This window comes from Macrotis lagotis, chromosome 3 (genome assembly GCF_037893015.1).
Source record: "Macrotis lagotis isolate mMagLag1 chromosome 3, bilby.v1.9.chrom.fasta, whole genome shotgun sequence".
In the NCBI taxonomy this organism is placed as follows: Eukaryota; Metazoa; Chordata; class Mammalia; order Peramelemorphia; family Peramelidae; genus Macrotis; species Macrotis lagotis.
Genome location: NC_133660.1, coordinates 112,917,386 through 112,989,474, shown reverse-complemented (window position 1 = coordinate 112,989,474; position 72,089 = coordinate 112,917,386). Strand labels below are relative to the sequence as shown.

Here is a 72,089-nt window from a genome sequence, read left to right as displayed (position 1 = left end):
TTTAAGTTCACTGACACTCAAGATATCAATGTTTAAACTTAACTTGGTTCAAAGCTCTTACATTCCAGATCTCTAGGAAATATTGATTTTTATAGATTGGACTTTCCTTCATCACCAAACACATCCATAGCTGAGTTTTCTTTCAGCTTTAGTCCTCTGGGTCAGTACTCTATCCTCTGTACCACCTAGCTGCCCCTCCTTTAAGCTTTGACACAATTACAAGCTACTTGTAATTGTTATCCTCTCTTCCCCAATTATATGTTGAACAGCTTCCAACCTGTGGGACTCAGTCATATCTTTTATCAATACTGTCTATGGGGTTTTCTTGGCAAAGATACTGTAGTGATTTGCCATTTCCTCCTCCATTGTATCATCATTTGTTAAAACTGTCTACTATGAGCTATCTTGAATAACCCTGCACTGTTTAGCTTATAGTTTCATTAAGTTATGCAAGTCCCCTCTGCCATTATAAGATAGTAATCCAGGAAGGGATATGATATGTTTTAGCAAACCTTAAAGCAATATATAAATATCATAAATATTAGTTGTCATCATTATTCTCACCACCAGCAACATCACCATCATCATCATCATCATCCTCATCATTGTTACCCTAAACAAAGACTAAGGCAAAGTCATCTACCATGGAGGTGAACTTCAGAAGACCTCTGAGACCTGCCATCTGCTGATGATGCAGAGAACAAAAAAAAACAAACCTCATGTATGAATTCAAAAATAATTCTCATGGCATAGAAAGCACTGTACTAGATTTTGGGGGATGGGGGGAACAGGGGAGGTTGCAGCTCCTTCCCTCAAGCAACTCCATCTCTAATAGATATAAAAACCAACACTTTAACATCCAGTTCAACTGCCCCTTTTCTTATGTGTGATTTGTTTTGTTCTGTTTTGTCTCTTTTCTCCATAGAGAAATAGAGGGATCATTTGGTTAATTATCTAAGTAAAGAGTGTTATTATCAGAGGGCAATGCATGAATTAGCTGTCATAGGGCCTTATACTTCAGATATTTTCACATAATGCAATCCATCTTTGGCACTGCCCAAATACCCCCAAAAATGTCAATCTCCAACGGGCTATAGTATCCACACCGGCCACTTGTTGATAGTCAGTCTTTTTTTTTTAGGTTTTTGAAAGGCAAATGGGGTTAAGTGGCTTGCCCAAGGCCACACAGCTAGGTAATTATTAAGTGTCTGAGACCGGATTTGAACCCAGGTACTCCTGATTCCAAGGCCAGTGGTGCTTTATCCACTACGCCACCTAGCCACCCCGATATTCAGTCTTAAAAACACCAGGATTACTCATATTCTGCCATTATAGGGAGGTAGCACCAATATGATAGAGTAGAGGCAGTGATCAAGCTGAACTATCCCAACATTCCCCTCCAAAATAACTTTAATATTGCAAATCAAATTCTGGAACAGCAGAGTCAATAAAAGGGTCAGGCTGAGACATTTTGTCCTAAGACGATTTAGTCATGGAGATGGCCCTCCCCCCAAAGTTGGGGAGAAGATGAGGGAGTAGGGAATGAGGGGAGGGCTGTGGGGCACAGAGGCAATTTTGACAGAAGCTTTAGAAACTCTCAGCCCAGAGACAATAGAGAGATCAGAAAGAGATTATAGGAAACCCCTTATTGACTCTGAAGAAAGAACCCTGTTGCCATATTCATATACAGTTCTAGGTTGTAGTTCCAATGCAGAGAGTAGCACTGAGGCTTGTGGTTTCAGGGAAGTAAAAGTCCTGGTCCCAGCTCCAGTACTCTAGGAATAATATGGTCAAATTCCAGAGCTCCCAGATTAAGGGGAAAAAATTACAAGCAGCCAGAAAGAATTCAAATATCAAGGAATCAGACACAATCACAAAAAAGTCTAGCAAATTTCACATTAAAGGAGTTAAGAGCTTGGAATATGATATTCCAGAAAGCAAAAGAACAAGGATTATAATCAAAAATAACCTGACCAGAAAAACTGAAATAATCCTTCAGGAGAAAATATGGACATTTAATGAACAGAGAATTTTCAAGAATTCCTAATGAAAATAATAGAGCTTATTAGAAAAACTGACATTTGAACATGTAGTCAAAAATCTCAGTGCTCCTTTCTGCATTGGAACTGCAATCTGGAACTGCATATGAATATTGCAATATGTTTCAGAAACATAAACAGGGTAACATGAAAGCGAAATCATAAGGAACTAAATAATATTAAACTATTTAGATCCCTATGTAGGAAGATAATATTAGTAACTCTAATATTAGGGCAATTAGGAGTCTACATAGATAAAGGGTGTGGCTGAGGGTTGATTATGCTGAAATGATCTCAAAGAAAATGAAAGGGTGAAAGTCAGGTGAAAAGGTGAAAGAAAGGTGAAAGTCAGAAGGACTCTTGATGAAATATGCTTTCTACTTCTTTAGGAAGAACTGATTAACTTTGCAAATTGAAGTTAAAATATAACATACTTTTTAAACTTTATTATTCTTACTTTTGTGTCATGGCTAATAGGGAAATATGTTTTGCATGATTTCACATTTATAATTTTTATCATATTGCTTGACTTTTCAGTGAGTGCAGAAGGGGCTGGAGGGAGCAAAAGAATTTGGAAGTCAGATTTTTTTTAACAAATCAATTTATTAAAAAAAACTAATGTGCTAATACAAGTCTTCACTTCTATTACTGGAGAGTAGATTTGTATTTTATCTCCTTGCTGGCCAAGTTCCAATTTAATATGAGATAAATTTAGATATTACTCAAAAAAATCATCTGATTCCTTACCCCACTTCCTAAAGAATGGTCTGATATCTCAGAGTATTTCCTATCCTATTAAGTTTCAGATAATTAAGCATAATAATTAAGTAAAGCCACTAGGTGATACAGTAGATAGAGCTCTGAGCCTGGAGTCAAGAAGATTTTAATTCAAATGTATTCTCAGACACTTATTAGCTATGTTACCTTGGGCAAGTCATATAACTTTGATTGTCTCAGTTTCCTCAACTGTAGAATAGGGATAATAGTAGCAACCTCTCAGGGTTGTTGTAAAGACCAAATAAGATAATAATCATGAAGTGCTTAATGTATTACTTAGTACCTAGTATTATATAAATATTAGCTATTATTATTATGTTACTATCACAAATTTTAACAAAGTAGAATTAGAATAGAGAAATAGTTTACCTCTCATCACACCTCCACCTTTCTCTCTTTCTCTCTTAGAACCTTCTGTACAAATAAAGAATTTTCCTAAACTTTGCACACTAGAAGTTCATTTCAGTTTCATGAGTTATAAAAAAAAGTGAGGAGGAGGGAATCCCTCCACATTGCTCATGAGAAAAAGGAATTCCATGTCATCTTCAATGGTTCTAGGTAACATTGGTCTTTGGGGCAGCATCTGAACCCTCTTTGGATGTTGTGTCCCAGCTTTTCCCCATTATTCCTCTTTGGGTTCTGTTTCTGCTTCTTCTGTGGTCACCTTGTTGTAGAAGTTCTAGTCACATGAGAGAAGATAAAAAATGAGAGTCTAAGCTAATTATTATTCTTTAATTCTCTGTATTAATTCTGTTTCTGACCCCAGTGATAAATGAAATAGTTTATTTGTAAAACACCGCATCATAGTAGGCTCTTGAAATATTTTCCTTCCTTCTTTTCTTCCATCCTTCTATTCCTACTTCCTTCCTTCTATTCCTCCTTCCTGCCTTCCATCTCCTTCTTTCCTTCCTTCCTTCCTTCCTTCCTTCCTTCCTTCCTTCCTTCCTTCCTTCCTCCCTCCCTCCCTTCTTTCCCTCCTTCCAAAGCATCATTAAATCCCAGCCAAGAGGGAAAGGTAATCATTTCTCCTGTTCTGAGATCATTAGGAATTCTTGGGCCAGTCTATCTCTCTCTGTACATCATATTCTAGAGGACAAAGGATCTTCACAGAGATCAAATTTTATTTTAAAGATGAGTAGAAACATCCGATCACAAACAAATAAGGAAACCCAAATCTAACTAATCAGAGGTACCATAGCTAGTTTGACATAGAATCTGACCTAGAACCCAAGTCTTCAAGTTCCTATTTCAAACTCATCCATAAACTCACAATACAGAAGAAATAAGAGAGCAAGACAGGGGAGGGATGAAGGAGGAAGTGGGGAGAGGGAGGCAAAGAGAGAGGGAGAGAGAACTCAGTTTCCTACTATTCTTTGCACCAGAAAATCCCATAAGTGTTCATTAAGGGCAATATGTATTCAGTTGCCCTTGATGGACTGTCAGCTGAACTAGGATCATAGAGTGATCTTTCCTACCTTAAAAAAAAAAACATTGAGCTAACCCTTATCTGGTGGAAAAGATATGCAAAGCACTTTATAGGAATTGTCTCTTTTTGAGCCTCAAACATGCAGAGGCACTCCACATATTGTAATCCCTTTCACAGAAATTCGCGGAGGTTAAGCAGTTTGTCCAAGGTCACTCAGGTAATAAGGAACAGAGCTGGCATTCCAACTCAGGTATTTGGATTCTAGGTCCAGGGATCCACCCATTATACCATACCACCTCTCAGGCTGTGGAATTCTTACCCTCAATGCATGCAGGAGATCCATGGGATTCTGGCTTTCTAGATATCCTGAAATAGAACCCAGTGCCCCTACAAAAAGCTATGGTATTGTTGGTTATTCCACTGCAATGAAAGATCAGCAGCCAAAAAAAGCTTGGGGCTGGTGATCAAACAACAAATTCAGGACCCTGAACTTGCCCACCAAATGGACCTATAACCAAAGTTTTCTCTCCACCCTAGAGGAACTGATTAGGAAAAACAAAATGAATCAGAAAATCTAATATTCTTTTTCTACCCTGAGAAATACAATGGAAATTGCCTGGATCTTGGCATCACAAATTAGTGGAAAGTACATTCAGGTTAGCATCAAAGAAACAAGGTTCAAATCCTGACCCTGTCACTTGCTAGCTATGTGATCTTGGATACATCACTTCATCTTTCTGGGCCTCAGAAATGAAAAAGTTGGACTAAATGACCTCTAAGTTCTCTTCCATGTATATAAATCAGTGATCCTAAATCCCAGACACTGATACTTCCTTTGTCACCTCCTAACATATATTGTGAGGGTGGAGGATGTACAAAGGAATAAGGAGGTATCAAAGAAATTTTAGTCTCTTTTCTTGTTTTGTGTGCTCAATTAGGACCAACTCATCCTTTCCCTTAGTGGACTAGGTTTACCAAGGGGATTACCATTTAAGGAAGTTTCCAAAGCTTAGACCCACTTTGGGGAAGGTCTCTTTAGCTTCCTCCAACAGATCAGGGATTACTCAATGTAAATCTCTAATGAACTTAAATTTTTTAACTTAATAGGAGTTGCAATTCCATATAGATTTGTTTGCTTTTTTATTTTTTTAGTATTCAGGGAGAAAAACTATCAAAAAAGTGTGTGAAATTTTTTTTGAATGTGTGATCACATAACAAACACATTGAAAAGAAACATCTGATCAGTTGTCAGTCTTTATAGTACTCCCAATAAAGCACTACTTTGAAGACTTAGAACCTAAAGGAAAGTTGTTCCGAGCATGTTTCCTAAGGATACATTAATCTCTATTTACAAGGCAACTAGAAAGATATAAGGGTAGGCATAAATAAACTTCTATAAACCTTTCATCAAGGAAAGGTAAAACTTGAATAAGAAATAGACTGGTTGTGAGGACAGACAACTCAAATGCTATATGATATACCAGAGATAAAGAACAAACCAGGAGAAAACCACCAGCAAGCACAATGAGTGGTTCTTCCATGGAAGAATTATGAGAAGATTTACAGAGAAGAGTTTGTGAGCCACATGTGTGAAGGGGAGGCCCACATCAAAGAAATCATGGTTCTGTGAAATAACCAACTTGGTCCATCAATTGTCTCTGCAACCTGATAAAAGTGAACAGACAGATTAACTGTACACAAGAATGCACCATGCAGGATTCTACATGAACCATCAACTCTAGTCTAGCCAGTCTCTACAGTCATTCCCACCTCCAGAATTACTCATTTCTTAACATTGTGTATTCCTAGTAATTTCTCCACTAATGAGGAACTAATTACCACTCAAGGCAACTGATTTTTTTTCTTGACCTATTCTAGTTTTAAGATGAAAGGCAATGATTCTTGTGTGATTTGTTTATATTGTGAAAATTATAACTCTTGATGGGAATGGGAGATGAAAAAGGAGAGGACGGAGATTTATGATTTCATTGTTGTTCAGCACCAAAGCAGATCGCCAACTTATTATCTTCAGCATAGAGTCTGAGGTGTCAGGATCACTTGGGGGGTGGGGAAGGGACTTACCTTCCCCATTGTCACCTTGGTGGCAGGGGATAGAGGCAGGAACTGATCCCAACTTTCTTGACTCTTGATTTAACTGTCTCTTTGTATATAATATGTACTTAACTATCCAAAAAAGAGTTGCTCTTCAGAATTCATTATTTGGGAAATGAGTATAGAAATACTGTCCAAGTATGAAAATAGAGAAACAAAGCTATAACTAATGAGGGTCTGGCTGAGTTTTGCCAGAGGATGCTGGCATGGAAGGGTCACACACACACACACACACACACACACACACACACACACACACACACACACACACACACACACTTTCTTCTCAGAGCACTTGATGTGCCTCAGACTTGCTTTTTAACTTTCAACCAGTACTTTACTGGATGGCAGTGCTGCAATCCTATTGGAGGCCACTACTCCCAGGAGTTTTATTGCCTTGGCACACCTTTCCTGGGGCCCTCCTTCCCTCCAACTGATGCAAGAGTGCAAGGCAGATTCCTGGGGGGGGGGGGGGGGAGTTGCTCCTACTCTTGGCACAGTTACTCATGGGGCCACATTGTCCTCTTCACTGCTAATAAGTTCTGTCCCTGTCTTTCCACCCCATCATCAGTCAGAGACGGAAATAGAGAGAAAAACAGAGTGGAGGAGGGAGAGAGAGAGAGAGAGAGAGAGAGAGAGAGAGAGAGAGAGAGAGAGAGAGAGAGATTGAGAGAGAGAGAGATTGAGAGAGAGAGAGTGAATTTGCCCAAGATGCAATAAATCTGAGCTACAACTATGCAGAGCAGTGGTGGTGGTGAAAGAAGGTGAATTTACTTGCTCAGTGACATACAATAAAATAGTTTCTAAATGTTATTAAATCAAGTGCATTGCAAAGGGGAGCTGTGTGAGTAGATATAAATGAAAATTCAAACATATTAATTCACAAACTGTTTTAAAACTGCTTTGGATGATGAGTTCCTTCTAACTCCATCTTCCCTTCCCTGTTCCACTGTCATAGTCCTTGCCCTAGATAGATAGATAGATAGATAGATAGATAGATCACTGTTGAAAGAGACACAGAGTCAGAGAGAGAAGAGACAGAAAGTGACAGTGAGACATACACAAAGAGAAAGAAGAAAGACAAGGATAAAGATGAGAGAATGGATTGAAATATGTTTTTGTTTGTTTTAAAATAGTTCCACAAGACTAAATTTCAGGTCCTCAAATTAAATAAGTAGCCACCGTGGGCTCTTGTAAACCAAGACTCTTAGAGAAATTCTCTCTATCTTTCTAAAGTGCATTTGCATCCTGTAGTATATGGCTTTCCTGGAATCACACAGGCTAAAAAAATCAAATCAATAAGAGTAAATGCTTGGTAAAGAATTTGTTTTTCACATAGTCAATAACTAATTATAAGTTAATGCCCTATGTATGAATCAATATTGGAAAGCTAGTCTAAGTAGGTTCATCAAGGAGAGTATGGGAAAGCTTTAAGAATGCCACTTTGGTTAGATTCTCTTTTCCTCTGTTTTCCTCTCTTCTCTTCCCCCCCTTTCCTTTCACCTTTTCTCTCGTCCTTTCTTCTCTTCTCCTCTCCTCTTTTCTTCTCTCCTCTCCTTCCCTCTTCTCCTCTCCCCTCCTCTCTTCTTTCCTCCCCTCTCCTCCTTTCCTCTCTCCTCTCCTCTTCTCCTTTCCTCTTCTCTCCTTTCTCCTCTCCTCCTCTCTTCTTTCCTTCCCTCTCCTCTCCTCTTTTCTCTCTCCTCTCCTCTTTTCCTCTCTCCTCTCCTCTTCTCCTTTCTCCTCTCCTTCCCTCTTCTCTTCTCTCCTCTCCTTCCCTCTTCACCTTTCTCCTCTCCTCCTCTCTCTTCTCTTCTCCTCTCTCCTCTTTCCTCCTCTCTCCTCTCTTCTTCTCCTTTCTCCTCTCCTTCCCTCTTCTCTTTTCTCCTCTCCTCTTCTCCTCTTTCCTCCTCTCCTCTTCTCCTTTCTCCTCTCCTTCCCTCTTCACCTTTCTCCTCTCCTCCTCTCTTCTCCTCTCTCCTCTTTCCTCCTATCTCCTCTCCTCTTTTCCTCTCTCCTCTCCTCTTCTCCTTTCTCCTCTCCTTCCCTCTTCACCTTTCTCCTCTCCTCCTCTCTTCCTTCCTTCCTCTCCTCTCTTACCCTTCCCTGTCCTCTCCTCCCCTCTTTTCCCCTCTCTCCTCTTCTCCTTTCTGCTCTCCTCTCTCCTCTTTCCTCCTCTCTCCTCTCCTCTTCTCCTTTCTCCTCTCCTTCCCTCTTCTCTTCTCTCCTCTCCTCCCCTCTTCTCCTCTCTCCTCTCCTCCCCTCTCCTCTTCTCCTCCTCTTTCCTCCTCTCTCCTCTCCTCTCTTCTTCTCCTTTCTCCTCTCCTTCCCTCTTCTCTTTTCTCCTCTCCTCTCTCCTCTTTCCTCCTCTCTCCTCTCCTCTTCTCCTTTCTCCTCTCCTTCCCTCTTCTCTTCTCTCCTCTCCTCCCCTCTTTTCCCCTCTCTCCTCTTCTCCTTTCTGCTCTCCTTCCCTCTTCTCCTTTCTCCTCTCCTCTCCTCTTTCCTCCCCTCTCTTCTCCTCTTCTCTTTTCTCCTCTCCTTCCCTCTTCTCTTCTCCTCTCCTCCTCTCTTCCTTCCTTCCTCTCCTCTCTTCCCCTTCCCTGTCCTCTCCTCCCCTCTTTTCTCCCTCTCTCATCTCGTCTGTGTAACGACAGTAACCAGGGGAAAGAGTGCAGCATCTGCAGGCTGCAGCCCTCAGGGGAGCCGCTAGTGAGTGGCGCCCTGGGGGTGCGGGGTCAGGGTCGGGCTTAGTGCGGGTCCGGGGTCCCCGACCGCCTGCGAGCGCTCTGCCTGGTTCCGCCCGAAGCTTCGGCTCCCCCAAGCCCGTCGTTGCCAGATGAGATCATGACACGTAGAGAGAGATTCCTTCTGTATTCCCTCTGGCTCCTAAGCTTGGAACGTTCTGACATTTTCTCTGCAGCCTCCTCTTCCCCTCCTCTTCCCCTCCTCCTCCTCCTCCTCTTCATCAAGAGTCTTTTGCTATTATGATTTTTCCCCAAAGCTGTGAGTGAGAGTCTAAGTTCCAGAGAACTTCCTCTCCCGAGGGGAGTGAGATTTGGCTGCCACTACTACCTTGATGGCGAGTGCCAGAAGGAATGTGGAATTCACGTTCCCCTTCTTTCCTTCCCTCCCATCTCTCCCACCCTCCCCTCCCGTTTCTTTTTCTCACCCACACTTCATCTCACACAAGATGCTTCCGCGGATGCTGCACAAGACCCTGGGCACTGCCGGGGAAGCTGCCATGAGTTTCCAGTTCTAAAGCTATCCTACTTTGAGTGAACCAAGGACCAAATAAATGGTCAAGCCGATGACTGTAGTATTTAATATTGAGTCAGTCTGTGCCGAGCCCTGCACAAAACATAAATGAAACGTGCTCCTTGCCCAGTAGATTTAAAATCCAAATCGAATAACAGACAAAATGAACAAATGGAAGATGGGCAAATGCTAAACGTTTGAAGCTGTGGGGTTGGTTAGTTAGCTAGACCCTGAACAGACAGTCAGGGCTTAGGAGCCTAGAGTACCTGCAGGAGAGATCTGGAGGAGCCAAAGTACCCTTATGGGTTTCCGATCTTGAATACTAAAACGTTCATTTAAAATGTTAATTTCCTACAGTGATTCCAGGCCCTCGCCATCCAGATTAATGAGCCAGCAGATGCCACAGCTGAGGCTGGCACTGGGGACTCAAGGCAAAGGCAATAGAGAAGAGGTCTGTACCTCCAAGGGGAAAGAGATTCGGTCACTAAGCAGTGGCATGGGGCAGACTTTTGTGATTAATTCATCATAAATTTTCAGAATCCAAACAGGCAGCATAAATCTCTAAATATTTTTCAAATGAAACTGGACAGACTGGCTCTGGGGACCTGCATCAACCCGCAAACGGATGGACTGGACAGCTCATCATGTCTTTGCCGGCTCCAATTTCCATGATTCTATCCTGTGTTAATGCTTTACCGTCTCTCACGTCTGTGATGAGATGCTTCTACCAATCGGCAACCTCAGAGATACCTCTGACCTGTCTGTGATCTGGACAGCCAATTCAGGCGTTGTCCTCAACCTCAGCATTTTCACTTCCTGCCTGCTTGTGGGAAAATATTTTCTGAAAGGATTTCTTTATGCAGATGCAAAGGAGGGGTTATCTGGATTCTGTAAAATGGGTTTGGCAAATTCAGTGGTCTGCTTGGCTGCAGGCCCTGATGTTAATAAAGTATTATAGCATAAGTCAGGGATCTTTTCCTTTCTCTCACAGAACACTTGCACACAATTCAATATCATTTGATTTTCTTGGACTGTCCAAAGTATGCTAATTTTTCTTGCAAGTTACTATTTGTATAAAAGCATATAGATATAGATAGATAGATAGATAGATAGATAGATAGATAGATATAGATATAGATATAGATATAGATATAGATATAGATATAGATATAGATATAAGCAGGATCTGTGAGCCAGGAGAGAACCCTGGAGCTTTCTTATTATTATTTGTTTATTATTGTTTATTATTTGAAATCTCATTACCTCCTGGAGCTGGCACAGAACAGCTCCTACTGGACTAAGAGGGTAACTAACATATGTTGGAATTATGAAACTAGAGGTTTGCGTTTTCAGGGGAAAGGGTTACCAATTCCCACTGCTTACCTGAAGAGCATCAGTCCCAACAAAGCTGGTATCAAAGTTCTTGATAATTTGACTTTTCCTGCCTTTCCATCCATCTTACCCCTTCTTCTCCTCCATATATTTTTTGACTCAGTGACATTAATCTCTTTGAATATTACTTGCACAAGAGGCCCAATCGCCCAATTCAAAGTATTCTCATTGACTGATCCCTTTACCCCAGGTCTGGAATTCTTTCCCTCATCCTCTCTGCCTCTTGGCTTCCCTGGATTCATTTAATTCCTAGCTAAACTCTCACCTTCTATAAGAAGACTTTCCCTTCATGCTAGTGCCTTCCATCTGTGGATTACCCCTAATTTATCCTAAATTTAGCTTGTTTATGTATAACTGTTAGCAAGTCAGTCTCTTCTCTTTAGGCTGGGAACTGAAGACTGGTTTTCACCTTTCTTTGTATCACCAGCACTTAGTACCCTATCTAGTACATAGTTGGTGCCTAATAAATGCTTATTTTTAAAAAATTAAATATTTTTATTTGTTTTTCCAATAACATGCAATGGTAGTTTTCTAATAAGTGCTTTTTAACTAAGTCATAGACAACTTTTTATAGGAAGACTGTATGGCCTTGTTTTCATTAGGAGATATGAAAAAATAATAAAATCCAAGTTCTTGGAAAATAGAGCTAGATGGGATACCAGAGCTCATCTAATCCAGCCCTCTAACTTTACTCTTATTTGGGAGTTTTGAAATTTTATTTTCAATTGCTAAGCATGTATATTTTTCTTTCCACCTCCCTCCTCTGAATGAAAAGGAAAAAAAAAAACCTTGTAACAAGCACATGATAATCAAAGAAAACAGTCCTCTGTGGTCAAGCAAAAAACAAAAAAAAATAAGTACATAACCACTCTGTCAACAGATGGGTACCTTATTTTATCATCTGTCCTCTGGCACTGTGCTAGGCCATATTCTTCAGCTGCTTCCCAAGAGTCCCCATTTTAGTTCTGGCCTTGGTTGGAGAGATTGTCCATGTTTGATGCTGTTTCAATCTTTGCAGTTTACTCTTCTACCTTACTGAGTCCTGTAATTTTTCAAAAGAGTAAACAATGAAGATTTGTGGAGATAAGCAAAGTGAAAGCTAACCTTTTATTTATTTATTTTTCTTTAATGAAGAAGAAGAAATTCATCTACATTCCATGAGAATGGAACATTAATTTACCCCTAGACTTAATTAAACAGAAAATATTCAGGAGTTCTAAATTATGAGAAACTCTAATTTGAGACTCCAGTTCTCCAGTGGGTGGCCTTTTTTATTTCCTTATCAATTAACAGCAATGTTTTGTCTCTATGTTGTGGACTGTGAAGATCACTTTATTTGGAGACAGAAGACCAGGGTTCAAGTCTTTGTTCTGTGACCTTGGGCATATTGCTTCTCATTTTCCTCATCTATTAAATAAGGTACCTTCCCACTTTGGAGTTCATTATTTAAGGCAATGTTGGCCCATAATCCATTAAGTCTGAGCTGTCAGTAATGAAGGTAGTCATCTTGGACAATAATATTGACTGCAAAATGTCTTCCATAACCAAAAGGACTTGCCAGTAAGGCATTCATAAAGATTGGGGAGGGGATCATATCTCCCCTTCACCCCTTTTTTGACTCCCTTCTCCAGGATCAATTTCTGACAAAGGTAGAGCAGGAAGAATAAGATAATCATCTTAACTTCAAAAGACTGACAGGGAAGCTCATTTCTTTCCTTTCAGAACAGATATAATGGATTATAGAAATAGAAGGAGGAATACATGGTTAGAAACAGCCAATGTGTTGACTAGATTTGTTTATATGCATTTCTCTGCTGCAGGGTGTGGGAGACTGACAATGCTGATAAAAAAGTACCACTTAGATTTATTTTTAATAAACATTAAATTTATATTCTGTAATGTGGAAAGTAGAATCTATAGTATAAAACATATAATAAATATAAAAACATATTATCAATATCAACTTAAAACACCAGTCTTTAAGGAACAAAACTATAAAAATATTGGAATACTTCAAAGAACTCTGACGCATATGTTATTGTTATCCAGTCATGTCCAACTCTTCATGGTCATAGTCATACGGTCCATGTGGTTTTCTTGACAAAGAATACTGGAGTGATTTGTCATTTCTTTCTCCAAAAAAATTAAGGTAAACCCAGTAAAATGACTTGCCCAGAGTCACACAGGATGTGTCTGAGGCTGAATTTGAATTCAGTTCTTCCTGACTCTAGGCCCAGCGCTTTATTCAATGAACCATCTAGCTGTCTCCTTATGATAATCATCGGTGAGGTTAAAACTGAAACAGATTGAGAATCCCTGTACAACTTGGAAAAATTATCTTAATGAGTGGTTGTGTCCAAAAAAAGACATCACCTTGTGACTGGTCAGGTGACAAACCTCTCCAAACTTAGAAGCAGATCCTTAGAAGACTTAGACATAATATTTGAGCAGTTTTGTTATTGTTCAATCATGCAATTGTGCCCTACTCTTTGTGGCCTCATGGACTTGAGCTCACCAAACCCTTCTATCCTCCACTATAACTCAATGTCTGTCCAAACTCATGTTCATTGCTTCCATGACACTATCTATCCATTTCATCCTCTGCTATTCTATTTTCCTTTTGCATTCAGTTTTTCCCAACATCAGGGTCTTCTCCCTTATGTGACCAAAATATTTGACCTTCCAATGAATAGCTTTAATTTCTTTAAGAATTAATTTGACTTCTTTATATGTCCAAGGGACTCTCAAAAACTTCTACAGCTCCATAATTCAAAAGCCTTGACTCTGTAACACTCAGCTTTTTTCATAGTCCACTACTCACAACTATATATTGTTATTGGAAAAAACATAGCTTCAGCTATACAGATCTTTCACCAGATCTGTCCCCCAAAACTTTCCATTTTGGTTAGATCTTCCAGAATTTGCCCTCCCCTAGGAAACTTTTCAGGGTCTTTTCCCCATCAACCACTCAGTCAGTAAATAAGCATTTGTTGTTATTGAACTTACTTCATGTTGGGTATATTGCTAAGGGCTACAGATCTAAAGAAATACCTTTGAGGGTACTTGCTGCCCCCAGAGAGTCCACAATCTAATAGGAAAGGCAATGAATAACTAGCTCTATTTAAGATATTTATGCAGAGTACTAGATGGAAGGTATTTCGGAAGAAGAAGATATTAGAATCTTGTGGAGAGGAGAGCGAGAGACAAAGATGAGAGGGGGCAATCAACTGAGTTGCCTGATCTGTTTTAATTCTTCATAGTTCATTGCCAGGGATTAAATTCCAGCATCAGCTTAAAAGACTTTTCCAAACTCTTTGACAAAATAGTAGGAGACCAGGAGAAAGAAACAATCATCTCCCTCTTGAGACACTTTCAGACGACCACATGATGGGTGATCTCAGGTGAAACACGAGTTTTAACAGCATCGTATACCAGAATTTAGAATACTGTCATTCCTATGACCAGTTTGCTCTTTCAAATTTGAACCTGGAAAATAAGCCTTCAGTTCCTCAGTGATGTGAAAGTACTTATCTTCTAGTTGTTTTTTCCCACTGGAAGTGACTTTAGGCGCTAAGTAGTTCAAGCTGTACCTGAGGGAATTACGCCTACAAACTCCCCAACAAATGGTTACCCAGTCTCTACTCATAGGCCATCAATTAGAGGAACTATATCCAGAGATCATCAATCCTATATTTAAATAGTTCTAATTGTTAAGAAGTCTTTCCTAACATCAAATCTCACTAAAAATCTCTATTACTTCCATCAATAGCTCCTAGGTCTCAATTCTCACAATGCTTCCTAAGACCCTTTTCTCTTCAGACTAAACATTCTCATTTTAGTTAGTCCTTGAAAGTCAGATGCCCCTCACCATCCTGATCACTCTGGTCTAGGTGAACTCCTTGTTGTCAGTGTCCTTTCTAAAATGTGGCTCCTAGTACTGAACACAGTACCCCATGGAAGTTTGGACCAAAGCAGAGGAAATTGGGACTTCTCTCTCTCTCTCTCTCTCTCTCTCTCTCTCTCTCTCTCTCTCTCTCTATCTATCTATCTATCTATCTCTCAACATTAAGCATCTATCAGACTCTTACTAATTAGTAAGTCACTTCATGTCCAGTGCCATCTCCAGTTGTCCAGATATGGCCACAGGACCCAGAAGGCTCTGGAGGAGAAAGTGAGGCTGGTGATTTAGCATAGAACAACTCACTCAAATCCAATTCACATGCACATCATGGCATCACCTCCCTCATGTCATGGTCATCTTCTAGAACAAAGGACAACCATCATCATCATCAATCCAACTTAAAATTTTGCTTTTCACCACTATTGTTTTTCTAATGGTGTGGAATTTAAATAGAAAAATAGAAAATGAGAGTGATAGCAAATCGATTTACTAGTTTATTTCCCCCACAACACAAATTGCCCTAAATTGAACTGAATAAAATTTTCTTCCCAGGAAACTGATGCCAAGCAAACTTGCTTGGCTTGTGTACAAGCTGCCCTAAGATTTGGTCACAATAGGTAGCAGATCATTCCCTATATTTGCCAACTGAAGAGAAGACAAGTGTCCCAAAGATAACATCCCAGAGGGTCCTTTTCATACACATCCCCCACCAAGGAATGGATATAAGGTATGTGAATCAACAGTTACTTAGTCAATAAACATTTATTTCATGCCTACTCTTTCTCAGGTGTTGTATTAAGTATTAAGGACACAAAGAAAAGTATAAACAGACAGCTCTTATTCTAATGGGTGGACAGCACACACAAAAATTGTCCATACAATACACATAGAGGGTAAATGAAATGTAATCAGAGAAGGAAGATGATACCTGTGTGTATAGCTGTGATGGACTTGACTGGCAAGAAGGGGAGACCTGGAAAGTCCTTTGCATAAAGGCATATGAGCTGAGTCTTGAAGGATGGCAAAGAAGCCAGAAGTTAGAGGTGCTGAGGCATAGGAAACAATTAAATACAAATGTAGATACAGGGAAAACATATTGTAGAAATGACAGCCAGTTGGGGCAGCTAGGTGGGCAGCGTGCTGAGTCAGGTAGACTCATCTTTCTGAGTTCAAATGTGACCTCAAACACTTGCTAGTTATGTGATCCTAGGCAAGTCATTTAACCCTACTTGTCTCAGTTTCCTCATCTTTCAAATGAGTTGGAGAAAGAAATGACAAACCACTCCAGTATCTTTGCCAAGAAAACTCCAAATGGGATCACCAAGAGTCAGAGATGACTGCAATGAGTGAAAAACAACAACACAAACAGCCAGTAGAACAGAGTAGCTAAAGTATAACCACACATAGAGGGAAGTAAAAATGACAACTAGAATTTATGTAGCACTTTCAGGTTTGCAAAGTTCTTTGCAAATATTAACTCATTTGACTCTCACAATCCTGGGAGAGAGGTGATATTATTATTCTCATTTTGCAGATGAAGTAAGTGAGATATACAGAAGTTAAATGACTTGCCCAGGGTCTCACAGATAATGTGAATTGAAATTAGATATTCAAGACTCCAAGTCCAGCCCTCTATCCACTTTAACGCCTTTTGTCTTTATATGGAGAGTGATGGAGAGAGAGAGGACATCAGGAGATGTATAAATCTAACTACACCTTTGTTATGGTTGAGTCATTTTTTTTCAGTCATGTCTGACTTTTCATGATCCCATTTGGGGTTTTCTTGGCAGAGATATCAGAGTGGTATCTTTTCAAACTCATTTTACATATGAGGAAACTAAGACAAACAGGGTCACACAGCTAGTAAGTGTCTGAGAGTAGATTTGAACCCAGATTTGAAGATGAGTCTTCAGGCCCAGCATTCTCTGCACTAGCTGCCTACTTGAGCTCTCTATAAAGTGTAAGATGACTATCAAGACAGTGTAATAGGACCTGGCAGAAGATGCAGAGCAATGGTGATGGCTTTGAGAGATGGGGCATGTTGAGAGATTCTGGGCAGAAAGGTAGATATTCTGTAACTGGTTCTACTCTACTGACCAAGTGGTGAACAACAACCTCTTTGACTGACCACATAACTAGAACTGGGAATGCTTTCAAAAAGCATTCACCAAGTAGTTCTTTGCCTCGGTCATTTTATTTCCTCTTTCTATCCTGTTTTAGAAATGTGGATTTTGACATGACTCTAGAACAGCCAATAGGAAATATTCTAGAGGCACTATGTAGCTCTGGAGAGAGATTGGGGCTGGAGATCTAGGAATTATATTCATACAGATGAGGGTTGAACCCAGGAGAGCTGAGAAGGTTATCAGGTAAGATAGTGTGGAAAAAGGAGAGAGGATATTCATGGTTTGGGTAAAGAACCATCTAGTCAAGGAGCACAAGATTTGATTGATAAAGGAAGAAGGAAAGCAAGAGAATGTAGTGCCACAAAAACATAGAGAAGAGAGAGAGTATCCAGGAGGCAGTTTAGGATAGCCATGAATTTGAAATATCAAGATCTGCCTATGAATCTGAGCTCTGCAATTTGCTACTGATATGGCCTTGGGTGATCATTTACTATTTCTGGCCCTCAGCTTTTCCATCTGCAAAATGAGAATTTGACCAAATGATATCTCAGATTTCAATTCCATGTTCCTCTAATTTATTCTTAGGGTTCTTGTCTGGAGGAGCAGGAAGATGGATCACATGCCCTCTCCGAGTTTCCTTGAGACTTTCTGGTTTTATAATAGCATCCAAATCATTAGGCATTTTCTCCTGATGTCCCCTTTCTCTCCATCACTCTCCATATGTTTTCCTCATCTTTTTGAAAATATGAATTACTCTAAAATTGTGCATCTTTCCAGGCAAATTAGTTTAGGATGGAAATGAGAGTTTGTTTTTCCTTTTTGAGCAAGTCAACATGGTTTACTTCAAGGGGCATCAAATTTGGAGCCCTGGTTTCAAATTCCTCCTCAGATATTTACTAGCTCTATGACCCCAGGCAAATTATTTGGTGCCTCCATTTCATTCATACAATATATAAGGTAGGGGACAGCTAGGTGACATCGTGGATAGAGTGACTGACCTGGAGTCAGGAAGATCTAAGTTCAAATGTGGCCTCAGATATTTATAAACTGTTATGACCCTGAGAAAGTCACTTCATCAGATTTTTCCTCAGTTTCTTCATCTATAAAATGAGCTGGAGAAGAAAATAGTAAATCTCTCCAGTATCTTTGCCAAAAAAACTCCAAATGAGGTCATGAAAAGTTGAGATGACTGAACAACAAAAAACATGAAATAGAACTAAATGACTTCTAAGGTCCTTTTCCATCTTTAAATCTATGACTCTAATGTCAGAGAAATCAAGCACCATCAGTCCTACAGATATTTTGTTCTAGAAAATATGAAATCTCCTAATGTATTTTTCTACATCTTCCCTTCACAGGACACAGAGATAAAACTATGTGAACATTTGCTATTTCTGTCCACTTGACTTTCTCTTACTAGTCTCTGTAGGAGATTTTTCAGAGAAACAGAGAATGTTAGTACAGGAAAGGGTCAAAATGATGATCTTGTCCAATTCTCCCATTATACAGATATTGAACCTACAGCTCAGAGAGCTGAAGTGATTTATTCAAAACCCCTAAATCTAGGATAATTCAATTTAATAAGACATAAACTCTAGTGTCAAAGGTGTATGAGTTCAATTCTCAATCTGTCACTTCCTATCATGACATTGAGAAATTCTCTTCTGCTTCCTCATCTAAAAAAATTAGAAGTTAGATTCAATAGACTCTGAAGTCCCTTTTAGCTATAATAGCTCTAAGATCATATACATCATGGTGCTAGGCATGGAAAATAAAGAGGCAAAAATGAAATAATTCATTCCTCCAGGTGCTTGTGTCTCCTGGCAAGAGAAGGGGAAGAAGTTTCAACATATACAAGGATAAGAAAAGAAAAAAGAATGAAAGAGTACCAATAATTGGGGAAATCAGGATAGATTTTACAAAAGATGTGGGACCTGAGCTGTGCTTTAAGGAAAACTAGAGAATTCTATTGGCAATAAGGTGGATGGAAACTGAGTTTGGAGTCAGGAAGCCTCAAATTCCTGAATTCAAATCCAGCCTCAAATACTTATTAGCTATGTGACACTGGACAAGTCATGTAACCCTGTTTACCTCAGTTTTCTCATCTGTAGAATGAGCTAGGAGGAAATGGTAAACCATTCCAGTATCTTTTCCAAGAAAACTCTAAATGGTGATACAAAGAGTCAAATGGAACTGAAAAATGATGGAAAACATAAGAGATTCTATAAAACTTTATATGTGTACTTAAGAACTAGAACTGGAAGGTATCTTTCTCAACTTCCAATGCTATGACCCTTCCTTTTAGTCTGTTCTGCATTTCTGTGAGGTTCCTAATCATTCCTAAACATAAATTAGTTTGGAGAACTTGAACAAAATTTCCACAAAAGAGTATGTTAACTGTGGGGGTATGCTAGAGTCACTCCAACTGGATGAAGAGTGCTTGTTAAATTTTTAATGTGAGCATTTACTCTTCAGAAATCAGCAAACTCCACAAGTCAGGGCTTGGTTTACTGTTTTGCTAATCATCTAAGTGACAGAGAAAAATATTAAGCTGAAAATTGTATCCTACCTTCATTACTTCTCAACCCTGCCCCCATCCACAGAAAGCCAGTTGTTCAACATTTACCAGTAATGACCAACATTACTATTTAATTCTCATTATCACAAAAGGCAACCCAATTTGGGGTCAAAAGAACCTATTTCAAATTCTTTATCTGATACTTATTAATTATGTGACCCTAGGCAAGTCATTTAAACACTTCAATTCTCACTCAGTTGTCTTTTTTGCAATAATAATTATATTAATAGCAAAAATTTTTTAGCACTTACTATGCTAGTTACTTCCTAAGAGCTCTACAATTCTTATCTTATTTGATCCTCATAACAACCCTGGAAAGTAATTATCATTATTATTATTATTATTCCTATTTTATAGATGAGGAAACTGAGGCAAATAGGCGTTAATAAGCGTCTGAGACTGGATTTCAATTCCTGATCCTGGAGACAGGTGCTCTATCTATTGAGTCACCTGACTGTCCTATACGAAAAGAAAAGAAAAGGAAAAGAAAAAAAAGGAAAGAAAAGAAAAGAAACAAAAAGAAAAGAAAAGAAAAGAAAAAAACAAAAAGAAAAGAAACAAAAAGAAAAGAAAAGAAAAGAAAAGAAAAGAGAACAATAACAATTTGAGAGGGTTGTGGTGAGGCTCAAATTTGGTCATTTATACAAAACATTCCATAATACTTAAAATATAATAGAATGAGCTGTTTTGTGCTGAGCAAATTCTAATTGAACTCCAGAAAGTTCTGCTATGTAATGCTGCTTCTTCCATATCTTTTCCCTTCTTCCAAGGTCTAGGAGTAAGTCTTTTTATTAACCAAAATATATAATTTCTTATTATTTGAAAAATACTTGGCAGTTAAATGGTGTCTGCCTCATCATTTTCCAGGAACAACAGCAAAGGAGAATTTAATGAAGGGAAAAAGAGAAAGAATTGCACATATAATAATATCTTTTAAAAATCTAAACAATTATTGGAAGATCAGCATTCCAAGAGATCTTTGTGGAGGTTATTTTTTTTCTCCTGCTCTTCCCTAAGCATCAACTATAGAAAAGGAAAAACTAGCTGAGGTTGAATTTTAAAAGAGCAGTATGCACAAATGGTTTGAGGAATGGTTATATCCCAAAATAAGCTGATACTGGAGATGACTGCAGAAACAAAAAGAATAGGCATTCATAGCAAGGCTGCAGGCAAGAGGATTAAAGAAAGACTAGGGTGGATGAAAGGGTGATAACAGATAATGGAGAAATTTTGGAACCTCTCAAATACAGCCAAGTCCCAATTGATGTGAATAATGCATTTGAATTTTCATTATTTGAATTTATACTTAGGTGAATTATGGTCATTGGTTCTAGCCCAATGAAAATATGCAGTGCAAATTCAAATAGTGTGATCACTTCACACAGGTTTCCTTTTTTAGCACTAATGGGGACTTAGCAGTATTACTTCATAACTGCTTCTTCTGTCAAGGAGACTAGACTCCAAGGTGGTAAGAATAGAATTTAAAAAGGGTTAAAAGGGAGTTGAAATTCATAATAAGTGAGGAGCTGATAAGGGCTTCTTCAGTATCTTCAGTGCACCAGGCTTGGATAATTTACATTCCAGGCTGCTGAAAGAACTGGCAAATTTGATTGCTGAGGGACTGGAGGTAACTGTGGGAAAAAAAAAAAAGAAATGAGCTTCAAGACAGGAAGAAAGCAAATATTTCATTTCTCAGAAAATGAAAGGGAATAGAGTCTGCAAACTACAGGCTCATGAACTTTGTCTTTGACTATTGGAAAAAAAATTAGAATACATTGTTAAAGGGGAAGTTTGTGAGCATTTAGGAAGGGAAACAGTTTTTACTGAGTTGTTATTAAGAATGGCTTTTTAAAGAACAAATCTTTCCAGACCAATTTCATTTCCCCCTCCCCTTTTTACAGGATTTCTATATTATTAAATCAAGAAGACATTATAGATATAATAGACTTGATTTAAGTGTTACATTTGATAAAGTCTCCCTCTCCTGAAGAGATGCGAATTATCTGGTCATATAATTAGGGAAACGTGAAACTTGTTCAATAGTTGGACTCAAAAATGTCTACTTGGGCAAAGTAGACCTAGAGAATCTGTAATTGACTTTGTTATGAATGTCTTAGATCAAGGTACAGATAGCATGCTTATCAAGTTTAATGGAAGGAGGAAAAAGTTAAAAGACATTGGATTTCAGAGTCAAAATCCTGACTGACAGTTATGGTTAACACGTTGGACAACAGAGTAGGGATCCAAAAAAATCCAGTCTAAAAGAATGGGCCCAAGTTATTTTAGGGATGAATGTAAATTCCAATAGTTAGGGTAGAAAAGATCAACTTCACAAGTATTGATGAAGATGGTGTGACTAGACTTGGGTCTATGAAAAAAATCAATCTGGGGTTTTTAGTGTATAGAAAACTCAAAAGTAACTGACATTTTATATTTTATCTACAGATGAAGAAACAATCTCTGAGAAGTTACATGAGTCACAAAAGTTCAAACAGCTATTAAGTGCCAAAAAAAAAAAGATTTTCAGTAATTCCTTCAATGATTCTTTTTTCCATCACACCACACCACACTGTTGTTAGTTCTATAGATTAGATATGGAAACCTACAATTTTTTTGAATGAATGTTAAAACTTTTTTTTCATGTAATGGCAAATATTTAATGAACTGAGAGAAAGAAAGAAAAATGCAATTCACCTTTAGACAGAAAACTGTTGAACTCTCAGTGGATTGAAGCATACTTTAAAAAATTTTTATTTTTATTTTTTACAACATGGCTAAAATGTAAATGTGCTTTATATAACTTCATATATATATGTATATATACATATATATATATAGTTCATATCATCTTTCTTGCCTCTTCAATGGGTAGGGGAAGGGGGATTTGGAGCCAATTTTTTTAAATGAGCATTAAAAATAAAAAAGAAAAGAATCAATTAAAAATGAATTATCTAAATGCTGTGTGTGAATACAATGGAGCCTTGTTTGTCTAGCAGCCCTAAACATTTTTCCCTTCTGTGGAAGTAAACTCTATAGTGTGTTGAATCTGAGGAACTGAGACAAAAGGGATTCACCAGATTGTTAGGGATTGCCCTGCTGGCAAACCCAGTTTTGTTTTCCTTTCAAAGGAATTCCAAAAAACAGTATGATCACTGTGAAATGAGGGAATTGCATGCATACTTGTGAAAAAAGAGGAACTTCCTGGAAAAGAAGGAAAATCATCAGTTTATGATCTAATAGTAAGTTCTTTAACATGTTTCTATAAAATTTATTAAGATTGGGCTGCACATACATCTTTTTCAGAAACATTGAGTAACAATAGCATCGATAATAATTTGCAACTTCCTCAAACACATCCTGTACAATGCAAACAACTGTTTTCCCATTGTCCCTCTTTCTTCCTAAAGCCACTTAAAAACCCTTTTGTCTTGGGCCAATCTAAGGTGTGCCAGGATTACTGTGCCACCTGGTGGCCAACTGCAAGATCCAAACTAAATCCCATCCGACATTCAACTAGATGGTTATACATACATGATGGTGCTCTGTCCGCCCCATCCCCTTTTTTAAATTATTTAACCTTCACTTAATTCCACTTCATGGAAACACTGAACCACAAGCACATATATGTTTCCTTTACCCCTCTTTTCTTCCCATATTAATTTCTCCCTTCTCTCCTTTCTTTCCTTCAAGTCTCTCTTTTTTCATTTCCCCTTTCTTTTCTTTCCCTTCCCTACCATCCCTATCCAATTCCTCTCTCTACTCCTCATCCTACCCTCTTTGCTTTCCCTTTCCTTTTTGTAATCTTCTCTCCTCTATTCTCACCCTTTCCTCTCCCTCCTCTCCTCTCCTTTATTCTTCCCTCTCTTATCTTTTTCCTTCTTCTCAGGTATTTTTTTCTTTTTCTTGTTTTTTTTTTTTTTTTGCAAGGCAATGGGATTAAGAGACTTGCTTAAGTTTCAAGAGCCTGAATTAGGATTTGAACTCAGGTCTTCCTGACTCCAGTATCTAAAGCCCTTTGCTATCTAGCTGCCCCCCAATTATTTTTTCTTTACAATAAAGATAAATAAAATATTCTTTACCATTCAACTTTGTCCTCTCATTTTAATTATGATTATTGCAATACCCTTGCTTCATCCCATTGTTCATTGTACAATAATTTGTTTTACCATAATATGTAGATGATCAGTTTTACTGATGTGGGGAGTCTCCACTGAAGCAGATCCCTAGTCATGAGTTATTCTGACTAAAATAATTCATCATCTGGTCATCATTTCTATAGTGATGAGATTCCATACACTTAGGGAAATTGGTCTTTGGAGGACAGATACACAGCCCATCATTAGATAAATCCTCTCTAGTTTGGCAGAATCTGCTAGAATTTGTGCTAAACCCAAAAAAAATGAAGATAAGCCATTATGTTGGAATTCAGAATGTAGATATATGTCTCTATAGGAACAAACAGCTTGTTACAAACTAACTTTGGGAACTCAGACCATTTGTCAGTTGGAAACTGTCTCTATTGCAATACTTTAAATTTGTATAGGGTTTTAAATTTTAAAAAGTTCTCTCCAGATCTAGTCTGGTTTTAACAATCCTATGTTTTGGTCCAAAGACTCTGTCTTTTGCTGTTACAGTCATAAAAGTTTCCTTGGGGAGATGAGTGGAGAAGGGAGAGGTACAAGACTACACAAAGGATTTGTGATTTCTTAGCTGAAGGTGGAAAGGATCTAGGTAATTCCAAACTCAATTCTTTGGCTTATAGGCAACAATGCCCTTCTTGTCCTAGTGGAAACATTTACAAATGTTAAACAACAAAAACATACATAGGTACATAGAAACTGGAACTGTAGAGAACCTCAAAAATTACTTCATTCATCCTGCTTCTTTTATTGATTAGGAAACTAAAGCACAGAGGAAAAAAAAGTGAATTTTCCAGAGTTGTAATAGTAAGTGCTGAAGCCAAGAGACTGGGGTTCAATAAGGCTACAGATGCTAGAGAGATGCAATTGCTTGTCCTTACAATGGAAAATCCTCTCCCCATTCTCCCATTCTTCACCATGGGAGAGACAACTGGAAAGGGAAATGATTGTTGGCAATCCCATGTTTGTATATGTGGCACTCAGGCTTTGGGAGGTAGTCTAGGTATAGAATGCTATAGCTGAAGAAGAACATGTGTGTTTTAGGTGTCCATATTTTCAGAACCCAAACCAGGAATTCTGTTGCCTGGATAAAATCAATGGACTATGGGGGTGAGGGAAGGGAAAGGAAGAATAACAGGGTCAGGAACACCATTTCCCAATCTATCCTTTAAATATATCTCTTATTCCAGGAAAACAAGTCTTGTCCTTGAAGTGCTCCCACTCCCTGGTAAGAAATTGTTTGAAGAGATTCCTCACAAGACTGTTAACTAATGGCTATGCTGTCACCTTTTCCATGATGGACATTTATGAAGAGGTCCCTAAAGTGTCCCCTCTTCACATGAACTCCTGCGCTTGTGGAAACATATGGGGTTGTCCGAAAAGTTCTAGAGCAATTTTCAACTTAAAACCACACTAAGACTTTGGGGATGCTTTGTGTTTCCCTCCCTGGAGAGATCTTGACCCTGTCCATAAAGATCCCAAGACCATGAAGGATCTTCCCCAATATAGAATGGGGGACAGGAATGGTATGAGAATTTTCCAGACTGGTTTTTCAAGAGAACCCAAGGAGAATGTCACCCCACCTTGAAGTCTGTAAGACTAGGAAAAGAAAAAGAATTGTTTTTATTTGATTTTGTTTATGCTTGGGCTAGTAGCAGCTTCAGTTTCTTAGGATATTGGATTCTTCTGTCTTTCTAGGCTTGCATAAAGTACACAGCTAATCGGTGCATTTTGAGGCAAAAAGGAAATGTTGGGCTGGGGTTGTGAGAGATCAGATGAGATCTTTTGTGGGAAAATATATTTCACTGTAGTTAGTAATCTCTCATATAGTAGGGGTATCCATCAGGATAATGATCCATCTGTTCTTATCAATAAGGAGGTTAGAGACTAACCTGGGACACTCATTGACAACCCTTTAGCTCTGTTTCCTTAGTCACAGAGATGATTTTATCCAGGGAGATGTCTTCCCCAAACTCATAATAATAAAGTTCATCCTCTTTTGTTATAGAGGAGTGATGGAGCAGAAAACACTAAGACAAGCCATCAGAGACTTTCCCCATACTCACAAACAGCAGAGCAAAAGACAATTCAGCAGCGGATCTCCAGTTCTCTTAGCAAGGTTAGTGATCTTTGCAAGAGTAACAGTTTCTTCTCTGGGGCACATGGAAAGAGATAAGATGTCTCCAACACTGGGGACATGGGGAGAGGAAGATGGAAGTCTTTGAAGAATGATACGATGAGGAAATTGGGAGGTGCTAAGGTGGTGGCACTAAGTGGAAGAAGTTGGACTCAAAAACAAAAACACAACTCTGGACCTCTAATTTCAAATTCATTGTTCTTGTCACTATATCATATCGCACTCATTATTAGGATCACAGATGCAGCTGAGCTTTCTCCATTCCAATTCTGTGTGGGCTTTTCCCTAGTCTACCATTAAAAGGCCTGGGGCTATAGTGAACTCCACCCATTAGTAGCTCCTTTAGCAAAATGTAAAGAAAAGTTCTTCAGTCAGTTGATTGAGTCACTCTTAAGTCTTTTAGTCTTTAAATATAGGTTGAAACCTGTATAAGGGACCTCTCTTTACAGGTCTACCACATTCCCGCAATGCCTTAGGATTAGAGAGATTGACTCAGTGAGTCAAAAGGGTCTTGAATGTCCTAGGAATCTGTGTATGAGTATACCATATGTTAGTCACTAAGTCAGGAGGCTTTGAGAGACTCTGGGAAAAAGCTTTTGAAAAAGGAGAAAAAGAACCACATCCAATTTCCATCAGTAGCTTTGCTTGATTTCAATTCCACAAAACAGATTGTCCCTTCCGTGACAAGCTGATCACTACAGATCTCACCAGTATGATGCTAACCCAGTCTTAGAGACTCAATACCACCCTATCTCCTTCAGCCTCCTTTCCCCATTCATTAGAGGACCAGAGAGTATACTTCTCCCAGAATTTCACTTTATAATAGTCTGATCTGGAACTTTCCAGCTTGCTCTTTCCATCAACTACTATGCTTTATTTCAGCCCCATGAACTAAGGTGCTTCCATGCTGAATATCCTTCAATATCTTCTTCTTCTTCCCTTTACCACCTGCTTTTTGCATGTCTTCCCCCATTAGATTATAAATCCCTTGAGGACAGGGACTATCTTCTCTCTTTCTCTCTCTCTTTTTTAGCATTCCTAGCATCCTGCATAGTCAGAAGTTCAGAAATAAGTGAATTTCAATGGATTCATTGTTGCCATTGTTGGTAGTGGTAGTGGTGGTGATGGTTGTTGATGCTGATATTAATGTTGCTAGGCTTTAAAAGCTTCACATATAGGGGCAGCTAGGTGGATAGAGCACCAGCCCTGGAGTCAGGAGTACCTGAGTTCAAATCCGACCTCAGACACTTAATAATTACCTAGCTGTGTGGCCTTGGGCAAGCCACTTAACCACATTGCCTTGCAAAAACCTAAAAAAAAAAAGCTTCACATAGAGCTACTCATATCACCAAAGATCAAGGAAACATGAAGCATATGAGACATTTGTACTTGAACAACTTGAACAACAATAGGTCATCTCTCAAAACACACCAGCATAATCAGAAAGGACCCTGGAAATTGCTATTGACAATCAAGCACAGGGGAGCAGGGTAAGTGTTAGATCTAGAATCCAAGGACCTGGATGTGAATACAGTCTCTGCTATTTACAACTTGTATGACCATGAGAAAAACCCATCTCACATGATCTCAGCTTCCTTATCTGTAAAATCTAGGTTGGACATAGTGTTTAAGGTCCTTTCCAGAATTAAATCTATGACCCTTATTCGAAAATTAAGTAATAGTTCTACTCATTGCTTCCTCTGTCTTCCAAACATAAAAATGTCAGTAAAAAAAAAAAATTAACTCAAAAAAAATCACCTACTTTATATAAGATATTAGGAAAATGAAGATAAAAGAAAATCCCAGTCCCTGACTTCAAATGGTTACGTTCTTTTAAGGAAGAATATGACATGTATACAAGCAATTATCATACATGGCTAGTTATGATAGGGATAAAGGAGATTTCTGAAAAGGTTCTCAGTTTGAAGAAAGAAGAGAACATTTTCAGCTATATTTATATTAAGTATAAATTTTCTTTAAAATACTATTTACTAGAATTTCATATATAGGTAGAGACCAATTTTAATAAACCTGAAGGATTATGAGACTCACTCTATGAAAAATTATTAAAATGAAAGCCACTTGATATCATATTCAGAAAGATATGTATGTGTGCATTTCATCATATATAAATATATCAGAGGTTCTGAACCTTTTTGTGTAATGAATCTCTTTGGCAGTCTGGTGAAGCCTTATGAACTCCTCAGAGCAATGATTTTAAGTGAATAAAATAAAATACAAAAGGTTACTAAGGAAACATAGTATTTGAAATATAGTGATAAAAATATTTTTGAAAAAAAGTTCACTGACCCCAAGTTAAGAACCTCTGGTCTACATTGTTTTTCCAAATAAATTATGGGAGATGGAAACTTGGGCAAAAATAAAAATTTTGTTCATTCCAAAATGACACCTGAGAGAATATAATGCTATACAAAGAGATTAGTTTAAAATAATCTGACATAATTTCCATTTGGGGAGTTAAATTGTGTTTCTTAATCACTGATTCAACAACTGAGAAAGACTGTGTAGTTTGATATAAGATACTGGCCCAGACCAGACCAGAATGATCTCACATGCCTCTCTAGCTTAAGAGAAAAATGCCTACAAAATTCCCTCTTTTCTTTTGTGAACTACTCAATTATGCTTTAGATTGTATAAAGTATTCCACAAAGCTTCAGACCCCACCTCAAAATTTATCTTGACCCTGAGCTGCCTTTTAGAGTCCTCACTAGCCAATGTAACAACAGTTAGGAAGGGCATCTCCCATTTTGCAACTACTTCCGAATTTATCACATTTTTTTAAACGTTCAATTTTATTATGAATCTTTAACACTTCAATCTAAACCTCCACCTTCTGACTTTGGTGCCTCATTGTGGCTTCTTGAAGCAAAGTATCAACTCTGACTAGTTCCTCCAAGCTGTTATAGTCCCAAAAGAAAACAATTTCTGCTTTCTAAACAAAGAAACAAGGAAGAAAGGAAATCAGTGTTTATTTAGTACCTTTGTGCTAAGTACTTTACAAATACTTTATCTCATTTCATTCTTACAAGGTAAACAGGTCCAGTATTATATCCATTGAACCAACTAGCTGTTCCTAGGACCAGAATAGCTAAATATGAAGAGAACTATTATCCATAAACTGGATTCTTCCTTCAAGGCATAAAACACACACACACACACACACACACAAAAAAAAAAATACTAACTAATCATGTGACCCCCTACCACTTCTCAATAACAATGACATAGTGGTAGGAAAGATGATATTCTCGCAAGATTGGCAGGAATGTGATCTCCATCACTGGAAAGAATACTCATATTGATGAGATCATAGATCCATTAGAGGACTGGCATATACTCTACTTCAACAACTATTTAGCAAGTATTTAATAAAGAGATATAGAATGTTAGAAGCAAACTAAACCTCAGAGATTATCAAGTTCAAGAATTCTTAAGGTGAAGTCAACTGATTTCTAAGCAGTCTGTGGATGGATTTCAGGAGATCTATGAACTTAGGGGAAAAAGCTTTATTTTGGTAATCCTATATGAATTGAAAAATATTATTCTGAGGAAGGGTTCATAGGCTTCATTTGACTAAGGAGTCAATGACACAAAAAAGGTAAGAATCCCTGAAACATGACCAAAGCTTTCATTTTCAAATGAAGAAATTGAGTTCTTATGAGAAAAGCATTCCCAACAATAAGCAGTATCCCAACACAGAGTTTGTGCACAGATATTTTACCAAGAAGCTGTCGCTTAATTGACTGCTCAATGGGCAAGGACCTGTGAATTCACCTATTTAGAAAATTATTAGCATGGATGCCAGGACATGGAAATGACCTTGCTGTAGAAAATTGGATATTATAATGGAATTCATTAAAATGAGTTTCTACCTGCATGTTTGTATATGCACATATGCACATAAAATATATTCACTGAAAATAATGCAAGAATTTCAAATCCCCACATCCCTAAGCATCCACCTAGTTCATTCCATTACTTTTTTTTAATATAGCAAAGAAAGAATGGATAATTCAATCCTCAGATTGCAAGTTTCCTAGCCAGGTGTTCTTTGCCTAGTCATTTAAAACTACATTTTAATCACTATTTAATATTAAAAGCCTGCTCGCCTGAGTCTTCTGCTTGCAGATTGTATGCTCAGGTCATGCTATTTCATGCTTGGCTTCTCCACACACCTGGGAGAAACTTCGGTTTTGATTTGCATTCAGGGCTTAAAAAATTCATCACTTTAGCAGGAAACCATTTATCTTTCCTACAAGTACAACTAAATACTATTCTATCACTCAGAGACATCAGAGTAAAGCTTCCCATTCACATTCACTGCACCCCAGAAAACCAAGATTAGCAAGCAGTTGCTGTACTTCCAAAGCCACATCCATGGTCATTATTTCCTTAGGACTGACTTGCTTTGACAGTTTCTTCTAAGACAAAAGAAATCAGTAACTTAGAAATTGATCCTTTTTTTACTTTAAATTCAGATCTGGTTTGGCAATTTAAAAATCATCCTCCCTTCTATGCAAAGACTCAAGAAAAATTCAATAAGTGAATATAAATTGTTCAGAGCGGGTGAAAAGAGCTTTTATTTCTAATGGTCAAAGACGGGATCTCAGAAGCACCCAATACTGGCAACCACTGAATGAGACCAATTCTAAAAAAAGCTGAAATTGAGGTATTTCTTTCACAGCTTTCTTGCAAATTCCCTCTGAGAAACAGATAAATTCCACTGCCAGGGTGGTTGCTAGGATACTTTTAAATTATGACAGCAAAAGTTCTTTTTCAAGTAGTAACATTTTTTTCCTTAAAGGGTTTAGCAGGATTTTCATTATTTTTCAAGCCTTAAAAGAAAAAAAAAACAAACTGTGTGTTCTATAAGCTTTCACCTAAGCACATGAAATAGAAAAATAGCCCTCTTAGTGGGGGAAAATGTGTTTATAAAAGGCTTTGCTTTTTAAAGAAATTCTATTGTAGGAAAAGAATTGGACTCCTTTCAGCATTTTATTAAAAGTGAATGGTGGACTTGTTCAGAAAGTCCAAACTCTCTTACTTAAAGATAGGGCATCTATGTCAATATCTCATTGATAATTGCATTCCTCCCATAGCTGCAAACTATTTCTCACCCTGGTTTTTCATCCTATGCAATTCTTGCCCTTATTCTACCTTCAAACCTTCATATCGAACCTGCTAGAGATCTTTCTCTAATCCTTTTTTACACTCCAGCAGTCAGACTGTCTGATCTCACATGTTCTTATATTACCTTTTCCTTTCATACATTAGCATATAATATTTGCAGAGTTGCTGTTAAATGTTTAACAACCAGAACTCTGGGGAGAAAATATGCAAAGAATACTTTTCAATTTAATCTGCATCATTAATATTTTCTCCATCACTTTTTAAAATCATGACAATGACAAAACAATAAGTCAAACTCTGATTTGCAGCATTTGCTGATTTCCAAGATGTCAGTGCTCAAATTGAAAATTTAACCATCAGCCCTCAAGAGTTGATTAGAACAGGTTCCAGCATATCCCAACCCTTATGACACTGCGTGGTTACAAGTCATCACTGAAAACATACTGAAGTCCACTTGCTGCTACCATGTCTCATTATTGATCATGGTATCCCCTCCAAATTTGATCAATCATACTGAATAAATATACATGTTAAAATGTGTGCCCAGGATTGAGGAAGAGAATAGACTGGATTGCTTTTAGGCTTAAATGACCCCAAGATGTTCACATTTTTAATTTTTCTTATAAACCCAAAAGCTAACAAAGTTTAAAATCCCCAAAAAAGACTAATAATACCAACATGAAATTCTCCACTTTTTCTTACCACAGTGCCTAGTGAAACTGCCCTGAAGCTGAAAGTAGAGTTGCCTTCATACCTTTTTTCTTGCTTTCCAGACAATATAGATAGAAATAATGTAATTAGTATCATTATCATTATTATTATACTGCTATAAAAATGCTTGTTTTACTCCATAAATTAAAAAGAAAAGAAATAAAATTAAAAAAAAGAAAAATGTATAAGTACAAGCCCTAGAATTTCAATGCTTAATGGTGCAATCTCTTAATGTCTGTTTGAAGAGAAATAGTTGCCCTTTTTATTTTCATAAAAACTTTACTCTGAAATTCAGAGACTTCACAAGTCATCTAATTTGTGGAAACACTAATACTTAACCACCATCTCCCTATCTCAGCTTCTTTCTCTCTGCCTACAATGTGAAAAAAATCCCGAACCTTCTCTTTTCTCTGGTAGAGATGAGTTTACAAAGCTGTCCTCTGGACTAGATTAGTTTGGTTCCCCAAAGGGGCTACATGGTCGCTGGAAAGCATAAAAAGTCCCAGATAAGAGCAGTCACGGCCCCTCAAGAGGATTTCTGAAGATCATGTGAATCATGATACCTCCATGTCCTGTATGCCTTCCTCCAGCTAGCTCTATTAATATTTCTTGGAGATCATTATTCCATAAGGTTGCTAAGTGGCACAATGGGCAGAGTGCTAGTCTTAGACACTTGTATAACCCTGGGCAAGTCACTTAACTCAACTGCAAAATGAGATTATATAACTGCATCTATTTACAAGGTTGTTGTGAGGTGATGCATGGGCCTTAGTAGGAACTTAATAAATGATTGTTCCCTTTCCCCTACCTCCCTTATATTTGCACTGCCCATTGATTGTTTTTCATTGCTTTCTCTTTTAAAGTTCAACTTTTTTTCAACCAACAAGGATTTATTGCCCCTCCTTACTCCCTTATTTATATAAAAAAAACAATAAAAGGTAAAACAAATCATTGTAATAAATATGCATAGACAATCAAAGCAAATACCATGTTAGCTGTTTCCAAAAATATATGTGTGTCTACATTTTGAGTCCATTACCTATCAAGGAGTGAGCTGCATATTTTAGCTTTTGTCCTTTGGAATTCTGGTTGGTCATTGCATCGATTAGAGATCACAAGTCTTTCAAAGCTTTTTCTTTATAATGATGCTGTTATTGTATAAATTGCTCTTTTGGTTCTGTTCATCATCTCACTCTGCATTAGCTCATACAGGTCTTCTGATTTCTCTCTGAAGCAGTCCACATCATCATCTATTTTGGTTCAATAATATTCCATTGGGCTGATTAAGTGGGGCAGTGGATAGAGTCTGGAGTCAGGACGACCTAAATTCAAATCTGACCTCAGACACTTTAATAATTACCTAACACCCTTGGGCAAGTCACTTAACCCCATTGCCTTGCAAAAACTAAAAAAAGAAAAAAGAAAGAAAAATATTCCATTATATTAATATATCATAAATTGTTCAGCCATTCCCTGTTGATGAGCACACCCTTAGTATACAGTATATTGCTACAAGGAAAAGGGCTGCTATGAATATTTCTGTATTATTATGAATCCTTTTTTCTATTTCCTTGATCTCTTTAGCATATAGACCTAGTAGTGATGATTCTGGGTAAAAGGGTATGCAGTTTACTCACTAAAGGGGCAAAGTCCCAAATAACTTTCTGGAAGGATTAAACCAGTTAACAGTGCCACCAGATATTCTTTAACATTACGACCAATCAAAAATTTGTCATTTTCTTTTTTGTTTTTGATAACTGCCAATCTGATGAGATATGTTTTAATTTGTAATTGTATTAGTGATTTGGAATTTTTATTTCATATAGCCATAGATAGGCTTGACTTTCTTCCTTTGACCATTGTGGAATGGTTCTTGTTCTTATGAATTTAAACACATTCTATTTTTATCTTGGATATGAGACCTTTATCAAGAAACTTTAGGTAAAGAGTTTCCTCAGTCATCAGTTTCCATTTGCTTTAACCGAATTAATTTGTGTAAATTTTTGAAATTTTATATAATCAAAATTGTCCTTTTTTCTTTTTTTCTTCTCTTTTTTCCATTTAATCAGGATCTATCTCCCTATTAATAGATTGGATTTCTTCCATCTTCTAATCTGTTCATTTTACCTTTTAAGAAGTAATCATGTAACCATTTGGGACTTAGCTTGGTATGTGGTATGAGATGTTTGTCTCTCCCTAATATCTTCCAGACCAATTTTCAGTTTTACCAACAGTTTTTGCCAAGTCTTTTCCCAAATAGTTAGGGTGTTTGTATCCCTCATGTTTACTACATGACCAGCTTATCTTCTTTTATATATCTATATATATATATATATATCTATATATATATATATATATTATATATACTACACACACATACACACACACACACACACATATATATATATATATATATATCTGAAATACCACTTCTTGCAGGCAAATTTTATGCCCATTTGTACCCACCAAATTTTCCATTAACTTTTCTGTCATCTGCCATGTTGAATTCTCTAATTTCATGGTGTTTGTCACCACATAATATCACAGAGAGGGTATTGATGCTAAAATAAAATGGGTTTTAGGGAAAAAAAAGACAGCAATGAAACAAAATGCATGATCATACTAAATGACAAGTGAATAAGAATGCAAGGGTTCACAAAGAAAGACTTCTGATATTGAGAAATTGATTTTAAAAAGTTTTATTTCATGAATTAAATTAATTTATATATAAGTATTTTATTTTTATTTTTCCACTATTTAAATTTTATTTTTCTATTCTGAACTTAAGAAAAAACCAAGCATTTTCATATATATAGCAGAACAAAAAAGTTGCATATAAAAGTGAATCTACATTTCATACAACTTGTCCCTTTCAAAAAGTTTATAATAAATTCTATATATTACTTTCAAAACTGTTCAGCTTCTCTGTACTCTTCATTGTTTAGGATTTCTATTGCTAGTGAGCCTCTGCCATTTTACCTCCCAAGTTTTCCTACACCTCATTTTAAAAACTGAGATGGGGGAAACCTCTTGTAACAAAAAATAATCCAGCAAAAGAAAATGGCCATGTCCCAAAGCACATTTTTCTTTCTCTTTCTTTCTTTCTTTCTTTCTTTTTTCTTTTTCTTTCTTTTCTTTCTTTCTTTCTTTCTTTCTTTCTTTCTTTCTTCTTTTTCTTTCTTTTCTTTCTTTCTTTCTTTCTTTTTTCTTTTTCTTTCTTTCCTTTCTTTCTTTCTTTCTTTCTTTCTTTCCTTCCTTCCTTCCTTCCTTCCTTTCTTTCTTTCTGAGGCAATTGAGTTTAAGTGACTTGCCCAGGGTAACACAGCTAGTAAGTGAACACATGCCCCAAACTATCATCTCTATCAGAAAGTAGGAAACATGCCAATAATAGATCATTTGGAGATGTGGTTGCCCATTGCATTCATCAGAATTCTTAAGCCTTTCAAAGTTATTTTTCTTTTAAGATGTTGTCCATCTACTAATTGTTATCTTTATTTTACTTTTTTTTGCTTTGCATTAGTTCATACTTTCCAGGATTCCCTGAAAAAAACTTATTTCATCATTTATGCACAATAACATTTCATTATATTTATATAGCACATTTTTTAACCATTCCCAACTAATGGTCATACCCTCCCTAACTTTAAGTCTAATTCTTTACATTTCACTTTTCTTCTTCCCTTCAAGATAAGAAACTTTGTTTTACCTGAGACTATTCCCACTTATTATTATTCTCTCTCTTTCCCACGCCCTCCTAGCTTGGCTTGATGTATTTTTATATCAAGTGTGCATGTTCAATCCATCTTTATGTGTTTCAGGTATCAGTCAGGTCCATTTGATGAATAGTCAACCTGCTTTTTCCTTCATGCTTGAATAGTCATATTTCATGTCCCATTATGAGAAACTACAAGCTCTACTTCAGACTTAAGTGAGATTTTCTACTGATCAGTGTACTTTTTTGCCAAGGAGATGTTCTTCCCTCAGACACATCTTTGGTTGGGGTGCTCATTCTGTTTGATCTGACAGTTGAGTTACCTGGGCTTCTGAGCTGACCTTCAACTCCAGGGTTAGACCCCCTGGATCTCTGAGTTTCCAAACACTGGATCTCTGAGAGCCTCTAAGGAATCTTCAGACAGAGTCCTACAAACTCCAGAGTTCCTGTGCATCCTCAAGGCATCTCAGTCTGAGCATTGCCACATCACATTGGCCACTACCTCCCCTAAAGACTTCCAAGATTTTCATGATAGATTGCCAATCCATCTGTGACATACTGACCATCATGGGGCTTTCTGTTCTTGCTTTCTCTGAACACTAAACAAAGTGGCTGCACATGCTTCTGGTCCTTTCTCTAGTTACACTGGCAGACTGCTAGCTTCTCTGCCTATACTGGCATCAGCTTTGTTGGCTGCTTCCTTTCCTATTACTGCTTCCTTTCCTATTGACTTTGTGGCAGTTCTGGAATAGCATAAATATAGTTTTTACCTTGGATTTCTTGATCATTTTTTAAAATTTTTTTAAAATTTTATTTATTTAAAGCAATGGGGTTAAGTGACTTGCCCAAGGTCACACAGCTAGGCAATTATTAAGTGTCTGAGGTCATATTTGAACTCAGGTCCTCCTGACTCCAGGGACAATGTACTATCCACTGTAACACCTAGCTGCCTCATCTTGATCATTATTGTGTCTGGTATGAACTTCATTTTTTAAAAATTGGTCCCTGGGAGTCTGTCTCTGTTCAGGAGCCATGTTGACCTAGAATTCCCAGTTTAAATGTAAATATTTAAGCTAAGCAAGTTCATTTGATTATATATATAGTGCTCATATGTGAAGTTTTAATAAAATATTTAATTCTTTAAATGAAATAGACAAGTAAAAGATGGGTTTTTGCCTGAGTGAGCACCCTGGGGTTATTAAAAAAGCAATGCCAGATTCAACCCAATCCCTGATGTATTTCTATTGACTCATGCAAAATGGCAATATTAATGCTGAAATCCAAAGGGATGTTATATGGACAAATCATGAAACAGCAATTGTTTCCACAGAATAGCCAGGGGCAGCAAAGATCATATAACAGAGAGAAAACTGGATTTAGAGACAAAAAGACTTGATTCTAACTCAGAATTCTACTTCAAACATTCACTGTGAATTGTGACTATGAGCAAGTCATTTAACCTCTCCCAGCCCCAGTTTCCTTCTATGTCAAATGGAGGAGAGAGGTTAGGCTCAATGCCCTCCAGGGTTCCTTCAAATTCTAAATCTGTTGTTTTTGTCTATTTATTTGTTTGTTTATCCTTTTCATCTGCACCTCCTTTGCTGCAGCAGACCAGAGAAGAGACCCAAGGATCTGGATAATTTGTAAAAAAAAAAAAAAAAAAGAAAATGAGCTTAAGTGGATTGCTTTTGGCCATGGTGAGCTTGAGCAATATAATGGCTTATAAATGCAAAGCTAAGTACCATTTGGCATTGTCCTCTGACTTTCAATTAACTGGCAGATGGTTTTTAGGCACCAGAAACCTTGTTGGAAACCTACAAGTCTGAGGAGCTATGCCACGCATCTTCACTCTCCTATTTGCTTACTTTTGTGAGCCCGAACCACACACATGGAATTAAACAAAGCTATCAAACAAATCAGCTCACTGGAAATTATTACTTCCAAAGTTGCCAAGAGCCATACAATAATTTTGGAAGACGTATAAGTAACCTAAGAATATTGCTAATTGCCTGACCTTGTTTTCAAAGAGACACTTGCTAATAACAATTCTCAGCATCTGATAGCATCCCCATAAATGATACACAAAGAAAAAAAATTGCCTTTTAATGAGGCTTTTTCTTCCAATTTTTTCAAGGGAACACAGATGCATGAAGACCCCATCATGATTATTTTTGAATGTAGAACATCAATGCCCAACATTCACAGCTGTTGGAGATAGTAACAATCTGTGCAAATTAAGTGGCAGGGCCCTATTGTGCAAAATGCTGAAAACATGACCAAGCCCTCCACTTGTTCACTTGAAATGAGAACGAATGGTTGATTAGCTTCATATCCACTTGCCATGAGCCTCAAGTGTAGACTGGAGCTCTTGGTCCCTTTTCAGCATAATACACATTACTCTTTTTCATGTATGCTACATATCAGCCAGACTGAATGAGTTGCTATTCCCTAATTACTTCCTAGGCTTTCTTATTATGATGTATTTAAAGAATTGTAATTTTTCAGATATTACTGGGTGCTGGAGTCAAATCTCACCTCAGCTATTTAGTGCTGTATAAACCAGGCAAGTCACTTATCCCAGTTTGCCTCAGCTTCCTTATCTAGAAAAACGATCAGGAGAAAGAAATAATTAACCACTCCAATATCTTTGCCAAAACAACCCAAAAGGGTCATGAAGAGTTGGACACAACTGAAAAATGACTAAACCACAACAACAACAAATAACTCCTACTTAAGAGAGATTTCAGAGGTTAATTCAACCCATACTTCCCCTATGCTAGTGCAAGCAGATTTTTATGGGATTATCCTTCTATTTATTATAATTATATATTAATTATAATATAAATAATATTATCCAAACTTTAACCCATGTACTGAAAAAATCAGTCAGAAGTGTTTATATATTCTACTCCTCTTTTTTCTTTTATAACACCAGTCATTCAATGAAAAAAAAGAAATGATTTGAGAGAGCCTAAATCTCATGGATCTTAAGACTTTGGGAGATTTAACAATTGTAGAAGTCATCTAGACCATAGTAAAAAATGATTTAAAATATGAAATTTTGAATTTTTAAAAAAATGTCTTTGAAGTGCAAACTGTAAAAGAAGACCTTGGAAAGCATACAGGAAGAAGGAATTTAATCTTAATTCCATCTTTCCTTAATTCCATCTTTTCCATTGCTTTTAGACACTAAAAAAGTTATACATCCCCCATCCTCTACCCCCAGACCTAAGGAGTTCATACTTCTTTATAGAGCTGTATTAAACCAAGGGTGATTTTTTTTTTATCTTTAGGATTTGACATTTGGTTGTGAGGGTAGGGTGCTTCCTACGACAGCAATCAGCATCTTTGAACATCTTGTAACAGACCATATTGACACAAGGCACAAGCTGCCTTGGCATTCCTGCCCAGCTGTCACCTCCTGGATCCTCCCATTGTGGTACCCCCTCTGGGGGTCTGCCTTCCCTCACAAACTCTCCAGCCAAGCATAACAGACTAATCACACTTAGGCTGTATTCTGGGTTCCAGCTACCTGGTTCTCTTTTCCAAGCAGAATTTGTCCTAACCAAAATGATTCCCAGTTAAAAATTTTCTTCTTGGTATTATCTTTAACACAAAGCATTTAAAAAAAAATGTTAGCGTGCAAGGACTTATTTGTTATGCAGGTTTCCTTGTGTGCAAGCATGACAGAACACCTCTCTCCTTTTGACAAACAGTTGCATTTTTTTCAGCTTAGCATAGAACATGACGCTCACCCCCCCCCATATGAAAGGTGACAATAAAAGACACACAGTGCATGTTAATGGCGACGTGTGCATTAGTATACTGTTAAGCAAAGAAATTCTAATCAAAGGTGTTTGGAATGAGTAAAAAAGAAACAATTAAGGGTAAAAATGGTTGATTTATGTCTTAAATCTGCCAATTTTTTTCCCGTTCTTTTTAAACCTCTGGCAAAAATAAAACAAAAGAAATAACTACTATCCCTCTATCCCTTTCTGTTATGATTTCGATTACTTGATTTTTTTCAATGAGGACAGTCCTTTAAAGTATTTTATTATGGTCCTCAGAAATGGCATTTGATTGTCAGAATATACAATAGTTAATTATGTACAAGAAAGTTGTCTAAATTTAAGGAAGCAAACTGTATTCTGATCACGTAACCACAGCAAGGTCAGTGGATGTCACCAGGCATATTGTAATCTACATCCATAGAGAAAGGATTAGAATCCAATCTAAGATGTTATTACAATCAATCCTTTGTAGCACTTTCTAGCAATGTCGAAGTTATGATGACATATTCCATTTTCCTGACACTACTCAATAATAAATACTTGCTCCAAACTATGTGTCCATAATAATTCTGTAATTTAATAAAACATTGATTAGATGTAGATGATATTAAAGAACCATGGACACTAGATAGTTTGTATGTTAAATGGAAAAAAGTAAACATTTTTATAATTTCATATACATTTTAAGAATAAAATCAATATTAGCTATCAGGAATAAAATAAACATTAATTTTGAATAGATTTCTTTTGGGTCTTCTATACATTAATAGATGAACTCTGTCACTTTCAGTCATGACCAAATCTTGGTGACCCCATTTGCAGTTTCTTGGCAAAGATCCTGGAGTGGTTTGCCATTTCCTTCTCCAGGTGATTTTACAGATGAGGAAACAGAGACAAACAGGATTAAGTGACTTGCATATAGACACTAAGTGGCTGAGGTCAGATTGGAACAACCTCAGATCCTGCACTTTCATGGAACCACCTAGCTAGTGAGTCAATTCTCTAGAAAGGTTCTGAGTGAAGAAACCTATATACTCTACTGTGATTTCAGTCCATTAGATTTTAAGTTCTTTGAGGGCAGGGTCTATCTTTTGCCTGGTTTTGTATACTTAATGCTTAATACCATGCCTAATGGCAGGCACTTAATTGTTCATTGATTTAAAAAATTGTTTAATTTTTTGCAAGGCAATGGGGTTAAGTGGCTTGCTCAAGGCCACACAGCTAGGTAATTATTTAGTGTCTGAGGACAGATTTGAATGTAGGTACTCCTGACTCCAGGACAGGTGCTCTATCCACTGTGCCACCTAGCTGCCCCCCCCCCCCAATAAAATTTTAAAGAGACTACATTGGAGTTCTCTGAACCAAGACATTAGGGAGATCTCTATCTCGACTGTATTGTTACTTTTTTTTCCCCAACAAATATTTGTGGGCAAGGCCCTGTGATAGACTGTAATGCAATTACAAAGATGAAGCCATGAAAATCATGACTGTAGCAAATGGCTTATTTCTGGGTTTCTAAGCTAACTTTCAGCTCTATCCTTAGAAGCTGATTCACTTCTTCAGCTGAGTCTTGAGGGAAAAGTCTGCTATAGTTCATTTTTTGGGGGAGATTGATGTCATTTGTCTCCATGATCTCACTTTCATATTGGTCCATGGAAACATCATATGACCCCAGAATTTTAGACCTGGGCCTTAAAATAAACTTAAATCCAAACCTCTCATAAGAAAACTAAAATTGAGAGAAATGTGATTGATTAAAGTCATAGAAGCCAAGTCTCCTAACCATAGCATATTTCCTCTCAACTCCAAGCTGAATGGAATGCATGGATTGATGTCATTATCCATGAAGAGTTATTTAATCATTTATATAATTGTGGGACTTTAAAGCTAGATGAGACATTATCTTAAAAGATAATGATAATCAGGTCCAATCCTCTATTTAATAGATGAAAAAGCTGAGGCTATCAAAACTTTCAAGAATTTGCTCAAGGTGACACATTGTCAAATAGTACTAGAATGCAAGTTTTCTGGTTTTACTTTCCACTACATCATACTGCTTTTCATTTATCTTTTTTTATTGTGTAAAATCACTCTATAAATACACTGAATTGAAAAAAATTGTGAACTCCAGGGAATCATCCATCTTCTTTGGTTGTGCTTTGAAATTCTGTTGCATAAAATATTTCTAAATAAGAAACTTGGGAATTAAGTTACAAGTATACTTCATTTGGTGTATATTATGAGAATCTCAACTCATAAATTTGTAGCATTAGTAGCCAAGAGACAAATAAAATTGTTCAAGATAAACCAACAAGTGCCTTGTACTTGACCTTGGGAACAAACAAGCCAAAAAGGGGGGCATTGGGATGAGAATAGATCAGTGCAAAACCAACTATATTTATTTGATGAATCCTTTCTCAATTGTAACTAAAAGAAACTTGAGGATTTTTTTAAATAGAGGGATCTTTACCCTGAGATCTTTGGTCTTGTATTGTTTAATCTTTTTATTTTCATCAATAAAGTTGGATAAAAAACATGCCTATCAAATTTCAGATGACATAAAGCTGGAAAAGATAACTAAACATATTAGTTAATAGGATCAACAGGATGTATAAAATTGGGCCAAATCATATAAAATGAAATTTAATAGAGATAAACATTCAAAATAGAAAATTTTCTCAAGTAGAAATGAGAAGTGTGGCTGGTAGTTCATCTGAAAATAGATTTGAGAACTTAGTGGTTTCAAAAGCAGTAGGATGGAGCATCATGCTGGATATGGAAACAAGGGTTCAAATCTCAGTTATATGCTGATGAATTAAGTCACAAAAATCTCCAGAACCTGCCTCTTAGGCTTGACGTATTGATCAAATGAGACGTGTATCCAGCACTTTGCAAAGCTTATAGTGATATACAAATGTCAGCTGTACATTGAAGTTTACAATGACACATATACAAATGTAGTGTATGCATCAACCATTGATGTTATTTTAAGATAAAAGAGATTCAGAAAAAGGGAAGAGATATCCTAATGAACTCTAAGGTAGTCAGACCACAACTAGAGCCCTATATTCAGTCTGAGTTTTCACATTTTAGGAAGGATGTTGTTGAACAGGAGTACTTCCTAAAAAGGTGATTAGGCTGGTGAAGTCAACAGACTATGTTATACAATTATTGGCTGAAGGAAATAAGAGTGTCTTCCCTCACAGAGGTATCAAAGTCACAATGGGGCAAGCCTCAGCAAAGCTCTCCAGTGTGAGGCTGAAATAGATTAAAATGTAGGTGTTAATTTGTGGTTTTCTAAGTCAATATGCAGTCTGTGGGGAATGTTTCTATTTGAGTCTATGTAAAATTATCAAACTTGTTCTGTTTCATCTATAGCCTGACTTCTGACCTCATCATGCAACTTGAAATGACTTTCTCCAGTTCCAAATGCCCTCCTAATAGTCAAATCCTCAATCATCACCCTTGATCCTCTGCTGTCTAATATCATCAATCACTCTAATCTTTCTCTAGGTTTTTGTGATACTGCTCTCCTAGTTCTCCTACCTGATTGCTCCTTAGGTGTCTTCAACTAGATCACATCTGCTAATAATCATGGGTAGATCTCTCAAAGCTTTATCTTGGACTCTAATCTCTTACCACCTGACAATCCTGTCAATCATTAATTCTATACTGATCTTCAGATCTACTCCTCTAACCCTAACTATTCTCTTCACCCGTTCCACATCTTCAACTTCTTTTTAGACAATTCAAACTGGATAGCCTATAGACATCTTAAACTCAACATACTCAAAAATGCTTCCACATTTATCATCTGGATTGCCTAGTTACAACTTTCAGTTAAAATCTCACCATCTCTTGGATGCCTTATCTGATTCCCCTTAATGCCAATGGCTTCCCTGTACTATAAACTTCAATTTAACCTGTTATTTTCCATTTATGCTTGGGGCTGTTTCCCGGTTGTTTACCCCCATGACACTGAACTCTTTGAGAGCAGGGACTATTTGCTTTCCAGTCTTTATGCTTAGCTCATAGAAATATTTAATATTTGACAACTTGAATTTCAAGAAGTCAGAACTACAGCAACAGTGAAAATTGCAGACAGGTTTGCCTGCTGAACAAACTTCTCTAACAATTATCCCTGAAAAATAAAAGGGAAATTTCTCCTCAACAAAGAGTCATCAAATGAAGGCTGCATGGCCACTCAATAAGGATGTTATAAACTATACCTTGGCTTGGTATGAATTGAGTGGTCTTATCTAATTCAGTAACTGGGGAAGCAGACTTTCCCCTCCCAGTCCCATATTCTCTTTAGAAAAGAAAACATTTTAAAAAATTATTCCAGAGGAGGGATAAAGGGTGCTTACAAGTCTCAGAATGGGGTCAGCTAAAAATTGCAGTAGGTAGAGCACTCAGGTAGAAAAACCTGAGCTCAAATCCTGTCTCAGACACATAAATGCCTAGTTGTGACCTTGAGCAAGTCACTTGCAAAAAAAACTAGTCTCAGAATGGAAACTCTTCCATCTAGTTAGGGTCATTCCTTTTCCTGTGTCCAAAACAGGCTAGGGTAGTAATAAGTAAACTAAAAAAAAAAGTCATGCTTTGGATATTTCAATTAATGAGTTTACCTCTGACCAGCAGGAAAGGAGAAATAAAAAAAAAAAATGGTCAAAAGAATCATTTCCAGGAAAATGATTCTCCAAGGGCACACTAAAAGTTGACTATTCTATTTGATGAAACAAGATCAATGAACATTATCCTGATGGTATTACTAAACTTTGGCTCATTGTTCTATTTTTTTTTAATTGTCCATAAAGTCCATTAACTTTATCTCAAAAATGGTTTGTCAAAGAGACTTCACAGTCATGAGGCAATGTTGCCCCCTTGTTAGTATTCTTAAGCAGAAATGCTTTGATCAAAATGCCTTAAATAATAAAAATCTTGTTTCTGGCAAGCTAAAACAAAAAGTGCAGAATTTCCTTCTATATTGTATGTCATAAGAATCTGGGAGATTAGGACATTAGCTCATGCTTCTCCATATTTTTCATCCATTCTCCATGACTATTTCTTTCAACATGTTCTCTTCTACTTCCTTTGTATATTTTAATTATTTCTAACTTCACTTTTTCCCCCTTCTTTCTTGTTCAATTCCTTTCATCTACCTCATTCTAGTTGAGCACGTTTCTGAAACACTTATCATTCCCAATTTCCTCCCCAAAACCATGCTTATAAAACCAAACTTTTGGTCAATTCTTTTCCCTCCAAGTTTAGAATGTCATTAAAAATTGGAAGCTTATCAAAGAATTAAAAATTTGGCAAGATGGAAAAAATGAGCATAACATTTCTGAATAGATTATTCTTCATATTATACCTTCTCTTATAATGTAGACTGAAGTATTTAAAATTAAGAAACCACAATGAATATATGCACTTTTGATCATTTAACATTAAACTTTAACTATAATACTCATGTATGCATATTAATCTCACACTAGTCTCTATATATACATATATATTTATGCATATATAAATATGACCAGTCAAATAAACATTCAAAATATATGTGCATATACATACATATATATTCATACTCAAATATATACAGAAATATATTAAAAGCAATATATATGTATAAAACTATTTTGTGTATGTCTATGCATACATATGTATATATATATATATATATATATATATATATACTAATATATGTGTGTGATATACATATTTTTTAAACACATGGTCTTTTTGAAATTTTATCAACTTGACTAGTGTTTGCATACAATTTTGCAGGTTGTAGCTCCTTTAACATCAGAATTTCATTTTAATATGTAATATATATTAACTATATAAACATTCGTAAGTGAAACTTCACAATGATATCAATTCAACTGAAGTGATTATGTGTACAATCCCATATTATGCCTCTTTTTTTTTTGAGTGATGGATGAACTTAAAACTATTTGGATTGTAGCAATGATAAGATATATAGGGAAAAAGAGCAGTCAGTACTTTGACTTTTAATCAGTAATAAGTCTGGCCTTTTGGAGAGCAAAATAGCATATGTAATTATATTTACCACTGTGTGACAGAGCAGTAACTTCTTCTTGAGTAGCTCTGGCCAAAACATATCACCACCTGGTGGCCAGTAATAAGTTTCTCAGGGCAACAATTGCCTAGAGAATATCCTGAGTATAAATGCAAAAACAGATCCACTCAAGAATGTCAAATTCGCATTTCTATATTACCTTTGTTGAACTCTTATGAGTTTGCTTTTTGAGTATCTCCATCACGTTTTCTAAGTTTTTCTGGCAAGTATAATTATAGGATCATAGATTTAAGGCTAAGACTTCAGAGGTCATCTGGTCTAACAACCTCCTTCTTTCACAGATGAATAAACTGAAGCCCAGAGTCTACTTTTCTTGGCCAAATAAAATGGGAAACAAGACAGGCAGAGAACTCAAACTTCTGTCTTCAAATACATCTTTTCACTGTACCACAATTCTTTCATTATTTTGATGAACAATTTATATAACCACAATTTATGCTTATTTCCTAACAATTTACAACTTTATTTTTTCCATTCTATGCATGGTGTGAAAGCATTCTATAAACTTTCCAATCTTTTACATCACTATTAAATGACTGGAATTTCCCCATGAGCAAAATCTGATTAAAATAGAACTATCACTGAAATTGCATTAATTTCTTAGTTTTATGAAAGTAGGGGTCATAGTTTAACAGACAAAATCATGATTTTAGTAGCAAAAAAATTTTCTTAGAATTATAATGTCCCATATGTCTTATAGGAAACTATTAGGATTTTTTGTTTATTTTAAAAGTTACACAGGAGTATTTGCATATTAGTCTAAAATAAGAACAGTCAGTGGTCAGTTAAGTTCTCAATTCCAAGGTGGTATGTTACAGATGATGACATCTTTGTTAATAGGTTCAAAACCAAAGATTTTGAAAGCATTAAATGTATTTATTATTCTTGGATAACTAAAGGTTGTATTCTTTCCCCAAGTTCTATTTTAAGAAACTGAATAAAAATCTATTATCATTGTTATTTTCAGCATAAAATTTTTTCTTTTTCAGGTAACTTTTTTAGGGAGGGATGATGATGAAGGGAAACATAACAGATTCAACTTTCAAGTGGAATACTCTGGAAAAGTATAAAGATAACACTAGTAAACAATGAAAATGAAGCAAAGCGTTGCTGCAATGTCACTGACACTGACAAAAAAATGAAATACAGAATTTAAATGAAAGTTGTTGTTTTAGACATGAAATATTTTTATCTTATATCCTTTTCAAATGTACATTTAAAAAATTAACAAAAGGGCTTTAGATTTAAAATAAAATTTCGTACTTTTGAAAAGCATACAAAACAACCTTTATGAAAAACCTAGTAATTTGTTCTGTGAATTAAAACTGGGTCTTTCAGTAAGAAGCTGAGAAAACACAGTATTCTGAGAACATAAATGTTCAATGAACCACCTGCACATTTGCCCTTTTAGTGAACTATGTATGCATAACATCTGTATCTAAGTTTCCTGGGACAAAAAAAAAAAAAAGAACCAAAGCCTAGGAAAAAAGGGAGTTTATTGCAAAATGTGATCAAGCAGTAATGATTTCTGCTGAGTTTCTGCTTTATAATCCTATATAGAGCACAATGTGACTGAATGCATTTATAAAAGCCAAAATAAAACAATGGCCCAATTATGTACATGATGCCACTTTAAAATCTTTTTCTCTTGATAATTTCAGGTTTCCAGCTGACCGGATGAGTTTCTTCCGTCTGAAAAGGTAAAAAAAAGAAAAGGTTTTAAAAAAATAAAAGAAAAATTAGATTAAAATTTGACTTATTATGGAAATAATATAATAAAGATTTAATTTACTGACTGAAGTGAAGTCTTTGTTTCAACTAAATCATTCTGCATTTCAAGTTTTTCTTTTAACTTTAGAAGGAACTACTGATAGTTTTGAAGGATAAACTAAAGACATCTGATTTTGATCTCAACTCTACCAATTGTTAATTATAAGCCTATAGTGCATGGGCTTCAATACCAGAAAAATCTAAGCAAAAACTTTTCAAAATGATGTTCACTTTTAAATTAGAAAACATATAATTGATATTACACAATTTAAACATAATCACTCAAAAACATACCGCCGAATCATCTTCTCTATATACTTTAATGGTTTTATCAGCTTCTGCAGTCAGTAATCGACTTTCAGACTGGTCAAACGCACATGCAAATATTCCTGATTCACTGTCCAAAGATCCAGGCTGCACAGCCGCATGTACTCGTTGGAAATTATACCCAGTTCTCCAGTCCCAGAGATGCATGGTGCCATTATCCGCTTGCAGTCAAAGAGAGAAGTGATTCTTAAGTACATTATGATGTCTTCAGGCAATTATACAAAGACAAATGTACCTGTCAGAAAATACTAATCTCTTTACTTCTTTTTGTTCATTCTCAGTTGAAAGCTCCTCACATTGTTCTCTGGCTCTGTAAATAAATCCAGTGTCCTTAAGCTCTCTACAGAGCTGTTGAGCTAACAAACTTAGAGCCAAATCACTGAAATGTGACTACTGACTAAACAAGTGACTAATCCATTTTCATTATGAGTATGTGTAAAATTGTTTTAAAAGGCAATACAGTTAGATATTAGATCAGGTAATAAATTCTTCACTGTACTTAAACTATGGTCTATAAACTAAAAAATACTTTGTATATAGACCTTGGAACCCCTGGGAGGGACCTTCTTGAGACCTGTCTCCTTATGTTTAGAGAGTTTATCAAACAAACAGCCACTTGGAAGATTGATTTTTTTTGACTATAGCAATTCATGAAACTATCTACTGAGATGTGAAACATTTGTAATCTAGTTGGTAGACTGCATACCCCACCAACAAAATAACATGTCTTTTTAAGTACTAAGTTCACTAAAAAAAATAAATGATAACATAATCATAAAGAGCATCTTAAAAAGTCCACATACAGAAAATATAAGTAAAATTGCTTTTTACCTCCAGATACCAGTACTCCATCTGAATTCACAGCCAGCGTATTAATTATAGCATTATGACCAGAGAGGTTTTGAATGAAATTTCCATCAGGGAATTTCCACTGTTTAATATTATCTGGAGAACCAGATGCAAATGTATAACTGAAAAAAGATTAAGGTAGGTAAGAAAGAAAAATATAAGTCTATAAAGTCATATACTATGTTTGACTACGTATACTTTTATCTAGCTACCAAGCTACATTCCTTTATTCATGAAATATTTTTCTTCATGGAACAAATGATTCAATTTGCCAATTATATTTAAAGTAAATGTGACAGAAATTTTATATTATAAATTAGTTTTAAGTCCTAAGAGCTTACATAGTTTTCCTTCCCAACAACTTATAACTAAAGAAAATCTAAATCACACCAGAGCAACAGGTGGCATAAATATTTATCTCTGTACAATTGGCAAAGGAATTTTCAGTTTTGTTTGGTTTCATTTTGGGGTGGGGAGGGACAGAAAAATTCGAGAGGCTCTGAAGCTAAGGGCATCTTTGATGAAATTACTGCTGGCTGTGATATTGTGATTTGCCTCTTCAGAAACTTTTCTTTTTATTTTCGAAGTTATTTTCAGTGTTGCTATCACTACTGACTCCCTATGTTTATTTTCTCTCTCCTTATGAGGCTGTCAAAGACAAAATTTATATGGTTATAAGTAGTTTTTATTGTTGAGTACAGTGTTACACAGGTAATTATAACCCTAGTAAATTCTGAAAATTTTTTTAAAATAGTATTAAAAATGAAACATATAAAGTATAGAATAAAATATATATTTGGCTACAAAACCTTCTGAGGTCCATTTTTTTTAAGTTTTTTTTTTTTTTTTGCATGGCAAAGGGGGTTAAGTAGCTTGCCCAAGGCCACACAGCTTGGTAATTATAAAGTGTCTGAGACCAGATTTGAACCCAGGTACTCCTGACTCCAGGGCCAGTACTCTATCCACTGCGCCACCTAGCCGCCCCCCTGAGGTCAATTTTTCTGTGGCATTCAGTAACATTCAAAACAAAAAAGTTCACACAGCCTGATAAACTTACTGTCTTGGATGCAAAACCACTGCTCTAACTGATTTTTTGTGATTCGTTAGCGTGACACGTGTTTTTCCTGCCACTAAGTCCCACAATCGTATCGTTGTATCATGGCTTCCTACAATTAAAATGAATAGGAGAGTTAAAATAAATGAATGGTAAATACCATCACATCAAGTGTTATATAAACACATACATGTAAAAGAACCTAAGTATAGACTTACTGATGATGTGACCTCATTTGTCTCTTCTTAAATCATTTAAGATGAACTTCCCTACTGATCTTAGTAATGACTTTAGCCCAAGATGATCTTTATAATTGCATTCTTAAATAAGCAGCAAATTATTGATGAAAGGAGGAGCAAAACGCAACTGTTACAAGAAGAGATTATGAATCTAATTTAATGGAACACAAAAATGCAAAAGCATTTTTGGAATCCTGTTATGCAACACAGTAACAATTACTAACAGCCACATAGTAAAATGTCTTACATGAAGGATATAATTTGTACATATTCATAATAGAAACATGAAATTTGCATTGTTTTGTACATGTTTTCATTATACAGGGAAATACAAAGAATAGAAATTAGAAGTGATTTTGGCTGAGGATTCCTTAAGAATTTGAAGATGAATTAAAACAAAATTTGCCTGTATTCTCAAAAAGCTATGATAGAATAAACAAAGGCAGCAGAAAGCGAAAAAAGAGACTAACTGCTTCGCTAACCACTATATATCAGTAAGTTAAACCTTTTAGCCTATTTTGTAACAGGAAACACATTTGAATCAACATTTGATAAAAGAGACGAACCCTGTCAATAATAGATTGCAGGTTTTAGAGTTATAAAATGAATTAATACTAAGCATGCTTTCAAAAATCAATTCCTCATCATAACAGAAAAAGAAATTTATTCATCTTAGTTTCTGCTATCATCTTATTTTTGTCTTACAACTTGAAATGCACAATAGTGTTGTGATGACCAATTATGAAACAAATTACAAATCAAGATTCGTAGTTAAAAGAAAATATTTCATTAATATATGAATAACCATTTAAAATGTGATAAAGGTCAACAGTTTAGGAAATACTAGACCTGTAATGATTTGTGGTTCTGCAGCTTGACACTTTACTGTAGCCACTGCATTTGTATGACCTGCCAATGTGTGTACACTAGCTTTTGTCCTCACGTCCCATATCTAAAAAAGTATAAAAATGGTTAAAATATGGAATAAAGGAGTTTTCGTATTTTTAGATCTTTTTGTATGTAAATTATAAAGAAGAATCTTGAGATTATCATATACCATGACATAGGTATGCTGCAACAAGATATCAGAGAATTTTGCAAATTTGAAAAGAAAAATTAAGTAAAAAAATTGTTCCTCCAAACAGTTTTAAATAATCAAGACAATAATTTTCTAATATTCTACCAGGCAATATACAAATGTTTTTAGAATTAGTGACTCTATGCATAATTTCTATATAAACAATTAACATTGTTCTACTTACCCGTGCAGTTGAGTCTCTACTACAAGTCACAAGCACATCAATTGTTGGGTGCAAATCCAAACCATACACTGCACTTAGATGTCCATGATAATGTCTTATTACCTAAACAAAAACCAGAAATACTGTTATCATATTACAACATTTAAAGGAGTCCTTTAGCAAAATTGAGAAGATGTAAACATACTTTAAGACCTCAAGCTGAAATTTACCTTATTGTATTCGAGATCCCAACACTTCACCTGTTTATCTTCTCCACAGGAGAAGAGGTATGGACTCCTTGCACTTACTATCACTCCACGTACAGTACTGATATGTCCAGTCAATGACAGTTTTAATTTGCCACTAGCCAGATCCCAGATCTACATTCAAAGGGGGGGGGGGGGAGCCAAAAGTTAATAATCAGGTTATAAAAGTGTTCACCCAAATCTTATGAATATATCATTCTAAGACCCCACCCAAATAGACTAAGTAACAGTAAATAGCAAATAAATCTCAAAAAAATTAAATACTGGGCATCAGATTAAAGACCCCAGAAGAAAACAAAACTTCCCAATAATGCTTCAACTATTATTAATATGATAAAAACTATTCAACATGATAAAAACCAAGAGCTCAAAAAATATCCTAGGTCATAAAACTGGAACCATGAATATCAATTGTCCAAACTACATATATTGCATTTCCACCTACACAGAAATTTGCTCTTGTGTGCATTCTCTCTCAGCTTCTTGTCTCATCAAGTTACAAACAGAAAAGTAAGAAAAGGTATTTTGACAAGCTCCTTTATCAAGTTAAGTTACTCCTTGGCAGGCAGGGCATCAATTAAGATCAAAGACTAGTTAAGATGAAAAGAAAGTCACTGGGAATTAGGAGAAAAAGTATTTAGTATATAGATAGGCTAATAGTCAAATGCTAGTATTTATTCATATACACTTACATTGATTGAGAGGCATGATATACTGTGGCAGAGAACAAAATTCTCTCCATACGTGAATATAAGTTAGAAAGGAACCTTTTTATTTTAGCATTTGCAATTTAATTTAGTAAAACACAAGGATATCAAGGTTAAAAAGGTTCAGGTTTTTTTTAATGTTTACCTTTATAGTCCTATCAGCAGAACCAGTTACAAACCACTGATTCCCAGGTTCTACTGCAATACATCGAACCCAGCCTAGATGTCCACTGATGACCTTTAAGAACAACAAAAAAAATTATGCATGATCAAGACAAAAGTCCATGTTCTTTTAACTTTAAGCAGTCTCACGACTTTCCACAATCCTTGCTTCTACTCACCCCAGAGACAGAGCCACTGAAATCTGAACATAGACTGAAGTACAATTTTTTTTCCTCTCTATTCTTAAGGTTTCTCATCTTCTTGGGTGGGGTTATGTTTACTCTTATAACACATTCAATTTACATCAATGTATGGCATAGGAAACAATGTAGAGACTATCAGACAGCCTTCTGTTGGGGCGGGGGGAATTGTAGAATTCAGAGCCTTGCAAAAAATGATGGGTACATATTATTGTAAATAATTGGAAAACAAATAAAATATTAAAACAAAATCCTTGCTTCTGGAATGTGTAAAACCCATTATCCGAAAAATTGTCTTATTTTCAATCTTATGAATTTCTTATTAACAAAGAATAACTGATAATTAAATACTCTTTAATTCTCTATAATTTATAACTACTATTTACTAACCCTTATTTGTCCAGATTTTACAACTAATAAAACTTTCACTTTAGAAAAAAAGTAGAAGAAAATAATTTCACAAAGTTTTTAAATAATTAAAAGGCAGCTAGGTGGCACAGTGGACAGAGCACTGGTCTTGTAATCAGGAGGATAGGAGTTTGAATTCAACCTCAGACACCTGTCACTTACTTCCTCCTGGGTGACCTTGGGCTAGTCACTTAACCCTGCCCACCTCGTATACAGGACCATCTCCAGTCATCCTGATTCATATCTGGTCATTGAACTCAGATGACTCTAGAGGAGTAAATGAGGCTGGTGACTTATCACAGCACCCTCTCACTCAAATACAATTAATGTGATTCTCACGGCATCACCTCCCCTGATGTCATAGCCTTCTTCAAGAATGAAGAACAAAACAACAAATAATTTTTAAAAGCTTGTCCTCTTAGGCTTTATTCATAAGTGGTAAATAAGCTTTTAACATAAAACTTAAAATTAAAAGATTTATAGGAAAATGTTTCAATGGCTAAACTGAAGAGCATGTCTTCTTAAAAGTCAAGTTGCACTCCTTTAGGCAGTATGTTGTGATTATCCACTTTTGAAAAAAAAATTGTTGTTTTCAGTGTTTCAGTTATATCTGATCTTGGTAACCCCATTTGGAGTATTCTTGACAAAGATACTAGAGTGGTTTGCCATTTCCTTCTCCAATTCATTTTTTTAGGGTTGTTTTTTTTTTTTGCAAGGCAAATGGGGTTAAGTGGCTTGCCCAAGGCCACACAGCTAGGTAATTATTAAGTGTCCGAGACTGGATTTGAACCCAGGTACTCCTGACTCCAAGGCCAGTGCTTTATCCACTATGCCACTTAGCCGCCCCGCTCCAATTCATTTTACAGATGAAGAAACTGAGGTCAACAGCGTTAAAGTGCCTTGGCCCAGGTTACACAGCTAGTATCTGAGGCCAGATTTGTACTCAGGACTCCAGGGTCTAGCACTCTATCCACTCCACCACCTAGCTGTACCAGTAAGAGAATTTAAGCTAATTTAAGCTAATTCTTAATTCTTAATGATTAACCATTAATAAAAAGAAAAACTGTCATTTTATAAAATCACATAGTAAAAGATAGAGAAAATGATGTATAGTTTCCATAGGGTAATAACAGCTTTTAAACTCACTCGATACAGTTTCCATGGTGGATGCCACTGTGGTTTAGGCATTGTAGGAGCCTTTTTGGCCATCAATGCAGCATTCTTGGTGCCACCAGCTTCCATCATAGCCTGGACATTGAACACAAGATTGAAAGTGTTCATATTTCAGAGATTTCACATTATAACTTTACTGAGGGTGGTCACAGGAGGATTGGACTAAGAGGCAGTAAACCTGGGATCTATTCCTCTCCCTTCACACCTCCCCCTCCATCCCCTCCATTCAGTGTCATCTTCCTATTTAATCTTTGGTAAATGATGTCTTCTACCAGAACCTCATCTGAGCCTTCAATTGGATGATTCTTTTTAACTGTAACATTCAGTAAAATGAAAAATGGGATGTGATGATTTCCAAAACACACTTTCAAATAAGTGAATGCAGTCCCCCACCATTAGTCAACTACTCTTCCTAGCATAAATCATATAAGATCAAAGTTAAAATTTAAATGTTTTCTGTGCAATCAGGAAAACAATCAGCAGTGTTAATAACACAATACAATATACTATTAAGACATTTTACATAATGAAATAAAATGCTAAGAAGTGATTTTTCTAACCATTGATATAATTCTAATACTAAAAATTAATTTCAATTTTTGCTATGACTATATTTGAAAAGTTAATAATTAAAGCTGTCTTTAGCAAATCTAAGAAAACCTAAAGATCAAATTTTGAAAACTAAAACTGAAACCAATGCTTCCAAGAACTTAGAAGAGTCATACAGAAATCAAACTATCATAAAATAATGATAACTGAGGATGTATAAAAATATGAATATGCACCAAAATTTCTTTAATCATCTTATTCAAAATTTAAATGCCTTCCTTTCAAATAGAAGCAGAGGATATTAGTATCTCAAACTCAGAATAAGTAAAATAAACTGAAAGATCCTGGGAATTTCTAGGATAAGGAAGGAAGGAATCACAACGTTATAGACCTGACCTATGGTAGCTAAATTTCTTGCCATTGGAAAAAAAATAGATTATGATAAATAAATCAGAATCACCCTTGAATAATGAAGATGGCAGCCGGGAGACCATAATATAATCTGTGGACATACAAACATTCACAGAACCCACCAATATATTATTTTAAAAATTTGTTTCATAAGCTGCCATGGCCAAGACATTCAAATATGAGCTAACTTGCTAACAATATGCCTGTCTAATCTAAATTACACAATAGAAAAAAATTCTAGGGTCTGAACCTCTATAAAACAAATCCTCAAAGAATATGCAAATACAAATAAAAAACTATGCATAAGAGAGGCAATGATAAAATGTAATTAGTAAGTTTTTTATGTTGTAGACTTTTCTATGAAGATTTTGCTTTGAACACATCAAAATGACTATCAGATTTACCTCCCTCTTTTCCATAACTACAAATATGCATTTTAAAGGTATTTAATCAAAATCAGAGAGAATTCAGAGCAGTGAATAAGGAGCCAGCTTTTTTGTAGCTAGATGACAGGGTGACCCTGGGAAAATAATTTTACTTCTCACTGCCTCCAGGCAACTCTTTAAGCATATAAATTACAGAATAATCTCCAATCTACATGTAAGTAAGTTTTGGAACAGAAACTCCCTAATATGTGTATATTTGCCTGATAACTAAACATTTTCTAAAAATTCAAGTTCACAAAAGTAGGAATTTAAGTATGGGGATACACTGGCAGCTAATTCAAACTGTCATTTACCAAAAGAAATTTCATAAGATCAAAGATTTCAAACTGAAACTTCACTTACCCAAAGCCACTCAGGTACACTCAACCTAGATCCTCCAGAATCTAAACTCAGTATTTTACCCACTACAGAATCCTCCACTCTTCTATTTCTTAGTTATTATAAATAAGATTTGGAATCAAAGAGAAATAAAAAGGCAAGCGCCAGGGGAACTATTACTCTTTCAATAATAGATTATCACTGCTAGAAAGATACTTCAATATCAGAGTTAACCACCTCTCATTTTATATAAAAGAAATTAACTAGGATTGCATGGGAAAAGTTTCATATAGTATCATGAGAGACAAAAATGTCTAATTCCATGCCACAACATATTCAATGCTAGACATACACTTTTAGAAAGGACATAAATAAAATGGAAAATGCCCTAAAGAGGAAAATCAGGATAGTGAAAGAACTAAAGATAATGCTTTATCAAGATATTTGGCTTAGAGAAAAGACAATTACAAATATTTTATAGAAATCTTTTGAAAATCTGAAGGACTGTGCAAAGGAAAGAATTAAAAGTAATGAATGCAAGGTATAGAGATAGGGATTTTGGTTGGAGGAGATAAGGGAAAATTCACAACAGCAAAAGCAGTCTAAAAGCAGAAGGGACCATGTCAGATGGCAAAGGGTTTCCCCTCACTGTATTTCTTCCTTCAAGGAGTTATTGCAGAGGGGATTCCTGGTCAGGAACTGTTTATGGAATCTGAAGTCCTTTCAAACTCTAAAATTGTGTGATTCCGTAAACAACTTATGAAGGAGTCTTTGCAATAGGAAAACTCACCATAGCTAACCCAGATGGCTGTGAACGTTCAGGAAGTCCAGCATGTCGATAAATATCACCTACACTAGCTGAAGTACGGTTTGCATCTATCCTAAAGAGAAACAACATTTTAAATATTAAATTTACTTGATTTCTAAATAAGTATGCCAAGCTAAAATATTACTTTGGGAGAGGCACTACTAATGATATTTCTTTCCGTGAGAAAGAAGATCACAGAACTTAAGGTTGGAAGAAACTGCCACTTTACAATTTAGGAAAACTCAAGCCTAGAGAAGTTAAGTGGCTTATCTGAGGATTATACAGGTAGTAAGAGGTAGAATTGGGACTTGAAGTTAGAAGCCCAAATTCCAAATCCAATCCTCTGTTCAATGTACCATGCCAACTCATTTTTTTTTTTTAGATTTTACAAGGCAATGGGCTAACTGGCTTGCCCAAGGCCACACGGCTAGGTAATTATTAAGTGTCTGAGGCCGGATTTAAACTCAGGTACTCCTAACTCCAAGGCCAGTGCTCTATCCACTACGCCACCTAGCCGCCCCATGCCGACTCATTTTTAACAAGACCATCACCATCTTGGCAAGTTGATGTATATATACATATATATATATGCATGTACATGATGAGTCATAAGAGCTTTTTTAAAAAAAAACAACTTCCCAGATTATGTATAAAACAAACTTTTTTTTCTGAGCTCAGGTCATCAAAAAATAGTTTTTCAATTTTTTCAATTTTCATCAACATAATCCTTCAAGGTTGTCTGCTGAAGTCCAGGTACCTTACTTTTACCCTTACATACAACAATGTACCCTGCAATACACAAAGATATTTTTTAAATATAGTATTTTTAATTACATGCAAAGATGGTTTTCAATATTAACCTTTTTTGTTAGCATGAGCTCCACATTTTTCTACCTCCCTCCCTTCCCCCACTCCTTGACAACGAGTAATTTGCTATAGGTCATAGCTGTATAATCATTAAACCTAAATTTTTATTATCTAAGAAATTTCCTAAAATTAGGAGAAAGAGTACACTTAGCTTCAGTTTATATTTCCTATTAGTCTAAGAAGATAAATTCCAGCATGATTTAGGATCTTAAGATCAAACACATCTATAAAAAGACACTATCCAAAATACAATATGTAAATTACTGTTAGATTAGCTACCCTTCCTCTACATTAGCATAAAGAGATGAACACTGACTATAATAGAACATAATGGATAGAACAACAGGAAACTCTCAGACGAGAATATTATAATAATGAATGTATTGCAACAAATCTCCTGTCAACTGAATAAGTCAATATATAAATGTCTTTTCAAATGAAATTAATTTTTAAAATAAGTTGAGATAGTGTAGTAGATTGGAAAGGACTATGGGAAGAAGGGCAGAAACAAGTAGAGAAATACAGAAAAATTTAACAGCAAAAAATTTTCAAACAGAAATATAATTTGTAGTACAATGAAGTACAATAAGGTATATAATTTATCATATGATTTAACTTGTAACTCAGTGAACAGTAATTGAAGACATAAAGATAGGGATAGGACTTGTGATTTTACTTATTTTTATTAGGAACTCAACAAAACAGTAATCACTTGCATATCTTTACATACTCTGATATCATGGTCTTCTTTGAGAACAAGAGACAAACAATCAAAAAGTCCTGGGAATTCCCAAATGAAGAATCACTTTTTTTTAATGGAAGTTGGCGCCTTCTCTACCTATATAGTCTTAAAGAGGTGCCATTTTAAAACACTGAGAGATTAAGTAAACTGCCCAGTTATCACAAAACCAGTAACTATCAGAGGCAAAACTTAAACTAAGGTCTTTCTGATTTCAAGGTCCGGTCTCTATCAGTCATACCATGCCACCAGGTATTTAGGTGCTAGGGACATTACCCAGTTTCAGTGAATAAAACATTTAGGCAAGGCTCTAGAGCAAGCTAACTTTCCTTTGATGAGTAGGATTTCCATCTTAGAAAAGTATATAATCCTGTTTCCTTTGGCAATGGGATAATGGGAAATTCTTTCACATGAAATAGAACAGCAGCAGGATTTTCTCTTGCTCTCTTAGTTTCATGTTATAGAACGGTCTCACTAATTTGGAATGACCTACAACATAACCCACTTAGGCACCTAAGTTCCAGAATATATGTATATAACTAAGAACAAAAAACATAAAGTTCTAAGTAACCACAGAGGTAAAAATATACTAAACACTGGGGGGCAAATGATATTACTTTGAAAGTACATAATAAAAGGGGAACTAAGTGAATAGTGGATAGAGCAATGGCTTTGGACTCAGAAGAAACTGAGTTCAAATCAAGCCTCAGACACTTAATAATTATCTCACTGTGTGACCTTGGGCTTAATCCCATTGCCTTGCAAAAAATGAAAAAACTAAAAAAAAAAAATAAGGACATTATATTTTAGGCAACCTTAATCAAGGACAATCCTTTTATAACTCAGTAGGTTAAAGTTGATCTTCAAACATCACAGTTATTAAAAATAAAAACAAAATCATTATTTGGCTTAGTTGGATTTCAGACAATAGATAGGGTTCATCACCATCAAAAGAATAAAAGATGAAGAAATGTGAACAATAGAACATTACAAAATTTCTAGCATTTACTCTATAGTTACAAAGAATAAAAAAATATACTTTCTTCATACCTGGATTGTGAAGGAGGTAGAGTCACAGCTAAAGACTGTGCAGCAGATTCACTAGGCATTCTCTGAATCTTTGTATCTGCAGTCAAAGCCACACCTTTAATAGGAAAAGTTTAATTAAAAATAAAATGATCAGTATTTTGCTAATGATGCTAAATTATTAATGTTGATAAGTAGCTAGTTAAAGAAACAAAATTTAATATAATAGAACTTAGTAGATTTAGAAAATAGTAAAACAGAAATAAAAAATCTTAAGGTAAATTGTTTTCCCCAGGTGTAAATTTTAGACTCTCCATAACAAGAATAAAGTATTAAGACAAAAACATTACTGAATTCTTTCAAACTTCTATACAGTAATTCATAAGAAAGATGATAATTACTCCTTTCCAACACTATATAATCCATGCTCAGAAACCTGTCATGGTACATAACCAGTCTCAGAAATCTCTCCATTTTTCACAGGTTTAAATTAACATTTCTCTGAAACAGTTTCTATCTCTATTCTATAAATCTTGTCCCATTTTCTCTATTAATCTCTAGTTCTGTATTACCAACTACCTACTGTACATCTCCAAGAGAATAATGTACTACAGGGGCATCTAAGTGGCGCAGTGGATAGAGCACTGGTCCTGGAGTCAGGAGAATAATGTCCTAGTTTACAAGCTTTTCAAATGTGACATGTCCAAAGTAAAACCTATCTTCTCCCTAAAACCCTCCATCTTTCTTAATTTTCTTATTTCTATGAAGGAGCTTCAGATTGGAACCACTGTTCCAGTCATTCAAGTCTGCAACATCAACATCACTTGATCTTCATTCACTCTACCTGACCCTACATTTTCAGTACGTTGCCAAAGCTAAGTTTTATCAGTTCTACTTCCACAACATCTCTCATGTCTGTCCTCCTTATTCTAGTTTAGGCTCTCATCTCTTCTAGACTAAACTGTTTCAATAGACTCTGAACTGGTCTTCCTTTATGCAATCTCCAACTGGTCTTTAAAAAACTCCCTCTTATCTCTGATAAAATATGAACTCTTGTTGGGCTTTTAAAGTCTTTCGCAATCTGGTTCCAGTCTATCTCTTTCATGCACTTTGTGTTCTAGGCAAACAGATTTACTTATCCTTTTCCATATACACTGCAGTTCAGTTCAAATGCCAACTTCTAGAGCAAGCCCTTTATCCCCTTAATGTCTTCCCATCAGAAAGTATTTTGTATTTATTAGGCACCTAATTTTGTATCTAAATTTCTGCATGTTATTTCCTCTCAATTGAAAAGAAGCTTCTTTGGAGCAGAGACTAGATTTTCCTTTTTGTCTTTTTATCTCCAGCAGCTACCAGGATAGGCGCTAAATGAACAAAAACAAAAAGATTCAAATATATTCTTCACATAACATTTCCTATTCCCTAATAAATTACTTTTATCATGAAAAAAGCTATGAGAGCATCCATATGTGCCAAAACACCTACACACCACAGCTAATTAAAGTCTTAGTTTTACCTCTTCATATTTTATATTTTAAACACTAACAAGTCATTAAAAATTTACTTGTTTTTCTCCCTGCCCCTTCAAAACAGAATCTTCCAGTTAGTTCAATCAATTCCAGTACTATTTGAGCAAGAAATTAAAAAGGTGCAAGACTTTGTATCTTCATCCTATACATAAGCTGGCATTCTCTTTGGAAAGAAAATATGTACAAAAATTGTCCCTGTTTACTGTTAATTATTACTGTTAAGTAATAATCAAAAGACTAAATATATATATGTGTGTGTTTGTGTCTGTGTGTGTATGTGTGTGTGTGAGATTAAGCACCAAAATAAATGAGAAAAACAAAGGCCAAATGAACCAGAGGATTGGAAAATCAGTATGACCTTGAATAGCTGTGGGAAAATGCAGAAGTTATGTAGGATTTATGATCTTAAGAGGTAGAAATGGAAGGGGTCTATGCTGAGGAAACATATCCAAGTAAATTAACTGACTTGACCAACTTCACAAACATGTCAAGTCAAGATCTGAATGCAATTCTTTATAACACAACACCTTGGACCTTATAAGATGCGTAGGATTCAGGCAAAGGGGGGGAAAGTATGAGCAAAGCTTGAAATTAGGCAAAGGTATAGCATATTTACAGGGGACTCAACAGGCTGCAGCAGAAAGATAATAGTGGAAAGCAATGGAAAACTGTGATGCAAAATTGTGTTGCATAAAGAGTCTAAGATTAAGTGAAAGCAGATTTTGAATGTCAGTCTAAGGAAGAATGGAAAGTTTCTCTATATTGTAGAACCCAGGTGTTCTGCAGAATGAGAATAGCTGCTTCTGAAAAAATTCTGATGCCACCAATATTGTTTCCTTTCCAATATTAAATGTGAAATTATGCATCAAAATAATATTTGCATGTAGCAATTATTCCAATATGAACACTAGTTTAACTGAAACTTTTTGCTCCCAACACCAGAGATCCTGGCTTTCACCAGTACTTCAGAGATATGAACCTGCCACCAGGTTCATATCACCTACTATCAGCAAGTAAGACCCCCTCCACCCCACCAACTGCTATCTCTAGGGGAGGTATCTTAGAGTTCTACTCCATTCTGGTCCTTGTATGTATTTCTCCTATCAAAACCTAAGAGATCTATCTAAAAATGAGCCACAAATAGAATGGGAGTTCCTTAAAAGCTGAGAACAGCTCACTTCTCGAAGCACAGTACTATGCACACACACACACACACACACACACACACACGCTTAAGTTCTCTTCTAGTCTGGTTCCATCAACTTCTCTCCTTATTTCCCATCTCTAATCTCGTCTCTCTCACCAAACTTGATATTCATGGGCTCTATTGATATAGTTCAATTGCAAAAGTGTCTAAGGGCCAAACTGATCTGGAAAGTTGACAGTGCCAACTCTGACCCAATCATGAGTACAGAATCTAGATTCTCAGGAACAGAGGCACTCAAAAGAACAATCTATTGCATTCACAGTCACCACAATCCCAGGCAACTCTTGTCCATCCCCAGATGTTATTAAAATAGGAATGGGGACAATTAGGAGGCATAGTAGAACACTGGCTCTGGAGTCGGGAGGACCTGAGTTCAAATCTAGTCTCAGATACTTAATAATGACTTAGTATGGGACCTTGGGCAAGTCACTTTAACCCATTGCCTTGCAAAAAACCAAAAAATATAACTAAGATAAAATGGTAATGGAATGATATTAGAATTCGTTGGTACGGGTAACTCCCTTAGGCGGAAGCTCCTTTCACCAGGTTTGATCAGTGTGAGAATTGAACACAGGTCTTTTTGTCACTAAATCATTAAATATAAACATTTACTAGTTTACTCACCAGGTCCTGGTGGATATGGATGTGTACCAGTAATTAAATATTCAAGTTCTTGTCCTAAAAGGAAAAAAACTGTCATTAAAAGAAACACCAATACACCTTTAGTGCTTCTTCAAGGGACGGGGTTCTCATTTTTAGTTTATTAGTTATTAGTTAACAAACTCTGCCCTAGGAGGAAGACATTTTCCTTTATTTGGGTTGGGGGGATGGGGAAGCAATAATCACATATATTAGTGCCTTGTTCTGCTGCTTATATGTACATTTGTTATGCAAAACTGGAGACCTATAAAAAATGGTGCTCAAAGGAACAAAACGTTAGTCCCTTTACTAAGCAATGTAGAGCTCCCATGGCAGCTCAGTGTTCCTGTTCCTATTAGAACAGTCCCTGAATGGGCAAGTAGGTGGCACAGTGGATAGAGCACCTGAATCAGGGGGACCTGAGTTCAAATCCGACCTCAGACACTTAATAACTCCCTAGCTGTGTGACCTTGGGCAAGTCACTTAATCCCACTGCCTTAAACAAAAACAAAATTAAAAAAAAAAACCAGTCCCTGAAGTGTGGTTCAAATGTCAGCAGTCTTATTTATTCTTCTCATCTGCATCCAAGTTGGCTTCCTCAATGTCTAAAAGCATTTCTGTCTTACAGGCACCATCACTTATGTTGGAGACAGAAGTGAATTACTCATAAAAGAATGCCACTCTACCTTCCCTGTGGGAAGCTCTATTTCCACTCTATTGCCACTGAAATTGTTGAATACAACTTGTCTCTAACAGCTACATCCAGGAAAAGGATAACCAGACTAAGCTTCATTTTTATTTTTTTATTCACAGGCTTCATTAAAACCATCACAAAACAGTCTAAAAGCTTTCATAAATGACATACTAACCTTGATTGGCAGGATACTGTTTATGTCCATATGCATCCACTGCACTTTGAGAGCCTTTCTCTCTAAGATTTTCTTTCAAAATAGGCATGTGCAATACAGGACCATATTCTGTATGAAGTTTGACAGCCATCTTTAACTTGTGACTATTAAAAGAAAACAAATATGACTCTTGTTTTCAGTTATTTTATCAAAAATATTTAGTAACTCAAATATTTCCCTTTTATCAACTATCTGGTAACATTTTATCCTGACAACATTTAACCAGGTTGTTAAATATTTAAATGATTTTGAAAATTTCAATTAAAAAAAAATCTGCTTCTGTGGAGACTGGATAAAAATTTATTCCCCTAAAATTATAAATCCTTTAAATATTACAGTATTTTGGTTTAGTAATATAGTCCATATATTTTAAAGAGGACTCTCTAGAAATACAATTTATTACTTATTACTTCCCACCCAGCTGCTTTTCCAGACTTCTTGGCCTCCAGAAACTGATTATTCTGAAAGATGAAATCAAATCTGAAACTCTCACTTTCTCAAATCATCTCCCTCTCCAGCCAGAGGACTTTATCATGCCCCCAAGTCAGGTATCCTCCCTCCCACCCCACTGCTGATCGTGCTGGCATACAGTAAAAGTATTTAATAATGTTTACTGACTGACTTTTTTAATAGCTTTAATAGCTTTTTGCCCAATTGTGAAAGTAAATATATCTTTCTATTAATTCATGATTTAAAATATTTTGTTATACCTATTACATATTTCTCCTCAATTATGACCAAATTAAATAGCTAGCCACTTCTTATAATTTATCTAGTCAACAATTTTAAGATGTCTTAGAAATGATAAATTTTTAAGTCAAAAGCTTCAAAAGTCCAATTCTACATGATAAATTTATTTCTGCTCATAACCATTAAAAAATAGGGCATTCACGTTCCCTTTACTGTTAAATTTGTAGAAAGAATTGAATATCTAAGTTATTCATACATATGAATACATATCCTTACCATCTACTCATTCCTTAATCACCTGTAATATGGCTACCATCTCTATTAACCTATTAAAACTTATTTCTCCAAGATCAAAGACCTCTAATTTGCTAATCCAAAGTCGTCTTCATAATTCTCATCCTCTCTGATCTTTCTATAGCATATGACCCAGTTGATGTCTCCTTCTCATCTTTCCAGTCACCTCACAACCATTCTAGCTCAGGTCTTAGCCATTTTTTTTCTAAACTATTTCAGTGACCTCTCCCCTTTCTATTTCATTCATTACATAGAAGCCATGGCATCTAATTAACTAGCTTCTCCTGATCTGATTGCCTCTTGTTTTTAGGTTTTTGCAAGGCAATGGGGTTAAATGGCTTGCCCAAGGCCACACAGCTAGGTAATTATGAAGTGTCTGAGGCCAGATTTGAACTCAGGTACTCCTGATTCCAGGGCAGGTGCTCTATCCACTGAGCCACCTAGCCGCCCCGTCTGATTGCTTCTTAATCTCATTTGCTGGATCATTTTCCTCCTTCAACTCTCTAAATAAAAATATTTCCCAAATCACAATCCATTCTTGAGATCCTTTCCTCTTTTCTTTCTGATTCTCACCTATTCTCTTGGCTTTAAGGTATTACATCTATGAAACTTATCTTCTAGAAATCTAACCTTATATCTCTCTCCAATTTTTATTTTACTATTCCAAATGCATACAGAATATGTCCTCTTGGATTTCCTACTGGTATCTCAAACTTAGCAGTTTCAAAAAACAATCTTTCTATTAACTCTTTAAAAATGACCACATTACCCCCTCTTGCTTATAAAACCTTCAGTGTGTCTCTCTCTTTATATACTTTATCCATATTCTACTTCAGATATGCCTTTCCACTATTAATTTTACCACTATTTTTCATGCTCACTGTTACAGATTAGACAATGAGTTATTCCCTAATCCTCTCTCACTTCCATACACAGAATTAATTCCCTCAATAAATACTGTGAAGATAAATTAGGAAAAAAGAGACAAGAAGTGGAAAGAATAATCAGCTTATTATAATATGCCTGGAATATACTTCCATCAGGTCATTTGGTTGATTGATATGTTTCTTTTCTGTCTGTAGAATCACTATTATATGTGCATACTATCTACAACTTAATAATAAAAAAAAAGAAACTAAAGGCAAGTTTATAAATCTCCAGAAGAACTTGGAAAAGGCACAGAGTAAATGCAATTTTTTTTGTTTGGTGGCTCTCAATTCATTTGGACCTACTTTTCTAAAGGCTAAAAGTTTTAAATAACATTTTTATTATTTATCCTGTATGCTTATTTGCTTTGGAGGTCTGTCGCTGGTCATTAAGTTTGAGAAATTTTTTTTTGAAGTTTCTCTCCCTTCAAGGCTCATCTCCCACATGAAGCCTTTATAAATCCCTTCCCTCACCCATTCAATTCAGGGAATATTGATCTTCCATCCTCAAATTTTCTAACTACTTTTTTTCTTATAGACACTGAGGTGGTTTCATGGACAAAGTACTATATTTGAAAACAAAGTTCTGCCTTCAAATGCTGTCTCAGAAAGAATTATTAGTCATGTGACCCTAAGCAAGTCACTTCACTGCTCACTCTCGCAAGTATTTATGTCCTCTCTTTCTAAATTTCCTAATCTGTTAACAAAAAAAAATTAGCACACAACTTACCATGCAGCTCATATGAGCTAACACAAAGTTTTTTGGAAACCTTAAATGTCTATATAAAGAATGGTAATTATTATTGTAACATGACTCTTAACCATTTTCCTTTTGTCTGCATATACTTTCTTCCTGTTAGAATGCAAATTTTTGAAGGCAATGCCAAATAAATCTTGTGGTACCCCTAGCACCTACAATGTTTTTTGCCCATGGTTAAGCTTTTAATCAATGCCTGTTAACAAGTGACACTTTTCTCATACGGCTACAAAATTCTCTATACATGAATGCAAAAGTAAATGTAAAATGCTGCTACCTAGTTTAAAAATTAATAGATGTAGCTTAAAATTTTTAAATTCTCTAAATCTAAAAAAAATTATAAAAAGCAAAACCATACAATAAACTTTAATGTTATTAAATTGGAGAATGGGGAGAGGAAATAATAGACTGAAATATGATTTTTAAAGAAAATGAATTTTTTTAATTTTGAGCTTGATACTTCTTATAATACACGAATGCATTCATGAGAAATTAGTTTATTAATTTATTTTTAAAAGAAAAAACAAAGCAGAGAAAGAACTCAGAATGTAATAATTTGGGATCAGATTATTAGATTATTAATCTGATCATTAATCAGAGAGACTAATGGAAAATTGCCATCTTCCAAAGACTTGATTAACTAAAAATAAACAATAAAATGAAATGGATTAGAGTAACTTTGTTCATCAGAATTCTAAAGTAAAAAGAAGTTGAAAGCCCATACATAAAATACCAGAAAATAAAAATCAGATTGCATTTGTGTTAGAATTCATGATATAAAACAGTGTATTTTTTCCTCTAATATTATAAGTATCAGATCAGTGTTTTGTCCTGCAATTCCTACTCTTTAATAGATATTTAATAAATCTCAATATACTTAGTCAAGTGACACTGTCCCCTTTAAAAGTTCACTGATTGTACTACTTCTTCAATCTCAGTCAGACCTCATTCAACCTTTACAGAGTGGTCTGCTTTAGCTTGGGGAGGGAGGAAGAAGAGTTGGGAGGGAGCCAGGGACAGGGGGTAAGGTGTCTAAGTAGGAAAGGTGTCTAAGGCAGTATATAAACTGTGAACCCTCCTCCATGCAGCCAAATAATAGTCTTTTGTTAATAACCTTCTGGCCTTACTAATATATTGATTATTTATATAAAAAAAAAAGAAATGGCATGACTATAAATATTGCACTAATAGAAATAAAAGTTATAGTTACCTCTCTTCATCTAACTGTACTGGCTTTGCATTATCTGCCACAAACATGTCATGGGTCCTCTTCAGCGATCTGAACACAAGTGTGTGCACAGAATGTTTCTGTACCTCCTAAAAAGAAAAAGTTTAATTATATGGTATATAACAAATTACAAATAGAAGGTAAAACAGAAAGACTGAAATATGACTTTTCAAAATATGAGAGTAGAAAATTAAATCAATCTTCAGAAAGGAAGAATAATTCTTTCAAATACTACTTCTGTACTTATTTCTAACTTCAGATTAACTCCACAAATAGCTTTGTCTTATAAACAGAAAGGTCTCTAAGGATATATTCCTCACCTATTTTAAATCTGATTTACCCTCTATAGTTCTGGTTGCATAGAAGCAAATTAAATGTGCATTATAGTCATGCCTATCTTTTCCATGGTCATATTGCTTGTGACCATTCCAAAATGGTCAAAAATCTAAAATCCAAAAAAAGTACTTAAGGCCAAAATCATGGGCTGATCTCTCTTACACACCAAACTCAGTTACTATAAAAATGTATGGTAGCTATCATAATAAGGTAGAAGCATAGGTCAAATAGGCACAGGCTCATCACCATCATTAGAAAAAAATAAAGCACAAAGAGTAGTAACACAAGTATGACACATAATTCATTTGGATAGTATTAATATAGTATAATAATATAGTAAAGTTAAAGCTACTGCTTTCTTAGGCAAAGGAACCAAATAAACTTAGGACACAAAACAGCACATGCCATAAAATTAGGTTCAGTTTTTTATTTGTTTTTAAAAAATACTCAACTACAGTAACATTTCAATTATTTAATAATCTCAATGACGTGAAAGACAGTTGCAAATTCAAAAGACTCTTGAGTAATTAAAATAGATGACATATAGCCAATGTACAAAAATTTCACATTTTACTCATGGAAAAACCATCCCTTATATACATACACCCCTCAAGAGTCCTTACTCAAAGCTTATTTACACTAAATACAAATTATCACTAGCCTTATCTGTTTTCCTAACTCTCTGAAGACTGGAAACAACAAATCAGCAAAGGAGAGGAGAGAAGAAACATCTAGATATACATATAATGAGAGCACAAGAAGTTAACACTTGAGAATAAGGGGAAAGTATCTTTTGGAAGGCTGCCTAAAGGAAGGCAAAGTACAATGAATATGAAGGAAGAGGACCTGAATTCGACTTGGATTTATGTAATGATCCAATGAATAGATTAAAAAAAATTTTAAGTAGATATGTGAACTAAAAGAACATAATTGTCTGGAGTTATTTTGTTTGGGGGGGGGGGGGTTCCCGGTTTTTGCAAAGCAATGGGGTTAAGTGACTTGCCCAAGGCCACACACCTAGGTAATTATTAAGTGTCTGAGGACGAATTTGAACTCAGGTACTACTGACTTCAGAATGGTGATCTATCCACTGGGCCACCTAGCCGTCCCTGGAGTTATTTTGGAACTCTTCCTACACTATTCAATGTCCTGATACAGTCCAATATACTGAAGCACAATATAATAACTGATTTTCATGATTACTTCAAGTCAACAAGAAAAAAAAGCTAAATTCTGTAAAGTTTCGGTTTAAAGAGTAAAAGGTAATGTGCAATATATTTTATACAGGTCTACATCCAAAATGCTTAAAGTGAAAAATTAATATTTAAAAGCATTAGTGCTCATTATCTGGAAATTAACTATGCCAAGAAAAAAACAAATAGGCATTACTATATAAATTAGTTACAAGAAAGCATATTCTATACTTGGCATTTTAAAAAAATATTTTAGGGGCGGCTAGGTGGCGCAGTGGATAAAGCACCAGCCCTAGAGTCAGGAGTACCTGAGTTCAAATCCGGTCTCAGACACTTAATAATTACCTAGCTGTGTGGCCTTGGGCAAGCCACTTAATCCCACTTGCCTTGCAAAAACCTAACAAAAACAAAAAAATATATATTTTATTTCCCCAATTACATGTAAAAATAATTAACATTCATAGTTTTTTTGTTTTGTTTTATAGTTTTAAGTTCCAAATTCTATTCCTCCCTCCTCCCTGAGATAGGTGAGCAATCAATACAGTTTTTCATGTAATGCTTGGTATTTATTAAAAAGTATTTAAACACAGAAGAAATAAAAGGATATTATAGCATAGTCTTGTAATGTTGCTTTAGCTTTCATAAATTTCTGTAGTCTGATGAAACTCTTCTAAATTGAACACTTAAAGTATATTTATTTCTCTACTCTAACTGGATAACATTATTATCCAAACTGGAGATAGGTTAAAGAGATGAGAAAAAAGACATTTAACAGAGTGAGGAGGATTTTCCAAGTTGCCTGCAATAAATAGGTATCAAAGAAGAAGCTAAGTGTTGCAGTATATAGTACTAAACTTGGAATTTTGTCTCAGATGCTAATCAGTTGTGTGAACCTGGATAAGTCATTTAACCTCTCTGACCCTTAAGTTTCCTCACTGGTAAATAAGTATCAACAAAAGCATCTCCTCTATACAGTTAATGTGAGGATTAGTTGAGATGACATATATATATATACATATATATATATATATATATATATATATATATAGTTTTGCAAACATTAAAAATCTATGTAAGGCTAAGTATTAATTTTAGATACTTATATCCTAAAAGCAAAATATAACAATGGAAACCATACTGGACAAGTCTACCCTGCTATATACAAATGGATCAAAGTCCTAATCTGTGTCATTTCACCAGTGTCTCTGAACAATGCTCTGAACTGTTCACATTACTTGATTCCCTCCAGTCCCACTGATAGTCTAAAACTGAGAGCAGTTTCCTTCATTTAATGTTTGTTAAATTTACCTGGAATAACTCTGTTTACAATCCCTAAAGTTAATCAGTTTTCTTAGAATTTATGTTTGACTGCAAATTGGTTTTATAAATTCTGTAAAATGTCTAAATTTTGTTTCAGCCTAATTTTAGGAGAAATACCAGTGAATAAATTTCTTGAAAAATTTATTGCTATCTATTTACAAAAACAGACTTGTAATCAATGACAAATATCATTTACAAAAGAGGAAGGCAATAATTTTATACTGTAAAGCTAATATAAATGGACCTGATGACAGAACAACTCAAAGAAGTATCAGAAGTGTTACCAGTAGATGTTCAATCCCAAATTTCTTTTTTCTTTTTGCAAAGCAATGGGGTTAAGTGGCTTGCCCAAGGCCACACAGCTAGGTAATTATTAAGTGTCTGAGACCGGACCAGAACTCAGGTCTTCCTGACCCACTGAACCACCTAGCTGCCCGGAACCTCAAATTTCTAATGAATAATTTGTAATTGTTTTAGTTTTCCTCTTGCTTTTAAAGATTTACTGTGAACAATAGTATTATGTTTACTATGTTATTAAAGATAATTATTTATCACATGTAGTGGGGAAAACTTCTACATGATGCAATTGTAGACAGATGGGTAGCATCTTTTAAAAGTTAAGTTTTAAAACGGCTTGCAATAAATTCTAGATGAAAAATAAAAATTCTTAAAATCACTCTGTGTGGTAGCTACATGAAATGTGTGATTTGTAGATAATCCAGGGATTAAAATTTAATCATAATCTAAGAACCATGTGTTTTGTTTTGAAGACCGTGCTATAGGATCCTTTTATTTCTTCTGTGTTTAAATACTTTTTAATAAATACCAAGCATTATATGAAAAACTGTATTGATGGCTCCCCTCTCTCAGAGAGGAGGGAGGAATAGAATTTGGAACTTAAAACTTCAAAACAAAAAAAAAAAGGTAGAGAATTGACGGTATTTCACAAATACGGCACAAATTGAAGAATCTTTAAACTGGAAGAACCACTTTATGAAATTCTATTCCAAGCCTGTTTTGCTGCGGATGAAATAATTTTTGCGATGACCCATTGGCAGGTCCTGTCATTCATACTTCTCCTACAACAGGCGGCACATCTCCAACAACAATGTGTCAGGCTAGCACCCCCAACACTAAGGATAAAAGAGAGCAAGAAGGGACGGTCATCTTTCGAGGAGAAGGGTCTCCCCGGGCCCAGCGGCCAATAATGCATTTAGTCGACGGAGGGGGAGGGGCGGACAGGCTGGACAGGGGTCCCGGGCCGGGAGGCGTGCGGAGGGGCGCTGCCGCCGCTTCACCCCGGCCTCGGCAGGCTTGTCGGCGCCCCATCCCACCAGCACAAGGGCTCTCTCCTCCGGAGCCCCCCGGCCCCAGTGGGCCCGCAGAGCGGGGGGCCGCCCCTGACGTCACCCGCCGCCCTGCCAAGGGGCGCTCGAGGCTTGGCAGCGCCCACGGAAGGCGCGCCGGGGCTCGGGGGCTCGCGGGGCCGCGCATGCCCACCGCTGCAGCCCCTCCGGCTCCACGCCTCCTCCACGCGGGGGGCAGGTGGGCGCGGGGCACGGCCTCCTCTCACTTTGGGATCGGCCCGGGAGGGCGGGCACCGGCGGCCGCCCGAGCCCCTGCCACCGGCCGGAACCCTCGCCTGCCCGCTCGCTCGCTGCCTCGCCCTCTCCCTCACGCGCACCCGTCACTCACCTCCACCATGACGCCGGCCCGCCCCGCAAACGGAGAAAGGAGGTAGTGAAAGGCAGAGGGAGCTCCCGCCGCCACAGCTACGCGCCCACTTCCGGCGTCTTGAGGCGCAGGCGCCGGATGTGACGCACAGGGCGCGCCTGCGCAGTGGGTGGCGAAGGGCTGGAAGGCCCTGCGCCTGTCAGGGCCCTTTCTAGCCAGGGAGTCAGGAGGACCTGAGTTCAAATCCGCTCTCAGACACTTAATAATGACCTAGCTGTGTGGCCATGGGCAAGCCGCTTAACCCCATTGCCTTGCCAAAAAAAAAAACCTAATAAAAAAAGTGATTCATGAAATGTTCCTTTTTATTGACATCATAGGATCATGTAGGAAGTGAAAGAAATCTAAGATATCAATTAGTCTGATTCCCACCTTTCAGAAATAGACTGAGGTGGAAAAAAGCCTAATTAAAAAAAAGTGA

General features: G+C 36.1%; 1 protein-coding gene across 1 annotated transcript; it reads right to left on the bottom strand.

Moving 5' to 3' along the window:
• Window positions 1-46,829: 46,829 nt before the first annotated feature.
• PLRG1 (pleiotropic regulator 1) lies at window positions 46,830-71,735 on the bottom strand. Its single transcript, XM_074229100.1, has 15 exons — window positions 71,633-71,735; window positions 67,071-67,177; window positions 63,155-63,297; window positions 62,271-62,324; window positions 58,935-59,028; window positions 56,261-56,351; window positions 53,720-53,821; window positions 51,949-52,041; window positions 51,061-51,210; window positions 50,852-50,953; window positions 50,439-50,541; window positions 49,354-49,462; window positions 48,279-48,418; window positions 47,415-47,608; window positions 46,830-47,042 (listed from the first exon to the last, which is right to left on the bottom strand). Exons 1-15 carry the CDS (start codon window positions 71,639-71,641, stop codon window positions 46,983-46,985), a joined length of 1,551 nt encoding a protein of 516 aa, XP_074085201.1. The 5' UTR covers window positions 71,642-71,735; the 3' UTR covers window positions 46,830-46,982.
• Window positions 71,736-72,089: the final 354 nt, after the last annotated feature.

Excerpts from the sequence above, each read along its gene's own strand:
- PLRG1 (XM_074229100.1), bottom strand. Across the intron at positions 59,029-62,270 it reads TCCATATCCACCAGGACCTG|GTGTGGCTTTGACTGCAGAT; the intron begins GTGAGTAAACTA and ends TTCCTATTAAAG. Across the intron at positions 53,822-56,260 it reads AGCCATCTGGGTTAGCTATG|GCTATGATGGAAGCTGGTGG; the intron begins GTGAGTTTTCCT and ends TTCAATGTCCAG.